This window comes from Patella vulgata, chromosome 3 (assembly GCF_932274485.2).
Source record: "Patella vulgata chromosome 3, xgPatVulg1.2, whole genome shotgun sequence".
Lineage (NCBI taxonomy): Eukaryota > Metazoa > Mollusca > Gastropoda > Patellidae > Patella > Patella vulgata.
In genome coordinates this window covers 59,263,098-59,324,045 of record NC_065881.2, presented here as the reverse complement: position 1 = coordinate 59,324,045, position 60,948 = coordinate 59,263,098, and the positions used below count along the sequence as shown (strand labels likewise).

The 60,948-nt window shown below is 35.6% G+C and overlaps 2 protein-coding genes across 2 annotated transcripts in view; one reads left to right on the top strand and one right to left on the bottom strand.

Moving 5' to 3' along the window:
• Positions 1 to 2,222: 2,222 nt before the first annotated feature.
• Positions 2,223 to 39,559, bottom strand: LOC126816592 (calmodulin-A). The gene is made up of 5 exons (XM_050543279.2): positions 39,225 to 39,559; positions 36,007 to 36,037; positions 16,768 to 16,911; positions 10,883 to 11,125; positions 2,223 to 5,966 (listed from the first exon to the last, which is right to left on the bottom strand). The coding sequence occupies exons 1-5, from the start codon at positions 39,225 to 39,227 to the stop codon at positions 5,938 to 5,940; spliced, it is 450 nt and encodes a 149-aa protein (XP_050399236.1). The 5' UTR covers positions 39,228 to 39,559; the 3' UTR covers positions 2,223 to 5,937.
• A 14,205-nt stretch (positions 39,560 to 53,764) lies between these two features.
• LOC126816567 (neuropeptide FF receptor 2) overlaps positions 53,765 to 60,948 on the top strand; it is a 9,940-nt gene continuing 2,756 nt past the window's right edge. The window contains exons 1-2 of the mRNA XM_050543240.2: positions 53,765 to 53,940; positions 57,074 to 57,902. Of these exons, the coding sequence (XP_050399197.1) occupies positions 57,093 to 57,902 (810 nt within the window). The 5' untranslated portion in view covers positions 53,765 to 53,940; positions 57,074 to 57,092. The remainder of the gene's footprint in view (positions 53,941 to 57,073; positions 57,903 to 60,948) is intronic.

The window sequence follows — 60,948 nt, the reverse complement described above, 5'->3', positions numbered from 1 at the left end:
CACGCCAATGTGTACACGGGACCTCGGTTTTTCGTCCCATCCGAACGACTAGACAGATTTCCTTGTCAGCCCCTCCGTCCTGCATCACTGACAAGGGAGAACCACGCCGGAAAATCTGGATGAACTTTCTCGGCCAATGCAGGGATCGAACACCCGACCTCCAGGCTAGCGAGCTAGCGTCTTACCCACTTAGCCACGTGATCCCCATTAGGCGAATGCCTTGATGTAGTTCGATAATGAACAATAAAATACATAGTCCCGATTATTTCTAGATTTAATCATGAATGAGCGTTAAGCAGCAGATCCAGTAAATATCGCAGGCTAGCGATGACATCGAGAGTTGATTATGGTCTGGATAAGTTAATTAATGTCTAATTAATAATTTAGATAAAATTTCAGGCCTAAAGGCACACTGATCCGCAGTGAATTTTAAACAGATTGGCCTAAAGGATGACCCGCAATAGGCAGATTTAGCTCTTGCATAATGTACATGTATGTTTAAGTGACAGCTACGAAACTCCGAGTATAGATTCATTATACCATTAGGCCCTACCATGACTAAGTTTGATGAGAATTTTTTGCTTAGGCTAAGGGGCGATAAGAAATTTGGTTGGTCAAGACTTAGGAACATAACAACTCTGCTTTTAATTGAGGTAGAATGTTTAAACTTGATGTTGATGTTCATTAGGTGAATGTCTTGACTGAGTTCAATAATTAACATTTCCCGCTAAAGCTAATAAGCAGAGCTAAACAATTTCTTTGACTTTGATTCTGTCTGGTAGAGAGTGATGGAACTTAGTGTATAGTTGATAATCAGTTTGATTGCTCGATACTTTTGAAAAAGATAAACATGCAATTAATTTATATGTGTCATCTATTTATTTCGGGATTTCGGCGGGGAAGATCAGCCTCACTGTTGGCTTGTTGAAGATGACATAAGTTCATGTCATATTATGATTGTTATTAATTTTGTTATTAATGTTTTGTCAACCTTAGGGGCAGTGGCTATAGCACCGAGAAACCTGAAGGTGTGTGTGTGTGGGGGGGGGGGAGTCCGAGGAAAGGGGTCTCTCCCTGAGAAAAATTTGAAAATTTGAGAAAATATCCTGTCTTTTGAGGTCATTGCTGAAAGCAAACATTTGTGAACGAGAAGATAAGAAGTGGGACAGAATCTCGAGATCTGCCTTCTTCTTATTAGTGTTTAACGTCTGCTTCCACCGCGTGTGATATCGCAGACAAATTGTCTTATTTTACTATACTCGACGTACATGCAGGGTCTTTCCTATGGGAGGAAGCTGGAGTAAACCCACGGGGTTGAGAAGGCGTCCCTATATCCAAGCCACATACTCTCCACACCATGAATCGAAACCAACAACGCACGCAAGCCAGAGGTGTCCGGTCAGCTATAAGAGGTCCAAGCGCGACACTCGTAACCACTTGGGCCATCCCAAACCCCCAAGATCTGCCTGTAAATTCCGCCTGTTTTGTGAGAGTAGACAACATTTTTACAGTCTGCGGCCCCACGCACTAGTGGTACTACTAACTGGGCGGTTCACTATAATCATGAATATGTAGTGAAGACATAGTAATCAGATCACAAAGGAGTGGAAGAATGATCACATAACGGAATGGAGCGCCGTAGGCGCGAAAAAAGTTTAGATAGCGACGCATAATATGTACTTTTATATTTCAGGACTGATCCTGAGGGGACTTTGTGTCTCCAACCCACCTTAAATCAGCGCCTAATTTGGTTCTCTTAATGTGAAATAATCAATTTGAGTGTGTAGTACTGTGGTTCGGCGTTACAAAATTAAATGTTGACGATAAAGAAGAAAAGCGGCTTTAAACCAGAAGAAGGGGTATATACATTATACTTTAATAATCAGCTAATCCTTAATATCAGTCGTGGTGTATAATCTACCCGCATGATTGAAATCGAGATAGGAGGACTATACGCGACACGTATACTTATACACGTAAACACCAATACTAGTGTCATTGATCAAATGTCTCAAAGTTAATAGTTTTGCTGTCACCACAAATGGCATGCAGTAAAATCAAAATATAAATAGTGTATGCCCTTCACGAGGCTGCACACGCTTTGCGAAACACCAGCTACTACTTTTCCAGTTTGATTTATTTCCCTATTCGGAAAGTCCACTTAATACATTGCCAAACTAATGGCTGGGTCTGACTATATTTTTCTTGTATATTAAACACAATTTAAAGATATTAAAATTTTAATCCTTAGACCACATTGCAATAATAAACAGGGGGCACAGAATGAAATCATACAATGAAACAGACAGGATACCATAATTACAAATGGCTTTACAGAATGGAATGATCATATTTGCATTTACAATAAAAGTGTCAAATATTATTTTTAAATAAAAACGGCTGGAAGGAAACAATGCATAAAAGTTGCAAAAATGCATGTAAGGCAAAATGCATAAAAACAAATTTATTATCCTGAAAAGTCGAAGTACGCCAGTATTGTGATATAACAATGACAATTTTTTTTATTGATAGGCCCAAAACATGAATGAAATAGATAACAATTGGGTAAGGTATTAACAGGTTCAAATATTTAAATAATTAGACATATATTAATTAATAAAAAATTAGATTAAATACATAAACAATTCAAATTCTACAAGCAAACTAACTACATTTTTTATTAGGATATCTATTTAAATTTTCTACTTAGAATTACTGAAAGATCTGGTAACGTGATAATAAAAATGTGAAATTTCCATAACGCCCCTCGGGGTTTCTGTTCGACCCTATTTACCTCTTTAATTTTGACCAGTTTTAATCCTTACAAATTTACTCCACAAAGCTATGTTTATAGAAAATAGTGTCAGATCTTTACACAACGAAGTCATAAATATCAGGAAAAAAATGGCGAAAATCTAATTAATTAGCACAATTCTGTGGTAAAAACTTTTGTAGATTTTAGATTCAAATAACGATTACTCTAGCTATAAACGTCTTCAATAATTACAAATCCAACATACTATAATAATGTTAAACAGAAAAAAATATAATTATTTCCTACACACTATGTTAACTCGTAAGCAATGAAATAGTTCTCATTCGAACAAAATAATTATTGTCCACCAGTGCATTCATAATGGGAGATAACTCTTTGAAACATCTTTCACATTATGTTAACACGATTCAGATGAAGTGGATCAGAAACACCTTAAAGGAATAGTTTCAGTAAAATTCAACTAAATCTAAAGCGATGTCAGTAAAATGCTTGGGTTTTCTCTCTAGGAGTTCATCTCCGTGGTTATAAAACCTATTGCTTTACTATTGTCCTATAGGCCGTGGGCATGATATTTTAACTATAAGAGCCACCATCCATTAGAAAGAAAATTATCTTTGAATATTTACATGTATAGTTATTATTTAATATTCCCATAACAAATATCAAAATTAAATTAATACTCACGTTTATGGTTTTAATAAATAAATAAATAAATAACAAACAAAATAATGTACAATCTTTAAGCCAATACTTTGCACCAAGCTGTCCGTTTTCTTTGAGAAATTATTTGGGATAAAACATATTTCTCTTAGAACTGGCATAGAATTGACACTTTCAAATGTAGATTTTTTTCTGGCGCATCATATGAATAACCTGATAAGCATAGCAATGGATTGAGCTTTTAAATGCCATGGAATGCAGAATAAAGGCAAACTTGTCTTAATAGCCAGATTCAATAAATATTGCTGTCTAATGTTTAAAAAAACAAGCCAACAGTGAGGCTGATGTCCCACGCCAAAATTCCCAAAATAAACAGATAACACATAATTTATTAAATGCACATTAATTTTCAAAAGTATCGAGTAATTATACTGATTATTTATGCTTAGTCTAGGCATAAAATGTTCACGATCAAACTCAGTCAGGTTTTGAAGTACCTGGTAGTAAAACTATACACTAAGTTTCATCACTCTCCATCAGTTAGAATCAAAGTTATCTTGTACCAAAGCATCGACCAATGAAATTGCTAAGCTCTGCTTACTTTAGCAGGAAATATTAATCATTGAACTCAATCGAGACATTCGCCTAATGAACATCTATACCTCAATTAAAAGCAGAGTTATTATGTTCAAAAGTCTTGAACAATCAAATTACCTATCGCTACTTAGACTATGCAGAAAATTCTCTTAGTCAATGTATTGATATAATGAATCTATACTCAAGAGTTTCGGCGCCCTCACCTAATTAGAACCAAAATTATCGTGTTCCAAAGTCTCAATCAATCAAATTGTTTATCTCTGCTTAAACTTGGTGGCTCATTATCGAACTTGGTCAAGGTATTGTTGTTATGAAACTCTACACCAAGTTTCATCACTCTCAATTAATGAGTTATCGTGTCCCAAAACATCAACAAATCAAACTGCTTATCTCTCGAAGGAGAGTTTTTGTGTCCCAAAAAGTGGGACAGCTAGACGCACAGGCAGACAGACGGACATACCCATTTTAATTGTCCCCTGCTTTCTTTGAATGGCGGGGGACACAAAATACCCACAGATAAAGTTAGTGGCATCAGTTATGTTACAGGAGGATTGCTGAATTTGGTATCCTTGGAAAACTTCACTGGGATTTACTCGCTTCCTGTAAACAGACAAACCCTGTCCATAAAACGCGAAAGAGTTCGCAAATTTATATTCAGGCGTTTGGGATATCGTCACATTGAAAAATCATTTGCAAATATGGTCAGAATAAAAATGAAAAACATATAAATCCCATGCTTTGAGTGATATTTTAGGTCACAGAAAGCCCACAGCATCAGCTTGAACACCAAGGCAAATTGCGTGCATAAGGCACATCTGCAATATTTGGCAAAAGATGTGCTTCTGGTGAGAATTAATACAACTATAATTATGAACTGAATAGAATGTAATTAACATTGGCAATGGTCACAACCTACACCACAAACCTTACCTGGTTTTCAGAATCAGAGAGCAATACTGACCGAACCAGGCTACAAGGCTTAACATACATTATCAACTTACAAAATGAGAACGAAAGGGAGAGAGAGTTGATGTTATGTAATATAAGTAATAAATATACAAATATGTACAAATATAAATGTATAATAAAAAGAATGACCTAAATACTTATTCGGATCAAATAGAATCGTTAATAAATTAAAACTGGGGTTATCATCCTTTCAAATCCCAGATTCAAGTCATGTGATACGATAGAAATAATGATGCATACACATCATATTTTCATATGTTCAATAACACGCGAACTGACGATTAGCTTAAAAGCTGATTATATTATCAGAAATTCTAAGCTTTTGTTAATGATATAAAATTCATAATATAGCTCATCCAATAGCCTTCTCAAGAATTGTTTCAATAATCAGCCTACGTTCTTTCAAAATTATATTAGATTTTTAATTCTTTTGCGATATTCAGTGATATTGTATTGTCGTATAACATGATCGTGTAAATATTTCTGTTTAATTCAGACCTAAATGATTAATTATACCGAGGGACTCATTCATTATGTAGGATATAATTTGACATTTAGAGTCCATATGTATGTGGAAAAATAAAGGAAATAAGCCATGTATAATTATTGTTTTGTTATAAATAATCCTAATTGTATATAGTTATTATAAAGTTTTATATACCGTACATGTATATATAAATACACATCCATCAAATAATAAATAGGCTGTATGTATAGACAGGTCAGCAGTTTAGACACAAACATAACCGAAATGAGTATGCACAGACTGACATATTTGCCCAAATAAATTCCACGCACTGTGGCATTTTTCGGTTATTATCTTTTTAATAATATAAAGATTGTTCCATGTTGCGACTCCATATATTATAAGTAGTATGAAGAACGTTGAAACATGGAATTTTATTCTGTCTTTTTTTAAAAACGTACAAAAATCTTTATTTTGTAGACATCATCATCACAAATTCTGAAAAAAAACAATACTGAAATTATTTTAAAACATTCATTTCAATAATTTACACCAAAATCAATATCAATAGAAAATCTCGATAAAGGATAAATGAAATGAAATGGGGTTTAACGTCCTACTTTTCTGCACCGACCTACTCTTATTCCGAATTCCAATCAAGGGTTCTTTTACGTGCACACCAACGTGTACACGGGACCCGGGGTTTCGTCCCATCCGAACAACTAGACACTACCCTTGTCAGGCCCTCCGTCCTGCACCACTGTCAAAATGAAATGAAATGAAATGGATTCCCACGTCCTACTCTTCTGCTCCGACTGGGCTAATGAAGACGGGCATACGCCATGCAGTGTGCTATGAGGGAAATTTTACCCGGACGGCGGCGCTCCGGGCTACTCTTAAAGGCTCAATACCACTCTTGTTGTAACAGAAAAATATGTCCCAATCTTTATTCTGGTTAACAAATTGTACTATTTTACAGTATTCCAATTAATTGATGATACAAATTTCATCTTAACACATCTAATTTAAAAAATTGGAAAAATTCAACTAAATGATTTGAAAAGCCTAACGTAAACCTTTTCAAATGTGACTTGGATTGAAAAATATTTCCGAACCCTCTGGACAAGTAAAATAGGATGTAATGGATAATTTACACAACAGGTAAGACACGAACACATCTAGTACTTAGAATAAGGCTATTTTTTATTTTCTGGAGCTGTCAAGCCAGCAAGAGTGTTATTGTCACTTTAAATCAAATTCCAACAGCCAATTGATCTTTTATATACGTGCACGCCAATGTGTACACGGGGTCTCGGTTTTTCGTACTATCCGGACGACTAGACAGCTGTCCTTGTCAGGCGAGTAGGGGTCTTTAGCAGTGGTTGGAAACCGGATGACCCGGTGAAAATCCACGAAATTGGACAGGCGACCCCACTCCTTATCGCGTACAGGCGGGGAATGGAAATCACGTCACTTGATTCAATGACATACCTTATGATCCAACGCGCACGCGTTAACCAATCGCCCCCACCCCCAATGTGATATAAGAGACATGAGAAGTGTGTCACATATGCAATAACAATGAATTAAACACAAAGTTGTTAGCAATTAACGCATTTAACAACATTTTATTCAACATCATGCCATATGCTGTAATATTAATACGTTCAGTTCTAGATTTATGAATGGCTTCTGAGATGTGCCCCGAAATAATAAATGCGTACCAAACATTTGTTTTCATGGACACAACTACATAAAAATGATTCGACAAAAAAATTCCAACTTAAAGATGCATTATGTAAGAGCTAAATCTGCCTATCGCAGCTCTTTAATTTGGCATGTCTGGGTCGAATGGGATTGAGAGAATGACTCTTATGTAACCAGTGCTTGATATATAAAAGGTAAAAGCGAATTTTTGCATTGTTATTCCTGGTAAAACAAACGTCTTGACTAATGAGAAGAAACTACTGAGATAGTAAGAAGAAAATACACAACGTGAAAAGGAAGCAAAGTAGACAATTGCAAATACTAGAGGATCAAAAGGCTATTAAAACATGAAGCAGGGGCGGATCTAGGAATTTTTAAAAGGGGGGGGGGCCGCAAAATGAGGGCACTGACCGCGGAGACGGGGCACGCCGCTGAGAGGGGGGTTTGGGGGCGGGCCCAAGAAAATTATCCGTCATTTCCTTGCATCTGTAGCCATTCCAAGAGCTATTTGGCTGATATTTTCGTCTAAGTAAACGTTCGGAAATCGTTGAAAAAGAGCCTAAAAATCGAGCAAAAAAGCCAATTATGCGACTTGAAAATTGGCAAGGCGAGCGAGGCATTATGATGGGAAAAAAGACGAATCTATTCCCTAGCCACTTCACTATTTAAGCCTTGTAACTTGTACTGTGTACTGTCCACACATGAAACAATGCTACATCAAGTTGCACTCATGCGCGTCGGTGATGGGCATGAGTGTATACGCCGCCAATTCCACAAGATGCTATCATTGATGTCTGTCTATAGTCACTCTATAGGATTAGGGCAACGTCAGCTAAACAACAAGAATTCGTTTGAAAGTGGAAGCATTAATTAGACCAGACTGGTGTGTACAGTGTTTGAGTCGATGGTCTGAGTCATTCATGACTGTACACAGTTTCATAAGAAAAATCTCTTGAACAGTTTATGAGATATGGTCCGGAATAAAAATTGTATACCCCAAACTTGTTTAATTAGGAAAGGCAAACCTGAGGTGTATACAAAGGTTTGTGAATATGTCTTGAACAGCTCTTGTGATATGCCCCGAAAACGACGGGCGGACGGGGTATATACCTCCTTAATTTCGTTCGGTGTGGGATAATTAATAAACAAGACAAACAAACCTTTAATGATATTAAGCTTGCCCCATTACGAATCTAAATAACACAATCTCAGCAAAGTAAATAAACGTTTTTTAAAACTATGTCAGTGTCAAAATAAGCCACGTGACTTTACATCCCACTCAATCACATAAAAAGAAATGGGTAAATTTGATCAAAACCAGCAATATCTACATATAAATGATGCCTGTAAGCAGTGGCAGTCAGATACCTTAAAGCATTAACATTTCCAAGCAATGAATAGCTCAATAATTTATTTATGGCCTCTTCAAGCAATTCATTTGAACTTTATTTTTAAACAACGCAATTTCTACACAGAATCTGAAATTAACATTATTTCAAACACAGGCAAGTGCTGCCAAGCTTGTAAAACTGGGATGTCCGAATTAATAGCAATTATTAGTTTGATGGCTGGTTTACATTATAGATTGGCACCAAAAAGCCTGGCAGTAAAGAATGGCACTAGCTTAATATCTAACAGACGTCTTCCTACGTTTTAGTACGCATCCGGAATTATAAATATTCCAATCTCTATCAATAGATCTTGTTTGAAAACTAGACTGGAAAAACATTATGTTCAGTTTTTACCGACTCCAGCACAATAAAAAGAAAACAAAATTGCTATCTGGTTACAAAAATTTACCCATACTCTATCCTGGTTTTTAACGAACTAAAAATATCAACAACAAAAATGCACTCAGAGATTTAACGGAACACAAAAGGGACGGTTTCGTTGTTTTTTATTCTCTAAAAATCGGGATAAACCAAATTTCTAATGAATCTGAATATTATGCGGCCTATTGGTTCAGTTGTCGCCTAAAAGAATGACCTTTATTATACAAAAGTGACCTGCCATTATGCCAGATTAACAAACTCTCAGCATGGGCTTTGCAGTTAATAGGTCACCGTATCCATACAAATAATACGTTTTAAAAAGTGCCAAGCGTTTTATGCTTCCAATATCTATTTGTCAGGCATCGCGGGTATTTTGCCCGATGATTAGGATGTCGGGAAAGTCACAGTACTTGAGACATGTGTATTTACTAAAGAAATACTCCAAATAGATTCTAATGGAGACCGATACAATAAAAAAAAACCCTGGGCAAAACGATTGACCAATCTCCAACGTATACGTTTACGTTTTGGTTTATAAATTAAAGAGGTGGCAGAGTTTGGGAGGTTTTTGTCGGTTGGGGTTCAAAAATATTCCTATTTAACGTGATTTGACTATCCCGTTACATCGTGAATGTTCAGACGACAAAATTAAGCTGGCTTAAAGGTCGACAGCGTTTTTAATCCACAACATAATCGTTGTTGATACGTACGTTTTTCTTGTAAAATACAATGCTAGGTTGTTCGTTAATGAAGATACCATATCCAATCATTTTGAATATGTTTTTCCAAATTAATTATGTTTATTTTCTTGTTGAGCTTGATAATGCCTCTTTAAAATCCAAGTAGGCATTTGACAAACATCACCATTTTGTAAAGATTTTAGAGACGGTGAAAATGAAAATTCCAGAATTAAAAACGATATTTATGAGAACTATATTTCCTGTATCGAATTTAGAGGGTAGTTTTATTGTGTAATACACATGCCCGGAGACCCAAGAAGTGTTACTGTGATAGGGAGCACAATATCTATTTTATAATTCAATTCAAAAGACGGCTACAACTTGATACCTTTTATCATTTTATTGGATTCACATAACTAGCTATTTTTGTCAATGTTGAGAACCGAATGAAATTAATAGAGTTGTATATATAAAAAAAAACGGCCCGGCTATCGGGCATGTCTGAACTATAGACGGATAAAATTAATTTGTTCCCTTTTACCATCAGTTATAATATGTTCGCTGTTGTGATGCTCTTGGGTCTCGTTTCTGTTTTGTTCAATAGAGTCATCATCACACGACACGTCTCTTATAGTCCCGATTCATCAGTTTAACATGAGTTAGTGAAAATAAGCCTTTGCCTCAAATTTTTAATATTCGAGTACACATTTTCTTTTATATTATATTGAGTTTTCCATTACTGTGTTTTTGATATGCAGAATATATATCGAAGATTGACATAACAATTGACCAAATCGACTACAAACTAAAAAGTTTTGCACAAAATAGTGAAGCTGTAGACGAAAGGAATCTGGACAATCTATGTTTAGTATAGCTAGTTCTAGTTTACTAGGATTGTCTTTTACTATTAATCAGTGTGTGTGAGTTAGTTGTATTTTACGTCCGCTTCCACCGAGGTGATATCGCAGACAAACTATTATTAATCAGCGTGGTGTTAACCTAATATAGGTATCAACAGGCTGACTTGATGTATATTTGTGACCTGTAGTAAATAATACAAAGGTCTTAAAAACCCTGCGATTTTCAACTAGTTTAAAAATAAGCGTCTGAACGGGCTAAAAGAGGGCATTTAGTATAAACTGAAGAAACTCGACACAGACAACTATTTGATTGGGATATGTTACCTATATTAAACCACAACGGCTATTAATTACACCGAGAAATCAAGCTAATTGATACCAACATGACCACATACCTTCATAATTAACCTGTCCATCCCCATCTATATCAGCTTCTCGAATCATTTCATCCACTTCTTCATCGGTGAGTTTTTCACCTAGATTTATCATAACATGCCTTAATTCGGCCGCACTTATGAAACCGTTACCGTCTTTATCAAATACTTTAAATGCTTCTTTAAGTTCTTCATCGGAATCAACCGTGTTCATTTTTCGAGCCATCATCGTCAAAAATTCGGGGAAATCTATCGTACCATTACCTGCAAAAAACAAAATCCTATTAAATATATTATATTACATGTACTTACATGGCAGTTTTGGTTTAATAGTTTCTCGAGCTTGAATGTGGCTTTAATAAGTTTTTTTGCTTCACTAATTTAAAAAATCTGTCCCAGGTTTGAACATTCTGCCTCAATTAGACGGACTGACGGACCGACGGACCGGCGGAGACGGACGACCCCATTTCTTCGAATAGCGTGGGACAAGATTTATGTTTTACAATTATTGAAAATCCAACCAATGCTCTACTTGGACTAATGTAATTTTCATGAGCCATTCGTTAAACTTGAAGGACACTAAACAATTTGTACATCTCGTAAATTAAACGTTAAAACGCACACGTCTCTTGGCTTAGCAGATTTCTCTCAAATTTTGTACAATCCTATTTGAACCTATTTCAAGGTGCATTTTTCGTGCTCTCCAAATTGGGAAAACTAGGTCAGATGATTATCCTGGTGAAGCTGGGGGTAAATGGCCTTTCCAGTAACTAAACTCCATAGTACTGACCCCGGAAACAACGGAAATAGCTAAGCTAAAATGCAGTTAATTTAACGATTGAACAGTTGAACAAAGTAAAGGCGTTGAATTAGTCCATGTACTTTTCCATTGATATAAAAAACGAACAGACAAGTTTTGAACTTCAAAGAGAATACTTTACGTTAGAAGCACTCAACTGTCATTAGATATTAAAATAAATGACTTTTTGATAAAATAACCGTTTATTGTTGGGCTTGATAACATATGTAAAGCGTTTACGCTTCACACACATTGCGCAATACAAACAAGAAAAGAGAGAAACGAGTTATTGTATTCTGGTCTGACATTGGGTCAAGGAGTTCCATCAATTAATTTCACTCGCTGTACAATCGGAATATAACAGCATGATCTATGATGAAAAGATCATTATGAAGGAAACGAAACCATAATCAATTTACATATATTACAGACCTGTGGTCTGGATCAGGACAAAAATGGGGAAATTGCATTTAGGAAATCCTCACTCTCAAGAAACCGATGTATACATAAACTTGATCAATTATCATAATTTACTTGCAATATAAAACAAAAGGAATGAAATAAAATGAAATAGGGTTTATCGCCTTCCTGTTTTGCTCCTACTAAAAATGAAATGCAATGGAAAAGAAATAAGATGGGGCTTAAAGTCCTTATAATGTTCTGAGTGTGCAATGAGGAAAATTTTGCCCGGACAGCGGCACTATAGCCTACTCTTATATCGAATTCCAACTGCCAAGGGTTCTTTTACGTGCGCGCAAATGAGTAGCCGGGACCAGTTTTTCGTCCCATCGAACGACTAGACAGCTGTTCTTGTCTGGCTATCCGCCCTGCACCACTGATAGGGGAAAAACGCCAGAAATTCCCGATGAACATTCTCGGTTTACACCGGGATCGAACCTCCAGACTAGAGAATTAGCGTCTTAAAATCTAATGGTGTTTAACGTTCTACTATTCTTCTCCGACTGGGCTAATGAAGACCGGCACATGCCATACATTGTGCTGTGGGGGAAAGTTTACCCAGACAGTTGTTGTGCACGTGGGACCTCGGTTATTCGACACACCCGAACGACTAATCCCGATGAACATTTTCGGCTTACACCGGGATCGAACCTCCAGACTAGAGAACTAGCGTCTTAAAATCTAAAGCTAATGAAGACCGGCACACGGCATACATTGTGCTGTGGGGGAAAGTTTAGCCAGACAGTTTGTTGTGCACGTGGGACCTCGGTTATTCGACACCTCCGAACGACTACACGTTGTCCCTAGAAGCAAAAAGAAAGGTTGAGATAATTTTGGAAACAAACGTGATAGACTTCATCGTTTAATTCTTGTCTAAAAACTTCGGACCATAGCGTTTCTTAGGCAGTCTTCAAGAATCCACCCTTTGACACCGTCATGAAACTATTATGCTACATAATATATTACAAAGAGAATAAATCAGAAATAATTTTGTGACCGAGATCAACCCAGACTGTCATTATATTGAGCTAACACGCAATACCGGCATCATTCTATTATAAAGTGTCTCTATGGAAACTGAGAATATCTTATCTTTAAATACAATTTACAGGCAATATTTGATGTTAGCATCTAAAATGCTTACTCATTCCTGAACAGCTAATGTATCATTCGCGATAAAGATACTTCAATGGAATATTTTTTTGACAATTTGCAATGACTATCCGCCATTATGTAGGCCTAGCAAACTTGCAATGGACGGACGGTGTAATGCACACGCAAAATATCAACGATAGCCTCAGCAATCGTAGTTTCTTTAGGAACGGTCTCTGATCGGACGCTATTCTCTGACTGCTCCTGTTCATCGCTATTAAACTGCAATATGAAAATACCGCTCTACCCACCACCTCTGGCCTAGGGCTATTTTGGAATACTACCTACTAAGTTTCACTGTGATTCTTCTTTTTTCGCCAAAAGGTATCATGCCACATCTGACACAAAATTATAATAATTCAACACTATTTTCAAGTAGCATTTTGCGATTGAGCCACGAACCCGCGATCTCCGGTCTGCGCAAATGCGAGTTTCATAATAGCGGACCAATTCAAAAATATTTTGTTTATTTTTTTAAATCGCAAATTATAATAATTCAACACTATTTTCAAGTAGAATTTTGCGATTCAGCCACAAACCCGCGCGATCTACGGTCTGCGCAAAACCGAGTTTCATAATGGCAGACCAATTCAAACGTATCTTGTTTATGTTTTTGAATCGCAAATTTCCACTTAAAAATAGTGTTGAATTATAATAAATTTGTGTCAGATGTGCGAGAAATGATTCCTGTTGACGAAAAAAGAAGAATCACAGTAAATTTTAGAAGGTAAGGATTCCAAAATAGCCTTAGAACAGAGGTAGGAATAGAGCGGTATTTTCATATATGGCAGTTTAATACTAAAACAGGAACGGTCTGAGGACAGCGTCCGATCAGAGACCGTTCCTAAAGAAACTACATAGTAATCGATGCTAGGTTATTTTATTTATTGTAATCTTCCTAGTCTTAAAATCCACAATTTCTTTGTCATTACTACTCACGGGGGTGCAATGAATTATACTCCATACTTTCAGAAACTAGAATTCGCCTATGGTGTCACCCGGGGCTTCAAATTGAACAAATATCCATTGCAAGAGAACATAAAGGAACACCTACAAATATAACACGGGGCTACTACAACTTGACAACGTCAAGTGAATATATATTTGATATTTATCTGAAGTAAATAATGCATATATTTTTTAACCGCTCGGCATAGTCCCATCTCAAGGGGGAATGATTTCCATTAAACAACCGTGTATTAACATCGATAACACGACGATAGTGGGTCTAGTAATATATTAGATAAACCCTCCAAGAACCCTGGGAATTCAATCTTTGGCATCTGTTTGATTCCGGTTCACAGACTTCCCATCATCGCAAACCATTAAACAATTCACTTCCGCGATTATAGAATTCGTTCAAACAAAGAATTATTCATATACCAAGTCTATAATCAACTCTCTGGACCAGATGGCCGAGATATAAATGGAATTGAACACCCGCGAGATTTAAAAACGTTACGGTAAAATGGATAATCGAAACCAAGTCTCGGTTGACCAGAACCGTTGTTAAGATAATAAACGATCTGCCCTTCATCTACAAACAGTCATAACTACAGCCAGAATAAAATAACTATTATAGCAAGAACGGTCACCTCTTTAACAAAATCTTACATAATGCATCTTTAAGCATAATATCCGAGTAAGAATGGAGCTCATTTACTTAAACATACATTAAGCATGGGCTAAACCTGCCTATTGCAGGTCTTTCTTCAGGCCTGAAATGTTATCTAAATTATTAATTAGACATTAATTAACTTATCCAGACCATATCAACTCTCGATGTCATCGCTAGACTGCGATATTTACTTGATTAGGATCCGATCTGCTGCTCAACGATCATTCATGAATAAATCAAGAAATGGATAATCGAGACTATGTGTTTTATCGTACCTACTTTATGTAATGATTATTGAGGCTAGGCCCTAAATTCAATCGCTAGATTCTCGGTTCAGAGTGAAATTTGTCAGCAAATTCCTATTACATTATCTAGTTTTTAACTATTACAGTGAGAACTGCCAGCTATTTATCTAATATCCTATAATGTATCTTTAAATCATTATCGGGTAACATATCGCTTGATTTGATTACGTGTCCTAGATATCAGGGATTAGGATAACAATGTTATAAGGGTATCTAAGTTTCCCTCAAGGCTTCAAATTCAAACAACATTTCATACTTCTCAATGCCAATGTCCAAAACGATTTTATACAAATGCACAGGGTACCACGAGTCTTAGAATGCCGTGTCTTCAAGGTTATTACCCACCTAAAAACCTAAAACTCGCCCGGGGTGGGTGTGGTTGTACAGAATGGCAGTTAACAACAAAGCATGGTTTCACGAAGATGGAAACCAAACGATCACATAAATTTTACAATCTGTATTCAGGCAATATGTCCTACAAGTAATTATAAATCAAGCTGTTTGCCAAGGGTATTTCCCCAGGGACAGTAACCTCAGTCGTGTCTCGTTCATAGAATTTGCAAGTCAGTGCAGTCGTTTATCCCATTGTATATCAATTACAAAGCATGGGAGAAAACTGAGGACACGTGATGACGGTTCTTGCTTCAGCTCTAAAGAGTAACCGAGAATAATTCACGATAGTATAAACTTATAAGGTGTATATTATTATATAGGTATTTAAATTTAAAAAAACCCAACATATTATCAAGTTATAAATTAAACCATATAGATACATTTTTAAACTATTGTAGTTTACATGAAGAAATTTATCATAACTCTATAACCCCGTTTACATTACAAATTTTAAGCGTGCCAGGAACGGTACCTGGCACGGCACGGTTAATTTTTTTGTAGTGTAAATGGGTCAAACATAAGCGTGCCGTACTGAGTACCGTGCCAATCCGGCTCACTGAAATGAGGTGGTCTCGGCACGGTACCAGGCGCGGCGCGGTTAAATTTTCTTAGTGTAAACGCTATCCGGTCTGAGCACGGTTTCAGTACGGATAACTGCGCATGCACGAAACGAACCTTGACCTTTTCCCACGCAAACTTTGACAGTTCTGTCATCAGTTCTGTCAAAATGGCTGCTCAAACTAAATCAACCATCATAATTGTTTTCATCTGGGTAATTTGTATAGGGACTGAAATTAACTATTTTGCGAAGAGTTCCACATTTGGCGAGCTGAGACCGGTTATTTTAGAGTGATGTAAACGGGTCAATTTCTTGAAATTTATCGCGGCCTGGTACCGTACCCAGAACGGCACGCTTATCACGGCCAAGTGTAAACGGGGCTCAAGACTCGTAAGGAGCGTATTGATTGATGCAAGTAGAGAGCTGGTCGTTAAAGAGGATGGTCCACCTATTTCTGTATTCTAACATAGATAAGTAAGGCAGCTACTTGAAGATTCAACCTCTGAAAACTTTCCCGGTGCAATTAAAGATTGCGTCCATGCATTCCGCATTCCAAACGCAAAGTTTGCCCGATTTACTAAAATCATGGTCACCCTGAGCAGCCCCATTTTATTAACCTACCGTCTGCATCTACTTCATTTATCATATCTTGTAATTCAGCCTCCGTTGGGTTTTGACCTAATGACCGCATTACAGTTCCTAATTCTTTGGTGGTAATCGTTCCGTCGCCATCTTTATCAAATAAGCTGAACGCCTCTTTAAATTCTGTAAATAAATGTATAGAGTTCTTAGACATTCTTATGTGTTCCGAAAAAATCATAAACAATGGCAGTCGTGTGGTTATCTTACTTGGGTAGCTTAAACAACCAACGAAAACGCTGCTGCCCCATTCACAGAAAGACATTCTCCATTGCTCTTTTTCTAAACGCAGTGTAGGTAGAATCAGAATCATAAATACCAACGAAACGGTAAAAGATTAATTATTTCACAGCATAGGGAAAGTGCAATTAAAGTACAAAACAAATCAAAAGGTGTAAAATGTTGACGCACTATTAATTTAGAATCAATTCCATTGTCTTTTGTGTGTGTGTTGGGGTGGGGGGGGGGGGGGGTAAATAGAGTGGGGACAACAATCTGTAGCTCTCTCAGGGAGTCTCAAAAATTCAAAAATGGTTCACCATTTCTGCGAGCGAGTTGAAGATTGAACAGTCCATATGCTGATTACACTATTTTGCCTGATTACACTATTTTGCCTATACCGTTTTTTTAGGACTTCGAATTTTGTCTATTGGTTTGGATTGTTCGTACTTGGTTTTATTTTATACAGTAAGCGACAAAAACTAAATGATCCTCAAGAAATAATTGTCGAGAATGTACACGAAAAGAAAATAAACCTAACATGAAATATGGTTAATGTGATCGATTACGCTTCCAGATAGGAATACAGTACAAATACTATCTTTGAGGTTATAATATGATTTCATCTTTAGACATATTACATGATCCAATGTTCTTATTACATCTAAATAAGTCAACACTATCTTGTTAACTAACATCTGAAAGTGGTTTTATCTATTTTCAACTAATGGGACTAGGTTATGAATGATAGCATAATCAGCTATATACATGTAGGAAAATCGATGATATAACTTTCATCTATCAATACGCTTCATTGATAAGAAAACCATAAAGTTAAAGTGGTGTAATTTTGACGTCTTACTTCCTGTCCCATGGGTATTTTTTTTTATGTCCTAAACAATTTATTGCCGGTACAATTGTCTAGTTCGGATAATCAGTTTATGTAATGGAAGTGGTACTATTCATACATATCTTTTTACTTACATACTAATGCCCTGGTTATGTATTATGATCCTAGATTTAAACTGACAAACCTTTTTACAAAATAAAACTCGACAAATACAACTGTTCAAATTTATAAACCCAATATTATTCATGCAGAAATATTTTCATTTTAAAATACAAAGACTGATATCAAAATGGTTACATCTAGTATTAAGTGTGTACAGTACACAATAAATCTGCAGGGAATATTTTATAAAATGTATAATATCTCCCATTACTCATCAACCGCTGATAAATATAAGTACAGCACATAAAATACATAATGGACATATAATTTTCTTCCCGGTAGAAATAAAATGGAGAGAAGCAAGTCTCTAATGAATAAAACAATTTCCCTAATTAAATAAGTCATTTTTGATCTGATGACCCTCGGGGATGAAACGACTATGAGTAATATCTGGTACATATTTCTTTGTTTATACTGAAAAGCAAAAACGAGGTTGTGCTCTCTATTTTATCCAGTAAATTCAACACAAAATAGGTACTAACATTTTTTTTTTTTTTTTTTGTTAAAAATACATTAGTTAAGATTTTAATAAAGAGTTGGCATTCTTGATATAGCAGTTGAAAAATAGATGATAAAAAAGAGAAAATATTGAAAACTCAGTCAAATTACTTTATACTGAACGAAGTTATCACAGTTGGAAGTGCGAACTAGAAATTGGCATCAACAATCCTTGTACCGTTTCCGAGAATTGCCGATCGTTTGATTGACAGACGACAACTCCGCCTACATATTCTCCATTCTCAAGTAACATTTTCAATGCCTACGGTTAGTGATTAACGGTAAATGTTTGTTTGGTCAGCCATTTAATGATTGAATTATTAAATGGACGACTGTTGAAATCCAAGCTGTTATCCAATCTATCCGAGGATCTAAAGAGTTGATTTTGGGCTTGTTATGTAAATAAAAGTCTAATTTATAATTTCTATAGCACCTGAAGCCTATACAAAGACTTGCAATAGGCATATTTAGCTCTTAACTAATGTATCTTTAAGACACTGGATTTTCCCGGGTTGGAATAATGGCGTTGGTCGGAAATATCTTCTGGATTTATCAAACTCGCTTTCATTTTGTCTGTGGTAGCGCCGCCGGGGCTAACAAATTAAATTTGTCTAGTCGTTCGGAAGTGACCATACACCGAGATTCTTTGAACATTAGTAGTCCGCTATTGATGAACCTCTTACAAATACGGCAGAATACAAGCCGGAAGATTTACTACCGTAGAGAAATTTTGGTTTTCTTTTCATAATTAAACGTTAAAGGGGTATTATGTAAGATTTAGATAAAATAGATAATGCAAAATGAATATATTGAAATTTCATTCAATTACTTTATTTTGAGCGAAGTTATCAATAGTTGTAGTTTTGACAAGATCTGTGCATTGATCGTATAACCGTGCTGGTCAAATCGAGTCTTAGCCTCGCTCTTCACTTTTAAATTGAATCATTAAATGGCCGAACTGTTTTAATCTACTTAAAATCGGTGCCATCCGATACCATCGAGTGTTGCTTAGAGTCTTGTCATATTAATAAATGTCTAATTAATAGTTTATATATCATTTAAGGTCCAAAGAAAGACCTGCAATGGGCAGATTTAGCTCTTGCACCATGCCGGTTTAATTCATGTATAATTAATAATCTATATAACATTTAAGGTCCAAAGAAAGATCTGCAATAGACAGATTAACCTAATGCCTGTTTAAATAATCAGCTTGAGAATATTTAAGCGTGGATTAAGTCATAACAAATTCGATATTGTCTGCGAAATGCAAATGACGATAAGCAGCTTTAAGATGGTAAATAAAAAGTCCTGAGACATTGAATCTAATCACGATATCAATTATGTGAGACTTATGGCTTATTTCGTCGTTTCTTCTGGGAATAGAATTAATCAAAATGCACCAGTACATGAATTATTATATTGTGGTATACAACAATTTAAACTATCCCTCAATAATTATTGTTAATCTAAATAAACACAGACTTGATTGTTTACTTGGACTGTTTGATATAAACATGTAGAGGTTGTCAACAATAATAGATTGATCTAACCACTCATTTATAGAGCTTCAAAGACAGTTTATAACGTGCAAGTGATACAACGATAAATTATCCTGTTCAGTGTTCAACCTTGCGTGAAATTATGAACTGTGTATGTCTATATGGAATTCATAAATCGATACGATGATAGACTATATGGTCACACAAAACAGTGGCCAATTATGAAAATGACATCAATTATAAAGTAATGTAGAAAATGATATCCAACCTGCGCCGCTCACGTGCACCTCGGGAGGGTTGTGTACGTATAATCACCATGGTAACGCGATAAAATGACATTAATTGTGTGTAAAGATTGCTATGACATAACTGGTTATGGGAATTGAAAATAGTAAACGGCAGACGATGTGTAGGAAATGAAATGAAATGGGTTTAACGTCCCACTGTTCTGCTCCGACTGGATACGCCATACAGTGAGCTACGAGGGGAATGTGCACGGACAGCGGCGCAACGGCCTACTCTTATATCGAATTCGAACTGCCAATGGATCTTTGACGTGCACGCCTATGTGTACACGGGAACTCGTTTTTCGTACCATCCGAACGACTATACGTGGTCTCTTGCCAGGTCCTCGTTCTTGAACCACTGACACGGAAGAACCACGTCGGAAAATCCCAAGGAACTTTCTCGGCCAACGCAGGGATCTAACACGGGACCTTCAGGTTAGCGAGCCAATGTCTTACTCACTGAGCCACCGTGGCTCCCATGTGTAGGAGGGGAAAGCGCAGTAGACGAACGTTGAAACCAATAAGATCAACACAGTGACCTAAAGGGCCGCGGCGTTTCCACCTTATCTTCATCTTATTACATCTTCAAGGGATCTTGTACGTGCACGCCAGAGTATACACAGGACCTCGATTTTTCGTCCCACCGAACGAATAAACGATGTTACTTGCCAGGCCCTTCGTCCAGCTCGACCGACAAGAAAATATACTTTGACAAATCTTGTAGTTTCTCGGCTATTACTCACCAAGCCACCGTGGCCCCCGAAATCAAACAGAACAATTATTTTTAAGTCACAACATTTGACCTTAAAGTAGCCAAGTCTTTAACTCGGTATTATCCACAGTCTCCGACATTGCAAACACGACTTATTGGTCAGTTTAAATCAAAATTGATTTTGTTATCTTACCGTGAAAAGATGGGCTTCTGGTATCCAATACTTATTACACAATGAAAATTTGTTATGAAGTGACTGGATGAACGAGGCTAAACATATCCCACAAGGGAAGACGAGACTGGATAAACTGCTCTAAATTACTTCAGGCTGGTTCCTACAGCACTGCGCTATTCTGACTTCAATATAATCATAGAAATATATGCAAGTCAGAAAAAGGAGTGACGTAGGAGCGAGTCTGACGTATTAGAGCAGGTTATCCAGTCTAAAAGGAAGACTACCGGAGTAGATTGGAATAACCAGACGCCAAAGACTGCCATTCAATTTGCACTTTTCACATATTTCGCCGAACATAACTGATTAGAAATTACAGTAAAAACAGAAGCGATTGAATATAAATCAGTTTATATACATTCATATTACATTATTTTATGAGTTGCGACCCATTTGTGTCAATTTCTAGGTGCCAAAGTCTAGCGAGTTAGCTCCTTTAACACAACAATAACTGGGTGATTTGGGGACTAACATAATAATATTGGTATAATTTTATTTCTATAATTCGCCCGCGTCCATGGGATTTTTATCAATCGGGTAAACGAAAATACCAGGAGAAAACCCACGATGTTAGGCAGGCGATCTTACTGACGTACAAGCTATGGATCCAAACCATGTATTACATAGATAACAAGCGAGATGGTTAGACTACTCGGCCACCAGATAATAACATTATTGTGATCATCGTCGTCTCAATAATATAAAGATATGTTTATGGTACTCCAAACATGAACATAGTTCAATAAAACACTCAACTATAGCCGAGCATTTGAAACACTTTGAACTTTGTGATTTTATATTAAAGGGAAAGGTGTTCCTTACTTCTATTGTTTTTATGTTAACATTAAGATTTACCAAACCAAGCAAAACAAAACATTAAACTGAAATGGACATGGGGTCAGTGATGCGAATTGAAAACAATTCCCTTTCTTCGTTGCTTTAAATGGAACGGAACAATGGTACCATTTAGTTCAATCCAGTAACACGGTATAGTTGATCAATAATAAAAACAAGCGGTTGCCAGACAAGATACGCCCACATCTGGCAACAGATGGATAGGGAACAAGCTAAATAAAAAGGGATTTTTCGTATAAGGGGCCATAATCCAGGAAGTCATGGGCTGAAATGCGCGAATATCAAAATTGACTGAAATATTTGGGATATAAAGATATATTTTAAGTTTCATCAAAATCGGATAAAAATTGCGACCATACTTTTACACTATTCGCGTACAAGGAGCGGCCCTTTTGTCAGAAAGTTTCGGTCCGATTTTCACTAAATTCGTCACTAGTTTGTAACGATGATACATTTAAACGTGGTTTTTTTTAAATTGAATAAAAATTGTGACTTCTAGCAGGTCCACGACCTAAAAATGCGATTTTTCGAACAATCAGGGGCCATAATCCAGGAAGTTACGTTCAGATATGCGCGATTACCGTAAGAAACCAAGATCTTTGTGATTTAAAGTTTAAAATTTAAAGTTTCATCAAAATCAGATCAAAATTGTGACCTCTAGAGTGCCCACAAGCTGAAAACCTTGATATACCGTATATTTACACTATTTGCGTACGAGGGGCAGCCATTTTGTCCGGCAGTTTTGGTCTGATTTTCACGAAATTCGAACTCAACCACGATTAGGGTGTAACGGTGATATATTAAAACGGTTTTTCAAATCGGATAAAAATTGTGACCTCTAGAGGGACCACAAGCTCAAAGCGCGACTTTTGATACACTCAAGGACCATAATTCAGGAAGTTACGATTGGAGATGCGAGAATATCGAAGGGAACCAAGATCTTTGGGTTATCAAAATGCATTTCAAGTTTCATCAAAATCGGAACAAAATTGTGGCCTCTAGATTCGATCTCAACCGACGTTACGCTGTAACGGTGATATATTCGAATGTTTTTTTTTAAATCGGATAATAAGTGTGACCTCTAGAGGAGCCACAACCCAAAAACGCGATTTTTCGTACCATTAGGGGTCATAATTCAGGAAGTTACGGTCCGAGATGCGCAAATATCGAAAGATCTTTGGGTTATAAACATACATTTCAAGTTTCATCAAAATCAGATCAAAATTGTGACCTCTAGAGTGTCCACAAGCTAAAAACGGGATTTTTCGTACAATCGGGAGCCATAATCCATGAAGTTTCGATGCGATACATGCCAATATCGAAAGAAACCGGTATCTTTAGGAAATAAACCTATATTTCATTGTGAACTGTAGAGTTTCCCAAACAAATTGTGGACGGAGGTCCGGACGGACGGACTGGGGTGACCACAATATACGTCCACATTGAAAATGTGGGCGTATAAAAGTGTTATCGCGCGCTCTAAAACGTGAAGGATTCCCCGTCACTACACCCGACATCACTTATAGCTACTAACTGTGGCGATAGTCTGGAATTGTATTTGGCCTTGGAAGCTGAAGCTACTAATTGCAGACTTCAATATTAATTTCAAGCTACACTGAGCAGAAAGCAAACATGTCATCAGCATCTTGAAGTGGGGGTGACCGACTCGATTATTTTTGCCGCCCCAAGTCTAAAGAACAAGTATATGAATTGTTATCTTCACCAGTTTCCTTGACCTTTTGAAAATCTAACCATGAGTATGGCAGCAACCAGGTTTCAGTGAACACTGGTTCAACATTAATCGAGGTTTTTTATTAATTACTTTGAAGTGCTTTAAAAATGATTTTCAATAAGTGTGTGTTATTTTTGGCAGCCATTCCCTGATAGAAAAATGAGAGCAAGCTAAATTTAAACCATAGTAAAAGATTAAATATACAAATACATATGTTAATTACAGCCAGGGCACATTTTAATGGATTTCATATCTATACGTGTAATAACATTGTGAAACTGGTTGCATCATTCTCCTATTTTACGAAGTAATGAGCGATATTTAATCCAAAAAATATAATTTTCCTTTTGTGTTCAAATATTTATTAAGTTTATTATTCCAAACATTACCATTGTCTGATATTTATTTAAATATTTTGGAGTAATTTTCCTTAAATTATCAATAAAAAAACACATTTTGTTGTATTAGCGATACACCTGTCTTGTTTTTAATAGGTATAGTTTGAGTTCATTCTAGAACCGCTCCCTTCCAAATTTCAAAAACCAAATTCTTTTGAATGTCCAAAGTTTTACATGTAATCGCTAACCAGCGGCTGCCAGGCAGGATACGCCCACATGTTTGAGAGATGGATAGAGAACAAGCTAAAAAGAAAGTGATTTTTCCTACAATCAAGGGCCATAATTCATGAAGTTACAATTCGATATGCGCAAATATCGTAAGGAACCAAGATCTTTGGGTTATAAACATGCATTACAAGTTTCATCAAAATCGGATTAAAATTGTAACCTCTACAGGGTCAACCTTGATATACCATATTTTAACACCTTTCGCGTACAAGCGGCGGCCACTTTGTCCGGCAGTTTTGGTTTGATTTTCAGGAAATTTGAACTCAATCTTTATTATGGTGTTACGGTGATATATTCAAACGATTTTTAAAATCAGATAATAACCGTGACCTTCAGAGGAACCACAAGCTAAAAGAGGCGATTTTTCGTATAATCAGGGGCCATAATTCATGAAGTTACGATCCGATATGCGACAATATCGAAAGGAACCAAGATCGTTAGGTTATAAACATGCATTTCAAGTTTCATCAAAATCGAATTAAAATTGTGACCCATACAGGGTCCACAACCTTGACATATACCCTATTTTTACACTATTCGTGTATAAACGGCGACCATAGTCCGGCAATTTTGGTCCGATCTTCCCCAAATACAAACGTAACCTTCCTTAGGGTGTAACAGTGATATAATGATACGGTTTTTTAAATCGGATAAAAATTATGACCTATATAAGGTCCACAAGCTAAAAACGCGATTTTTCGTATAATCAGGGGCCATAATTCAGGAAGTTACGATCCGATATGCGACAATATCGAAATGAACCAATATCTTTAGGTTATAAACATGCATTTCAAGTTTCATCAAAATCGAATTAAAATTGTGACCTCTAAAAGATCATATTTTTACACTATTCGCGTACAAACGGCGGCCATTTTGTCCGGCAATTTTGGTCCGATTTTCACGAAATTCGAACTCAACCTACCTTAGGGTGTAACGGTGATATAATAATACGGTTTTTTAAATCAGATAAAAATTATGACATCTATAGGGTCCACAAGCTAAAAACGCGATTTTTCGTACAATCAGGGGCCATAATTCAGGAAGTTACGGTCCGATATGCACGATTATCGAAAGGAACTGAGATCTTTGGGTTATAAACTTACATGTCAAGTTTCAACAAAATCGGATAAAAATTGTGACCTCTATAGGGTCCACAAACTAAAAACGTGATTTTTCGTACAAACAGAGGCCATAATCCATGAAGTTTCGATCCGATACATGGGGATAAACCTATATTTCAAGTTTCGTCAAAATCGGACAAGAATTGTGACCTGTAGAGAGTCCACAAACAATGTGGACGGACGGACAGGGGCGACGACAATATACGCCCACATGAAAATGTGTTCGTATAAAAATGTGCGAATAGAACCAAATAATAATATAACAGATTGTAATAAGATTACATCTGTTATCCGAGCTATTTGCTCGCAGAAGGACGGGTAAAGACCTTTAGAGTCCTACAATAAAATGATGAGGGTGCCCACTGCCCCCATTTATTTGTAATTCAAAACAAAAACGATAAAATGTGTATTATCAATTGAAATTGCATTTTTTCTAGATTAGATAGTTACATTAATGAAAGTAATAAATTATTTCTATAATATCTTGTCATGTAGATTGCAGATATCTCTTGACAGCGATCCGTTACTCTTGTATATGGAAATTTACTCTTGTATATGTAAATATATGTTGGGGTTGTCATTTATTGTGGGTTCACTATTTGCGGGTCTTGGTTCAGTTGCTCCATTAACATAATGGTAAATCGGGCACGGAACAAATTGTGGTGTTCCCCTTTCCGCCGGTGTCCTAAACAGGTGCTTATTTCGCTAAGTGGTTAATCCAAGTCTGTTCTTGTACATTACGTAAGCCTGTGATTCCAGTATGCCGCATTATAACCTGTAGCGTGTATAACCAAAATTTACCAACAGCAGTTAAAGAATTGTGGACTGGGAAGACTAATGTATATGTTTTCAAGAAAGTGTATGTTCAGTCGCGTACAATTAAAACAATCTTTCTGCTGCAATTGTCCCAGCAAAATGAAAGTTATGTTCGTCTTGGTACATTGTACAGTGTCGATGTCGAATAACTTAATTTTATAAAGTTATAAAGTAAATATAACTAACTGTTTTATGTTGCACTTTGGTATTTTAAACGAGTTTGTTACCAACAAATAATCGACTATAAACAGAGGAGTGTCAATATCAACTGTTACCCAACATACAAAACTAAAACTTCAACTGAAAGTGATTTATGACAATAACGTTTTAATATACACCTGCCAGTAAAGTAACTTATTAAAATACTGTTCATAGCAATAAATTTGAAAACTGTTCAATCGATATAGAACATACAATATATAGCTCAAGTAGTTATAAGTGCAAGAAGTTCTTACTCCACATAACAACAATTAAAACATAGATATGACGTCACCCTTTGATGTTTTTAACCAGGAGAATGTAAGCTTTTCTTAAACAACCATGTATTATTTATAAAACTGTCCATTATTAATGGACGTCCATTATTTTCATAAATAATGGACGGTTTTATAAATAATACACGATTGTTTAAGAAAAGCGTACATTTTTGGCAATCATAGACACTTATTACATGTCATCACATGACCGAATGTTGATTTCACGTGTTTGTCTACAAGAAGAATTCCACTTATATATGTCACTGGTACGTTTAATAGTACGTTCGGCACTTGATCGATGATGCGTTTTTATACGCCCACATTTTCACATTTTCTTTGCGGACACTCTACAGGTCATAACTTGAAATGTAGGTTAATATCCCAAATATCTCGGTTCCTTTCGATATTGACTTGTATGGAACCGTAACTTCATGGATTATGTCCCCTCGTAACTTCCTGGATTATGGCTCCTGATTGAACAAAAAACGCGTTTTGAGCCTGTGGAACCTATACAGGTCACAATTTTTATCCGATTTTGAAAACCTTTCAAATATCACCGTTACACCATAATGAAAGTTGAGTTCGAATTTCGTGAATTGGTTTGTGCCTTTGATCCTGTGTCACTGTCACTTACATCAGAGTAGACCTATATATTAAATTTCAAATCCAAATTTGAACGGCTAATACCCTCCATATTAACCACAGTACTAAGAATATTATCAATATCTAAATCATTTTCGTGAGCATCCTTTCAACCACGACTTTGACGGCTGTTATCCCCCATATCAAGAACATCACAATTTTTACGGCTGTTAACTTCCATATCAAGTACATTACCAAATGTAATCAGTATCCTAATGTTTATCACAAATATTCTCATCATTAATATTTGTATTCGACTGTGTTATAAACATGTCGTCTCCATGTTGAATATTTTGGAATATCTGTGTATGCTTGCACTGTATGACTAGATGTTTTGTCCCATGCATTCATGTGCATGGGGGGGGGCCGAATAATTAGCACGTGCGCGCTGTATCATAAGGTCTGTCATTGAGTCAATTGGCCTGGTTTCGATTCCCCGGTTGTACGTGACAAGGAGTAGGGTCGCCTGTCCACCCTCGTGGATTTTCTCCGGGTCCTCCGGTTTCTTCCTACTGTTACAGACCCCTACGCGCAAGCGAATTATTGAAATAAAATTGAACCATGCGTTAGTCCCGAAATGACCTAGTTTTTGCACGTTAAACCCCTCTCTCCCCTCTCTCTTTTGTTTTAAGAATATATCCATTATTTTTGTGGCTTGTTCTTTTAGAAAACTATCTATTATTTGTATCTCTATGGTGCTATGTTTTAAGTTTGATAATAGCCTCAGACTGTCCATTATGTAAATACAAAGAAAACTTCGGGGCTAACGACCCTCAGTTGTTATTTCTATTTACATAATGGACAGTTTTCGGCCATTATCCATCACCTATCTAGTATCGATTTACTCCCACTGTGCCAGTTTTATTGTTTAAGGATTAATCAAATAATTAACGATACAACAATGGGGATTAGTTAGGATTAAGGATTAAGGTTTACCAGAGGATTAACAGTTTAATTTAATATTTTATTCCATTTTAAATCTTTTTTTACACATTATTATACTAAAATACAATATTTAAAATTTTTAGCATATTATAATGTACAAGTTATCATTTAAACATTTTATTTAATCAAACATTTTCCTATTAATAATACATCTTCAACAAAATACACCTTACAATCCAATTAAGTGGGAGACAGCATCCCCGTACTCGATGACGGTCTAATGCCCTTCATGGAGGCGCCGCTTTTCTGTTCTTCCAACTGCCGGTACTTCCTTTTTCTGGGTTTGCTAGAGACACCAGCAGCAAGCTGTTTCAGGGTTACAGCGACGAATGCCTGTTCTTGCTTGATTAGATGGATAAAACGAAATATGTTGGGGTGGCTGGTTACCAGTTTGTTCATTTTCGAATGCCATCCTTCAACGTTGTTGGTTGTGAGTGGACCAGTTGTCTGAAAATGGTTCCACATATCCCGCTCACCTCCTTCCACCCACTGCTCAGTCACGTAATCGGTAAACTTCCAGAGCATTCAGCCAGTAATCGTCTATGTCACTTTGTACCAGTGGAAGACCTGCTGCTCGGCGGACAATCAAATTAACCATTGGACAAGTAGTCTTACAGCATCTCCAATGGACCCTATCCCCTTTCCTCGTTCGAATTCTAAATTTATGCCCTCTATACACCAGAATTTGGCCACCCTGAGCATTTGGTATGAAACTAACATCTACTTGAACGTTTGCCATCTTGTGATATCTGTCAGATCAATGTTGTTGACAAATGACAGTGGTTCCATAGTGTCCTCTGAACGGAGTTCACCACTTAAGTAAGTTTTAACAAAAAATTGCTTATCATCATGATAAAATAAGATGAACACAGTTTACGTGCCATATGCTGAACGAATAATCTGTTGAACACAGTTCTCTACACCATAAAATTGGCCCACTTCATTAAGCCAATTAAGGCTGTTAATTAAAATCCGATAATCCAGGGATTGAAAACTGGCACAGTGGGAGTACCCCCTAGTATCTGGCTTAGTAACACGAATGAATGATCATATATTTTATTTCATTAATGCGAGAATTAACGCCCACCCACCTTAGGTCATCTCGGTGCTAAGTGCTAAGGTATGGGATATTTCAATTTATTGTAAAACGTTTATAAAATAAAAAATTCGAGTCAAGGGCCCAAAACTCTTAACGCTAATTTCCCAACAGTTCCGTATTTTGAGCTGAAACATTAAAAGAATATAGATGACTTTCGATTTCGATTTGTATACTTAATCGAACTTACATTTTCGGTGACTTACTCAGGCTTTAACAGAAAATGAAATACTACCAACCAGAGGCATCTGGACATTCGTCAATAATGTAAGTCATTATATATTCTCACTCCCAGAGGGCCCCATTTACACCCCATTACCACCATGAATATGCAAATATAGAGTTTATCTATATCTAAAACTATCGATATAACAGACTTATATATCACACTAATTATATTATTGTATGTGACCCCTAGCTATATATGACTATTATATTTCAACATACATTGATTACATTGTTTAGATATCTATTTCAAATCAATTTCATTGTGCTTATATAATTTATAATATATAACTATCAGGGGCGTACATATCGATTTTGTTGGTAGGCGGGGGGAGGGGGTGTTTAACAAAACTGAGACCGACTGATGCACAGGCCTCTAATACGATTGACGCAGCCACGAGCCGAGCACCACGGATGTGAGCTTTCTAGAGGGTCGGGGGCATGTTCCCCCGAAGAAATATTTGAATCTAGAGTCCTTGACATGCAATTTCCTGAATTTTTCAGAATTCTGATCGCCAGAAAACACATGAGCCAAACTGAGTACTACGTATAAAAATTCATGTTATTCATTAAGAATTTTGCAATGACGTACAAAGTACTGTGAATCTGTGACAACGTCTGAAAGTGATAATTACATCATTTACATGGACCTATAGCTTCGATACATGTATATTGTTGTGGTGAATATACATAAATTAGCAAAGATAGATTCTTCATATTTTCATCAAGCGTTCGCGCTTAGTTAAATTTGACCACCGATAGGCGATTTTGTCAAGATCGATCTTGTGCGTCAGGTCAAGCTCACACGCAAGAGTCAGTAGTTCATTGAGGAGTTCCTGTTTCATTACTGAACGCAAAACAGTTTTTAATAATTTGAGCTTTGAAAAACTGGGGCGTATTGTGATATCCAATTAAAGCAATCATATAATATTGAGTATTTGGGATTTTTGGACCAGAAACTTCCTTTTCTTCTTGGGGTGACGCTCTTAGAAAAAAGCCTAAGGCTCCGTCAATTCCAGTTCGATCGACACGAAAATTGGCATGCTTTTTCTTTGATGGATTAGATTTTTGAATTTCATCCAACATGATGGTAAGTTCCTGGTCCATAGTAGGCGATGGTACTTGTTCCGTTCTATTTTGGCATTGTTTGTTTACCTCATTAATTCATTTAATCGCCGATGCCTAATTTTGAGACCGACTGCACTTATTTTGAGACCAGCTGGGTTTTTTTTCCTGGTGGGACTTTTAATGTTCATCGAATTATTTCTATGTTCAGCATGATGTAAACCACTTCAAATTCCTTCTCTGTGCGTTCCACAATCCCAATCATATTCAATTTCTTATGGAACTAATTTCATTTTCCATATGAGAAAAGTCTACATTGTATTGCATTAAATGAAATGAAATTAAATGGGGTTTAACGTCTTACTGTTCTGCTCCGATCTGGGCTAATGAAGACGGTATTGCATTAAAGGTACAATTGAGAGAAGTAAAACAACAGTTAGTATTACTCCAATGTAAAAACTTGTTATTATATAATTAATGTAGAGGATTAAACATATAGCAGAATCATAATTGTTTAATTTATCTATACAAAGCAATGACTATAACTATAACTTAAGACAGAATTGATCCATATGGATAATTTTTGGATCTAAATGGTCTTTACCAAAGTACTTTGCGCGCGGTTTTAAAACTACATGTCTATATAATTATTCAAATTTTATCCTGGCATGTCGGGGCTTTAAGCAAATTGTGTTTACTGGTATTTGGATTTATCTAGTTTTGCCGTTAAAATTTTTAGTCTTTTAGTCTAAGTCTCACTACGATACTTTTTCACTCTGTCTATTTGATTATTTCACATTCTTCAAGTTTTTATTTCACGTTCATTGCTTTACGTGTAATTAGTTAATTATTAGTGTAGTGTTATACTGATTAAACAGTGATAAGACACTAACAGTTTCCAACATTTAAAAACTGATTCCAAATAGCTTTCTCCAGTGATATTAATGTGGTATTTAAAATAATGTTCGAATATGATTCTTAAGCACAAACAGATGCGGATCCAGGATTTCCTGCAAAAGGGTGTTTGGGGAGGGAAGGGTGGTGGTGGGGGTCGGGCAAGAAATTACAGATCTCTCTATCGAAGTGCTGTACTGACAATTTCCAACCATTTCTAGCCCGGGGCCCAGTAGACACCCCACCCCCTTGATCAGCGCCTGACAGCTGTTAATGTCTCAAATCAACTCTCACGCATTCATTTATTGGTTGGAATTGTGGTTTTATCTTACCAAGTAAACCAGTCCGTTAATTCAAAATTGTATGAGTTCAATTTCAATTATTTTATAATCAAGATTTTATTATGGGTAATTTTAATCTAATTTTCCCCAATTAAACGTCACAGACGAGTCGCCATAATTTAATAGTATTAATAAATGGACATTCATATTCAATAATAATCATATTATTGGAATGATAATTCAATAATTTGTTTCATCATTACCATACTGATTAAAATATTATGTCTAAATATCTTCATATCTTCATAAATGTTATTCATCAAGGGCTTTTATGTTGATCTCCTTATCCAGCTAGGACGTTTTAACATGGATATATCCTCAACAATATCCCTATTTAATAATAATGATTATTTCGTTCACATTCCTATTCAACAGTAGATATGTTATTGATATCAATATTGAACAATAAACATATCCTTGATATCAATATTCAACATATCCTTGATATCAATATTGAACAATAAACATATCCTTGATATCAATATTCCACTTAAGACATATCCTTGATACCAATATTCCACTACAGACATATCCTTGACATCAATATTCAACGAATGGACATATCCTTGATACCAATATTCCACTACAGACATATCCTTGACATCAATATTCAACAATGGATATATCCTTGACATCAATATTCAACGAATGGATATATCATTGACATCAATATTCAACAACGGATATATTATTGACATCAATATTTAACAGCATACATGTAGTGTGACATCAATATTCAACAATGGACATTAATATTCAACAACAGATATGTCATTGGCATCAATATTCAATCGTAGATTTGTCATTGACATAATAAACAACAATAAATATAACGTTGACATCAATATTTAACACCCGATATATCGCTGACATAAATATTCAACAATGGGTATATCGCTATTCAATAATGGATGGGTATATCGCTATTCAATAATGGATGATTCTATCGTTGTTCCAATAACCATGGCTATATCTTTCATGCACACCACATTCAACAAAACTTTCAATCTATTTGACATTATGATTCAACAATGGATATATGATTTAATTATGGTTACATCGTTTGAACTACCGTGATTCAATAATCTCCAATTCCTTTATACACGACAATACGAATCAAGTTTCTTTGTGGAAAAATGTTATTCATCGTTAAACCTGGTTTTATTGAAAGCCAAGTCCGTGGCTGTTTAGAGAATTCAAACTATAATATTTTATTTCATCACATGATATTAGTCAGAGTGATGACACGTCGATTCAATAACTCTCATCTAATATCGAAAATCAACTATTGTCATAAATGATCATATCGCTGACATCAACAATTAATCATCATACAGTTGAGAGGAGCCGATACAAAGCGGTGGAATGACAAACAATTCTCTTACTTATACAATTAATTAGTATCCAATAACGACCCGATGTCATTAAGAAATAGGCAGATCACTAATCCAATTTTCACATTTTCTCCTAAGCTAATGGCTGACCCTATTATCATAAGAGATAATTGTTAGGCTTGTTATAAATTCCATGATCGGTTTTGTTCATTCAGGTATTATTATATTGATCCCCAAGGGTCATAAAATACTATGTGATATCCTCACAAACAAATACATACTTGTTCTAAATATTACTGGTGTGTTGTTAGTGGCTGTTGTTAATATAAAACTCGAAAAGTTAGCTTATAACTGCATTCGTTAGTTCAGATATACCTACATTAAAGAATGCGTTATGTAATATTTAGATAAAGAGCTGGTCGTTCTTGCTATAATAGTTCGAAAACAGAGAACCAGAAATGAATACATTGAAAATTTTAGTCTAATTACTTTATTATGAGCAAAGTTATGAGTGTTTTAAGTTTCAGGAGATAATCTCGATAATAAACAAAGTTTCGATTGTCCATTTTTTCGCCAAATTATTAAATGGCAAGAGGTTCTAATCCATTTAATATCTAAACGACCCGATGTCCTATACAGATGATTATAGGTCTGGGAAGTGAAAACATGTCTAAATAATAACTTATACAACATTTGAAGCTAGAAAAAAAGGGCAGATTTAGCTCTTACATAAAGCATATTTAAAGAGACACAAACCAACAGAGGACCAGTTTCATCTGGCTACAACCTGCTGTCTATTCCTGACCTTTCAAATTATGAAATGCCTAAAATTTGAGATGCTTTAATTAATAAGTTATCGCAAAATCTCCATCATCTTAAATGTTATTTTGAAATAAGGAAACACGCGTGAACTTTAGTAATAATGACGTAATCATAAATCTCCAGCCTTTAAACCTCCGCGAATTACTTACAAAGATTTTTTTTTTCAAACGCCAAAATAGGTTACTACAAGCAAGAGTTCTTCCTAAGGCCCGCGAACAGTATTCCTTTCAGTCACAAATGGAGGCTACAAAACTATGACCTGGGATTAAGGTCTTAGAAATAATATTAAGTTATCTAAAACGGGATATAGCTACTTAATGGTATGATTGTTGAAACCGGCATTTCGCATCTATCGTAGCAATGATCTCTGTGTTAAAATTATATTTGGAATGTGTTTAACCAGTTCTATCCCATATGTGATAATGACTGACACCAATATCGTCCTTTAACGTGTGTGTATGGGAATTAGCCAGTCCCAGATTAACATTAAAAGATATGAGCGCGATCTTGGGACGCCAAGGAAAGAAGTGCACGAGACAGGATATTCTACTGCCGGATTTACTATGGTACAGCTGAACATATCAAATATTTTAATTCTGTCATTCAATCAGAAAATCTACACAAAAAACCAATTTCAATTCCAGTAAACATGAAAGTTTTGTTTCATTTTGAAAGATACAAATTTAGTTAGCATTGATTGTCTGGGTTTTTTTTAGCTACACAAAAATGGGTGCACTATAATCAATTCGGTGCTATAGGGTCTATAAAAGTCTAAATCCTGCCCTGTTAACGCCCACTTCCACCGTGCCCTATAATCGATTCGGTGCCCGGGGTCTATAACAATCTAAATCCGACCCTGTTAACGCCCACTTCCAAAGTGAACTATAACCGATTCGGTGTTTGGGGTCCATAAAGGTCTAAATCCGACTCTGTTAACGTCCACTTCCACCGTGCACTATAATCGATTCGGTGCACGGGGTCTATAAAAGTCTAAATCCGGCCCTGTTAAAGTCCTCTTCCACCGTGCACTATGATCCATTCGGTGCTTGGGGTGCATATTCTATAACGATCTCAATCCGACCCTGTTAACACCGTGGTGATATCACCTGCATGTAATTAATTTAACTATCTGATTAAACAAACTCCCCGATCTCTCTACATTTATTGCTGTGTATTTTAAAGTGTATATTGGAGGTAATCTGTATAATATAGAAAGAGTAGCAGCTAACCTTTTTGTATTAATCTTTAGTTAAATTTAGGCACCAAATGCATCATTTTGCTTTGTCGCTTTCTGTTTGATATTTTGGATGTTAGTGTTACTGTTAGATCTTCCCGTAGGCTACTGGTCGTGTCTTGGACATGTTAGGCTGCTGTGTGTATTAGCGTGTTTTGACCATTATGCTGATTATATTCCCGAGACTTGGATGGAAAGAAATGATGGTATGTAAGTACTAAGTAAAAGTGGGTAGAATATAGAGACCACGTCTAATTTTACGATGTATAGCAATGACCATAATATGGCTAATCACAGTTCATTTCTCTATGATGATGAATGAGAGGAGATTTACAGACTAACACAGCGTTTTACATGCATTAGTCTGATGTAATCTATTATTTATACTGATACAACTACAACCTCCCCTACCTCTATTAAATTTATTATCAACAAGGGGTAGTATTAGCAAGTCGTACCATGGCAATACAGGCTTACTTAATTCAATGTCGCGGTTTGAAAGAGAACAGTAGCCCCTTAAGGTCTACCTCACACTTACCGGCAATTTGTTCTTCATTCAGATTGTCTGCCTGTAAATAAAAAAATCAATAGTTGTTATCACACTGTTTCTTCGCGATATATTCTAACATAAAACAGAAAATACTAACTTTTACACAAGAAATATTGCGCATATCATATGACTGACGCCATCGCTCTGATAAAGAAATGGTGAGCGAAGAAATTCACAGCTTCAAGCGTGAATTGTTTCCTGTATTTAGATTGCTTTTATTGGCAACTAATAATTATTATATCAAAAGTTTTCAATGCCCAATATTCTATATATAATATTGGAATATGTAGCATGTCAGTTTTCATGCCAAAATTCAAAGCCTGAGTCGTAGATGAACTTTTTTAAAGCAGAATGCATGGCTTGCTTCGTTGACGTTCCATTGTTTTGTTGTTTTTTGGGGTTTTTTTTTGGAAAACATGCCATTTTACAATATGATTCTTTAAAGGCACAGTCTAAAGTCAAGAATGTCTACTATTCTAATGTAAAAGCTGTGGAACTAAGCATATGCGAGTGTGAAAAATACAGCTATGGCGAATGGGCTGGCTTGCACAAAAAGACATCAAAATTATTATTACTTTAGAAAGATGTCGACGTGAAATCAATGCAAAGCTTGAAACAAAATCAGTCGATGGTTTTTTTTGTTTTTTTTTGTACAAAATGTTTTTTGTATTTCTTTTAAAAAATGAAGTATATTTAAATGTATATTGTCTTAAACTCTATATTTAATCGCGGGGCTTGAACCGCCGAATAAAAGTTTCAACTGCTTCATACTGGGCTGTTAATATAATCTTTCACGAAAAACATTTTTTTAAATATCAAATGAATATATCTGCTAAACCACGATCCACGGAGGAACGACAACTTGTAAAACATTTTATATTTTCGCTCTGATAAGAACATCTATGGTATTTTATTGTGCAGCAATAGAATGTTTGAAATCGGGACGGATCTACAATAAAACATTCCTATAAATGTTCCGATGAGAGTATACATAGGGGCTCAGATTATATGATTATTTTATATTTGATTAAAACACAAGGGTGTTTATCTCTAGTTTTAGCATGCAATAGTGACTGAGACTAAGCATGCAATAAAATGATACCTGGAGCTACTCAGATATATATAGGAATAGTCGCAGTTATCAGGTGTTTATATAGTCCTAGGATATTATAAACATTGTGATAAGGTAAAGAGGTTTTCGGTCAACTAAAGGATCTATTTATATTATAACACATGTAACAGTGGCATATTATATAAGAACTAGTAATATATGATCAAAAACAGAAAGGTTATATATATATACTCTCACCATGTGAAATCTGTTTAACTCTAATTATTATTATGCTCTACACGAAATTCCACACAATTCAAGACTGTCTTTATTGACGGTTGCCAGCCATATTATTAGTGTACAACGGTTAATAAATACGGTATTTATCGCACACAGCCATCGTGTTTATTTCGGGTTTCAAGTATTTACGACTGTAATTATATACTTAGAAAAAATGGAGGTCTTGAGAAGGAAAATAAATCCGCGATTTATGCAAGAAAAACAAAATTAAATTCCATTTATTACAAAAAGTTTCCGCGTTACAGATGAAAATGTAAAGCTAGTTTCAAATTAGAAAAACGTATCTATTTGCATGGATAATGATCTTAGGTTTAAAATCATCAGATGAACGGGATAATTGATAATTGTATCAACAAAAAAACATTCGTTCAACCAATAAGACATTGGTCATGCCATAATAATGGCATCCATTTTTGAGGCAACTGTCTATCTGTTGTTTCTAGTGAATTCATATGATAGCAATCAACAGAACATACTGTCCTACTATTTACCAATATATGTACATATTGAAAGGGAATCTTAAAGAACCGTTATCACTCCCACCACGAAAATAAATGTTATCAATTATGAAACAACATCGTATTCACAATAACCTAATTAGAATCTCTTAATTACCGAAAATCCAAGTAATGACCTACTTAGAGTAAAGTGTTTTGCGCGAGATTTCATTAAAGCGATAGCTTGGTAGATTTCTCTCAAATTTTGAAAGCGTGAACAGGCACGTATGGATGAGGTCAAGTCGGAGTATTTTCCCGCTATCGGTGGATACCTGCAAATTGAATATCCCTCTTTAAATGTTTCGATATTAGAATTTTAAATTATGTCACTGACACGCGGGTTATTATATATTTGAAACGTGTCTTTTGGATGATGGGTTGTTTCCTATGTGTCTTAACGCATACACTCTGTTCAATTACAAGCCATAGAAAAATTCGGTTAATTTCGACTCTTATAGTCGCGATCGATATGAAATTAATATTTCATACAAAATAACAGACGACATATGGTACTGTGTACAGCTATTCAATTTAAGATTTTTCTGTTATGCGTTCGATACAGAATATTAACTTTTATTATGTCGTACACCGATTTGTATTCCTTCGAATCATAGTTCATACGCAATGTCTTCCGTAAAGACTACATAATTATATCTCATTTTTTCGATATCAATGAAAACTCCAAGACTCACAGTAAGGCTAAAACTATTTGTTAAGGCCAGCTCAATTTTTGTCAAGGTAGCTGTGTAAATAAGGTTGGGGCACGTATTTGCTGGCGAGATTGTAGGTTACGGTTATTGGGGCTAGGTCCAGGGTTAGGGTCGGGATTAGCGCTAGCCCTACTTGACCAAACTTGAAGTTGGCCTTACCAAATAGATCTAATCCTCACAATAATGTATCTCGAAGAACGATTTAAAAGAAGGCTTGTTTGTAATAATAATTCCTAGACATTTTATATATACATGTAGAACAATTATTATTTCATATCATGGGTGTGCAGAAATACTTTATGATGCTATCATCCCCGCTTTGTTGTTAGAATGGTCTCTTTTTTCAAGGGTTCTTATTACAAACGCATTGTGCATGTAAAATACACATTTAGATAGATAGTATCATATATAACTCAACATATAGGTATGCTCGTTCTACATGTGTAAGCACAGATGAAATGGCAAGCTATGGTAGCTGGCATACATGTCTCATCCGTTGTTAAAGCATGTAGATTGAAAATCAAACTTTCTGGAATGTACGAAACGAAGTTCTAATAAGTTTAACTACACACAATTTAAATACAAGCTCGTGAAAGTGCGTAGGGTATAACTATGGATGAAATTTCCAATTGAAACATTATTACTCACCATGCTGTCGACGTTCCTAAGTCCCTGAACACGTTTCTACTTTCTTCGCTAAATGCAAGACTGTTAATGATTAACGGTACAGAGGCCCGTGTTGACTGCTAGTATTATCACACACTACAATATATTCAGTTTATACCCGCCAATAAAATAGATTAAGGGATTTAATACACCACCGTACGATTAAGTTGCTAACTTGAAAAACAATGGCGGAATAGTTCGTCTGTGCCAATAATATATTATAAATGTTCTGACAGATTGTTATAGTCGGCTACTCAGTCCCGAGTGTCACCTGTCGATTAACGTTGTTGACTTGTCGTGTAACAAAAGCTGGGTATAATAACGATCATTACTAAAAACAAAGCTGTGAATACGCAGCCCCATAAAGGCCCCAGGACAATAGTTTATTATCGATCACTATCATACACATTTAAGCTATATTATATATATATATATATATATATATATATATATGATAACCAAGATTTCACTTGTATGACAATTACTTCGCAACAGGTGGTCACGTATTACAAACTTGGCCAGTTCTAGGCGTGACAGGGGACACGATTTTGGCATGAACTTTCCGTATCGTTAAATAAGTTAATCAAATTTTGATGGTTTTAGGCAGGCCGAAGGAAATGACGCCATATTTGATGGCCAGTCTGATAAACCCTTAGTTGTTATTATGACGATGCATAAAATTAGATAAATGATTTTCATTACACAACCAAGCCATTGCTTTCTGCTTACACGTGGGAAATCATTAGATCGGGATTTGTACTCCAGTATTATTGCTTTAAAATCAAGATTCCACTACGAAGACAGGTCGTTAATAAAAATGGGCATTGTTTAGACAATCCATGGTTATGGATGTTTAAATTATTTTGGGGATAATGGATTTTCCAGTAGCGTAAATTTTTATTTTGTAAATGAGCTAACTAGATATAAGCAATGACCAGTACCAGATGCGGTATCCATAGAATTTTAGAAGGAAAGCGGTGGTTTTAATTTTTTTTTTTTTTAACCATCAATGCCACTGGAGCAGCGCAGTAGGACGTCGTTAAACGCCATTTCATTTACTTTCCACCAAAGACAAACTTGGGACAGAAGTGCGTTATATTTGTTCTATGAGTCTTTATAATTCTAGTCGGCAGGATGAGTGGATAAATCCATTTAGACTCACACTAAGTTCTTTCATCATTTGGATTGACATTTCCGATCTCTTTATAATTATATATGTCAACAAACCTCATAACATCGGTGCCAGTCTATAGATAACAGTGTAACAACAACATATTTTGTTGACAGTGTCACAGCATATTGAAAATTAACATTAATCGCATATAGAATTAAGGAAAATCCTTTCAATTAGCGAGAAAATTCCTCTTCCGTTTGGTCTTGGTATATTCTTTTTCATTGCTATTCAGAAATCAATAAATTTGCTACAAAGTCTAAGACTTACAGCCTGTCAATGACAGCTTAGTATGACACCTTGAAATGAATTACAATAATCCCACACTCAAATATCAACGGCGGTCACCATCTTCTGGTATGCCAGTTTATGCCATAATGGATTCATTGTAATATTCGGATTAGTACATTGATTGAAACGTTATATATAAAAGTATCGTAAGGAGATGGTAACAAGATTAAGGGCTGGATTAACTAACGTATATTAACACAATAAGCTCCAGAGTAACACGGGTACCAATAAATGGTTAACAAAAAGGCATAAATATAGCAATTGGGTTAATATCACATGTTAATTGAGTTTCCTTTAAGTTTTGTTACACAGTATCTTCTGATATTTTAGCCCGCGTTCAGATCACGTGAACTTCTGGACTTATCAGTTTGTCTATACTGGTATGCAGTGTTGCGTATTGTTGTAGATTATGGGAATAAATTTAAGTGTCTGACATATAAAGAACTCTTCTTGGCAGAACATTGTGATAATAGAAAGTTGGCTAGAGGACAGTGTAGTTTACAATCCAGTTTTCCGTGTAGTTTTGACGTAGTCTCTAAGAGATCATTATGTACATGTAAATATAGAATGTCAAAAGAATCAATTATTAATATATACCATTAAAACGGCTCCCTTATTCCTTGCTATAGTGACTCTTATATATATATTTAGTTTTTCGACACGTTTACAAATCAAAATTTAATATCTGGTGGATGGATCACCAGATACTAACGATGATTACCAGATACTAACGTTCCTCGCGTGATTGGCATATTATTTAATAGCCACTTTTATTATTGTGAATAGTATTGTAAAGCTAAATTTACAATAATAAAGTTTTTAGTTATGGACTTTGACAAACAAAACGTGCAACAGTGATGGCATTTTAACAGAAGCAAGCATATAGTTGAAAGATTTAATTACCAATGAATTTGATATAACCTTTTCATGACTATTCAGATCAGGGCATTTTTATACAGTAATTATTATGGCAAATGATTAAAATGTCAAATGATATATGCCATTTTCAATTTTAACAAGCTTTTGCTATGCAAGATACGCCCAAATTTTGCAATAGATAGGCGGAAGACAGGGAAAATCAACAGGGCTCATCCTCTCATTGCCCCAGTGCTTCACATCGCGTTCACAAGATTTTCACGAACGGAGTATGGTTCTTCCTCCCATGACCCGAATTGTACACATCAAATATTAAATAAATGCGTTGAAAACTGTGGCCTCTGTGGTATTTAAAATGTGTTCAGCTAAGGGGGCATAACAAAGGGTCGCGGACTGCTATTTATCGACATGGTTCATCCTCTCATGACCCAAATGCTTCAAACCAAATTTGAAATAAAAACATGTTAAAGACTATAGTCTTTATCACGGCCACAAGACTATAGTCTTTATCACGGCCACAAGACTATAGTCTTTATCACGGCCAGAACGGGGAATAACTCGAGAATGCCCAAATTAAACTCATCCCAGCTCTGTTGCGCATTAATATTTCCAGTTTCATCTAAATAAGATTAGAATTGTGGGTCCCGGTGCGCACCAAAATCGAACTCATTCGTAATTATGGTGTAAGATATATCTGAACGGTTTTTAAAATCAGCTAAAAGAAATGTGATTTTTTATACAATCAGAAGCCATGATCCAGGAAGTTACGGTCCGATATGCACGAATATCGAAAGGAACCATTTTAAGTTTCATTAAAATAGGATAAAAATTTTACCTTTAGAGGGTCCACAAGCTAACAACGCGATTTATCGAAAATACTGCCCGATACGTACCAATATCAAAAGAACCGAGATCTTTGGGATATAAACATATATTTTATGTTTCGTCAAAATCGGATAAAACTTTTGTCCACAAACAAAATGTGAACGGACGTGAGGTGTGGACATACAGGAGGACTGTGGCGACGGCGTAATACACGTAAACGTATAGAAATCATGCAAACTGAAGCCAATAATCTTGAATAAAATGGAATGGGGTTTTACCTCTAGTCAACACAATAAATTTACTTCATCATATCTTAGAAGTGTAATTTCCCTTCGTATATAACAGACTTCAGAGGATTCTCTATTCTTTAAAGCGATAATTTCATATTTTCTAAGAAAGTCAAAACATAATTATTTCTATGTCTTTTGCTCAAGTGGTTATCAACTCACTATTATACGACCATGGGCATTATTTCCCACCCTTAAAAATCATTGCTACAGGAAATAATAACACAATTACCTCCCTTGTTTTCCTATTGCCACCATGCATTAGCTACCTTCAAACGTTGGAATTTGAAGTTGAAAATGATATTTTTGCCAATTTCTCAGCTGGCAATAGTGACTTATAGTATTAATAATATTATTCTTTAACAAGGTACGACGGTTTATGGATACCATCTATTTTAAGGCTTTATTTTAATAAATTTAAAAAATATAACTTAAAAATATGAAATTGCAGCTTTAATATACATTACCATATAGTACTGATATGCCAGCTATTGCACATAGTAACGGATCTAACCTAGTTACTTTTTGTCAATTCCGTTATTTAAGGAAAATCAAATAACAGGATTAACCTAAAATAATACTGTAATTAAAACTGACATGTCAAAGAGTAGTATCTTTAACGTTATCAAGAATACTCTTCGAATTATCAATTTAATAAACATTAATTATGTTAGCGATTATCACACTATTACCTTATGGTAATTGGTAACACAAAAAAAAATGTTTTTGTGATTACATCTGAAATACGAAATACGAGGGGTGTGAATATTGCCAGGTGCAAGTATATGTGTGGATCCCTGCTGTTTTCATGCTAAAACTACTGAAAATCGAAAATATATTCAAAATCTCTTTGTGGAACACTTTGCTGCAGATCATTCCCGAAATTGTAGTATTAGTATGCATCTTCTTCCTCTTTACTGATTATTGTTACTAGGTATATTATTTATTATGTATGGTATGGCCAAGGGCGCTTTTTTCGTAACATAAACAAGGTACCAATACAATTTTACAGCAAAGAAAGGATTTGTGTTTGGCAGTTTTCTTAGCATATATTGTTCAAGGGAAATAACTGTAATGGTGAGACGTGTGCAGACCACCATCAATTTAGCCATTGACTTTCATGTCAACTGTTTGCCCGGCTCCAACTTTTCCAAAACATTTCGTCGTCCACACCTGACCATGCCTTTGATACATAGTTTGTATGCGGTTAACCACAGAAACTTTAATATTCACAAACTTGAAGTAACATAACTATGAAGCATATCTAGTACATATCACCGTAACCAAAATCACCTCAGATATTCCAACTTATTATTTCATCAATAAATCATGAAACTCGTCCTGAGTTTAAAGTTCAAAAGGATTTTTTTTAAAGACACGCAGAAGGAGGTTCTAATTTTAATAATCTGGTTATAATTTTTAAAAACAAAATTGACAATCATCCATCTGAAACTAAAGTCTTACTGTGTCTTTTAAATCGTGTTTAATTCTGTAATAACGATATAGATGGTGTCTGTCTAATATATTGGGTGGTCCAAAAAAAAACCCGAATACCCTATTTTAATCGTAATACTTCAAAAAGAAGTAGTGTATATACTGTAGTAATATGGCTGGCGGGATTTGTGCAAAAGAACACTTATGTATAATGATATTATTATGGCCTTCACTAATTATTCCCCATTGTCAGTATATTTATTAGCTATGGTATGAGTTTATTTTAAAACGCAAATTAAATTGTTTTTGAAATAGTGTGACAATAACAAGCGACCCATAGAACTGCGTCGTATGATATATTTGATTCGGTTGCACTTCGGGCCAAAAATTGCTAAATTTCGTGAAATACTATCATCGTCCATTTATCAAGATGCTGTATTTCTACCCTACCAGATATTACACTATTTATTTTGTACTGGATACATCATTATTTAATTTAATTTACTAGATTGCTTACATTTTGGTTTAGAAGTAAAGAAATTGTTTGACATTTTCTGGAGGTATACAAGGATGAAAACAGCCATGACCGGGCGTAACAAGCTTCCCACCTACCACCCACTCCCTTCAATATTTTTTATGAGAAGATTGTGACATGTTGGGTTCTTTGTAGTTAAGATGATCGGAATAAACTAAAAAAATAATATACTCTTCAAAAAAAGTAGGGGATATTCAGAAACAATACAAAACTGCGGAAATGCACAGCTGTTTTTATTAGAGGTAACCAGTGTATGTTAATAACAGGCCAATTGCCTACACATATAGGCGGCTTATTTGACGGCCCCATTTCACTCGCAAAGAGATACACTGTCAAAAGTGAAAATGGACGTTTTTGATGTTTGTCTTAATGATGAGTAATTGGTCCACCAATCCTCAGACATTCAGCAATTCGTCGTGGCATGCTCCTAATCAACCGTCCAGTCACGATTTGGGGCAGTCTGACCCACTCGTCTTGCATTGCCACGGCCAATTCTTGCAGTTCTTATGCAAGAACCGATAGGAAAGCAAACATGGATAAGATAAACCAGCAAGCGGCAGTTTTCATCAAGCGCTATTGCGTGTCGCATGTGCAGCTCAGTGGTTCTGTTGGGGCGATAAGTTCTTCATCTGTGAACATACTCTCAAAGCATGTCAGCTGTCCTTGACTATTATCATTTCACAACCTGCATATAGGTATTTGCATTTCAATATCCCCTACTTTTTTTGAAGCGTATATTAGTATATTTAATATTGAACGTTGAGAAGTTTGCTAGTCTGAGTCCAAAAAAATAAGTATGATTTATCTCCCTTTATGTATGTAACAGGCACGTCTTTACATATTACAGATTTTTCGCTAAATACTAACTGACCTTGAATGAAAATTAAATAAAAAGTCTATAAATGCTAAATGATCCTTTGTAGTAACAGTACAGGCAGCTTACAAGACGGTTTAGAAGAGACAACATAGTCTGCTGTGTGGTGCATGCAGCACATTGGAACAAAGGTCGTGAATAACAGGTAGGTTTTCAAGAAATGTCGATTTCACATTTTAAAAACTATCTAGATTTTGCTATCTTTATTGCATAAATATAAAAATTATGAGAACCTGCTCTAACTGGGCTAATGAAAGCGGAAAGAAGCCTGATTATAGGATAGTAGTTAGATTACCGTTTCAGCTAAGGTAAGATTTAACGTTAGGAGCAGATTACATAAAATGATAATGACGGGGAACCAGGGGCGTAAATTGGTGGTGGTGGAGTGGGGGTTGGGGCGAGAGAGATACAGGGAAAAAATAGTCGGTCGCAAAATAAGTGCAGTCGGTCGCAAAATTATGAATTAATGACGTAAACAAACAATGCTAAAATTGAAGGGAAAAATCCCAAATAATGTATTTGCGTGAATCCGTGCACCTAAATTGTATACTTCACACAAAACTATATTATAAAATAACCTTGTCAACTTGTCATGTTTGAGAAATGTTTTTCACTGTTATTCTATTGAGAGTATTTTGGTCTTTGAAATGTTCCCCCCCCCCCCCGAGGGAAAACAAATATTGGATCTCAAAATAAGTGCTCACTGCAGTCCGTCTCAGACTAAATGAATTAATGAGGTAAATAGTCAATGCCAAAATAGAAGGGAAAATCCTGAATGCTTAATATATGTATATGTGTGAATCCGTGCACTGAAATTGCAACGCTATAGTTAGTATAAAATAACCTAGTCAAAATTAGTATAAAATTCCCTGTTATGAGAATGTTGGTCTAAATAATTGAGAGAGTTTTTTTCTGTTACGAAGATTTTATTATTTCAAAATATATTCTTGATTGTCATACGAATAATATTAGTCGAACAGTTGGTAAGAGGTTATCGGATATATAGTTTTATCTTTAGGACTGGTAAAAGAGAAGGTGAATTTGTTTCAGAAATACGGAAAACATTTTTAAATTATGAAATGTGAAGTCGATCTATTGAAATTAAGAAATTTTACTTGTTGCATATTCAATCTCAGTAGAAATTAAAACGTATTTTACTCATGTTATAAGTGTTTTCTGACGATCAGAATTCTGCAACAGTTTCCCAAAAGTCCAGTAAATGGCGTTTCAGGGACTCTTATGTACGGGAACATAAAACATGGTTTGATATAAGATACAATAACGGACACAAGCTTTCTGCATATTCTTTTTGGATTATTTATTTCAGCTTGATGAATCATTTATACTTGAAAGACTATTTAAGGGAGACGTTCGTGTTACCGATCTATTAATTTAGTTTAAACAATATTTTATTCATTTGAAAAGGATTGAAAAACATGCAAAGCCTACACAAGTTCTTTCCCAATTCACTTGGAAAAGGACGAGCATTACGACTAGCTTAATTATTCTGTTTACAAGAGACTAAATAAAATTATACCATTGAGCTACTAGAAACAAGAAATATATTCCCAAAGACTGCGAAACGGCAGTCTCACAATCTAAAAGAAAAGTTATTGTTATTATCCATATGGTCTGCAAAGATAAAAGTTTAAAAATCTTGGTTGATCTAACTTTGATATATTTTATTCCGATGTCTTATGGACGACTTCTGAGAGTTGAATACGACTGGTTGTGACTGCTTGTAATAGACAGCAGTGAGGGATCAGCATATGGAGTATTGACTTGGGGGCGTGGCACCCGACACTTAGTCACACCAAGGGACGGGTGTCAATTTGGGCCGCTTCTCGTAAAGATTGTTAGACGATTAATGACGTATCGTCGGAAGAGGAATCTAGTTCTCTTAGCGTTCCTGTCTTGACCTGGAAACTTTGTTGATCTTGTTTGGTGGGCAGCACACCCAGTCAAGCCTATGGTGAAATTTGTGGTGATACTGTTTGAGTTATATACAACTTTGTCAGAGTTCTGGACTGGAAAACGCGTTTGCGGCCGGCCAATTTTCGGAGAGAGATCCATGCCTCCAATAAATAGTTATCTGCCCCTCCGCAGTCAGCTGGCTCCGGGCCTGATTGCCAGCTGCCTAATATCGTACGCACCCTAACTGTTCATATCGTTAATTTTCAAGAAAACGGCAATATTCTTTGTATACACAGCATTGACAATTTAGGCTGGAGTGACCGAGACCAGACTGTGTCTGCTATCGTATCCAGCGTAATGATTCAGTTTTTTTTTCATAATTATCTCATAAAAATATTGAAAGGGGTTGACCATTTCGATTGCATTCATCGTCCAGTCATTTTTGTACGCGATTTCTCTGATCCACGTTTGTTTACTTTCTGATCATTCCGCCTAAAATTATGAACATTGGTAAAAAATGGAAATTCAAACACCTTTCTTCAATTCTAGACAAAAGAAGTCAGCAAAAAGCTATGAAAGGGGAGGGGTGGGGTGGCAAGAAGAGATAACTGCTATAAATAGACAAACATGGACGACCATGGTCGGTGGATGCGGATGTTAAATAAAGCTCTTTCGTACAAATGCCACCCCTTAAAGGAGGCTGGTATCTAACTCAATATCATCGAGTCTTCGACATTGCAAACATGACGCATTGGTCAATATAAATCAACAATAATGTTGGTATCTTACCGTGAAAAGATAGGCTTCTGACAATTTGATTAAAATACAGATCTATATTTCGTTTTGTTTATTTATACTTTCGATGGCCTACACTTACATGAAGATCTGGCCAGTTGTAGTGGAAGTCGCGCCAGAGCGACTTTTGATCCTATGACGTCAGACACTAATTGATTAACCAAAGATACGTGCATCTCATGCCAAAAACTCGCCGTAACAGACCGTTTAATTGGTTAATCCCTCACATCATCCAGAACGCAAGCAATATAACAACTCTTCCAGATCCTTGTGTAGTAAAACAAAATTTTGAACGATAAAAAACGAAACGAAATAAGATCTGTGTTTTAATCAGATTGGGCTTCTGATATCCAATATTTCAGACAAAACGAAAATCTAAAAATTGGCACACGAATCTTTCGAGCGCCATTTGTAATGAAGCGACTCGATGAAGCAGTGTAGATTTGATTAGGATATTATTAGTCCAGCTTGTTTTGAGGGTGGGTTTTTTTTTTGTTTTTTTTGGTTTTTTTTTGGGGGGGGGGGTGTAAAGTGGACAAAAACGTTTGAATTATATGGTTCATGAAAGTCTGTGGTTTTATTGCCCCATGACCACCACCAGCGTCCATTGTAAATATTTTTATCTAGATAAAAAAAACATATCTGTTATATTGCAAAAATTACCCGGATAAAACTAAGCCATTAAGACCAGAAATATTAATGACGTGGTTATATAAATCGCGAACATTGACGTTATCTATACTAAAAGTACTGTTTATTTTAGACTGTGACAAAGATTTAGATTAAACAGTATTCGTTATTAATCACACCTATAGTAATCTATCATTTAAATAGAACCCTTGCTAGTTAACGATGTACATCAATGATGACCGTACGATAACATCAATCACGTGTAGATGTTTTCAAAGAAACACGTGTCTATATAATATGTAGTTTAATGGCACATTTGTTGGAAAGTGGAATTCTAGATTGACTTTAGTTTTATGGAATAATTTACTAGACGGGATCGATTAAAGGGACAATAACACTCTTGCTGGGTTGACAGCTCCAGAAAATAAAAAATAGCCCTATTCTAATACTAGATGTGCTAGTGTCCTACCTGTTGTGTAAATAATCCTATTTTATTTGTCCAGAGGGTTCAAAAATATTTTTAAATCCAAGTAACATTTGAAGAGCTTTACGTCAGGCTTTTCAAATCATTTAGTTGAATTTTTCCAATTTTTTTAAATTAGGTGTGTTAAGATGAAATTTGTATCATCAATTAATTGGAATATTGTAAAATAGTACAATTTGTTGAACAGAATAAAGATTGGGACATATTATTCAGTTACAATTAGGTGTGTTAAGATGAAATTTGTATCATCAATTAATTGGAATATTGTAAAATAGTACAATTTGTTGAACAGAATAAAGATTGGGACATATTATTCAGTTACAACAAGGGTGGTATTGAGCCTTTAATTAAAGAAACGAACATACTGGTAGTCCTGCAAACCTTAAAAACTTTAGCATGTCAATGACCTGCATCGATTTTCACAAAAGTGGGTCATTATGGGTCATTCTATGTCAATTGTGCCAAACTTCGGAAAGTTGGGAACATGACCCTCTCCAAAAAAATGATAAAAAAATATATGTTATAGTACATGGACTTAATCTAAGAAATCCAAAATTATACGTCTCTAGGTCGAACATTCGCTGAGATATGGCCATTTGAAATTAGAGTACTGAAACGGATCATTAATTCAGTAATTTTTTTCAGTTTTTCAGGCGTTTTAAACTCACGTTTTTAATAGGAGTAGAACTCTCTAACTTTGTAATCTAAGACAACTTTTGGTGCAGATTATGAATTTAGCATCACACGCAATGTGTGATTCACACAGTTCGTGCAACCAGGTGGCAAAATGTGGAACAAATAAACTATTCACTTTTTTCCCCGGATTTCCACAGCCACACGCAAAGTCACTATTGCAGTTTGTCTTTTATCAATTTAAAATTCTGAAAAAGTTTGATAACTGTTTGAAAAAGTTTTATTACATATTTGTAATCTAGGCAAAAAAACACTCTAAATAGACAAGCTAGAAGTCATTTAGAAGTTATTTTAAAATTATAACAGCCATTAAAACTTCATCACCGCACAGATTTCAAGTGCCAATTAAACATAATAAGCCATCAAATACTCAAGATGGGCTTTAATATAATTATGTTATAGTAGGGTAATTCAAGTTTTATTATCAAACTTTTTCAGAATTTGAATCTCTGTCCCACATGGCCAAAATTGAAGGTGAAATGGGTATATTTTGTATGTTTTCAGTGGGCATTGAATTTCGAGACTGAATAGTTGGAAAAGTATATATCCCATCGACTTAGAATCTTTTGTAAATTGATATAAGACAAATTGACATTAACTATGCCAATGTTGGAGTTTGTGTATACAATAGTGACTTTGCCAGAGGCTGTGAAAATCCTGAAAATAAAAGTGAATAGTTCATTTGTTCCACATTTTACCACCTGCTGGCGCGAACAGTATGCATTGGACAATGAGTGTGATGCTAAATTCATAATCTACACCAAAAACTGGCACGTGCGTGTTGAATCATAAGGTCTGTCATTGAGTCAACTGGCGTGGTTTCGATTCCCGGGTAGTACGTGACAAGGAGAAGGGTCGCCTGTCCAACTTCGTGAGTTTTCTCCGGGTCCTCCGGTTTCCTCCCACTGCTAAAAACCCCTACGCGCAAGCGAATTATTGATATAAAATGATACAATATGTTAGTCCCGAAATGACCTGGTTTGTGTCGAGTGAACGTTAAACCCCATCCCCCCCCCCCCTCGCAATAATTACTTCTAGTGAACAGATTTCGATAAAACTTTCAATATAAGCTGTTCATTGTGTTCCATCTCCAGAGGAGGACGATCCCAATGTCCAATGATTTTTTCCTTAGTTATTCATTTTACAAATAACCAAACCCACACACTGCTTTCAATACTTTCATAATTGTTTTTACTTAAATTGTGAATAGTGATTGACAGTAATACGAATATTCCCAATAAACAGCCAGTAATAATATATAGTTTCCATAAGTATGTGTTATAGTTTATTAGTTTCCGAAACGTTTCCCAATTCAATATTACCGATAACACGCGACCTGTATTCTTGGGGTGACGTCAACAAGATCATGTTTCAAGATTTACCTTTATATTGTAGTATATGACGTACATGATGTAGCAATATCATTGCCCCGGCAATGTTTTCTTAGAAAGGACATCATGTAATGCTGTCGAAGTCTTTAATATATAGAGGATATTTGTCGTTTTAGAGTGAATAACATATTTTATTTCATCTCTAAGCAAGAAAACGTTTATATTTTCACTCATGCTACGCATTCGTGAAAATATAAGTTTTCTTGCTTCTCGATGAAATAAAATATGTTATTCACTCTAAAACGACAAATATCCTCTATATATTAAAGATGCATTATTTAAGACTTCGATAAAGAGATGGTCGTTCTTGCTATAATAGTTCAAAAACAAATAATGCACAATGAATATATTGAAAATTTCATTGAAATTACTTTATTTTGAGCGAAGTTATCACTGTTTAAAATTTTGACAAGATGTGGCATAGATTGTTTATTATCTTAGCAACGGTTCTTGTGGATTTTTTGATGCTGTTGTACAGACAGTGAAACACATGTTGGCATGGCATAGTCGTACGGAATCTTATTCTATGCAGCAATTTCCTCTATGGCTGTTACGGGAAACAACGAATTTCGACAAAGACATAATTAGTACCAGATTAATTGACACTTAGATAGTAAGTGCAAGGGAACTGCACTACACGTGAAACCGACAAGACAAACCGATGGATAAGGTAAATTACACAGACATGACAAGAAATAAACAACAAAATAATTTTATAGATAAGTCATTATAAAATTTACATATCCCATGATATAACTATGTACCTTATGTCCATATGACAAAAGAGACCACAAGAAATGTTATGGTGTCGTCGTAGATAATTTTAGCGGTTTCAGGACTGCTTGTCAATGTTAATAACACAGAACTTTCCTTCCAATTATGCAAAAAGTTTATTTGTATTATACTATATTAGTCAATTTGACTCCTCAAAAGGTAATGAGCATATAGTGTCAACATTACATACAAATAAAACCGGCAAAACAAACCTGTGGACAAGACAAACTACAAAGACATAAAAAAGAAAAAATTAAGTTAATAATTCAGATGGTTCGTCGTAAGCGTCCATTGCGTTGTACAATCTATGGTCTGTTGTCATAAACGGCTACCGCTAATCCAAACCCTAACCCTGACCTACAATCTCGCCAACAATCACGTGCCCTAGCCTTATTTACATCTCAGCGACCTTGACAAAAATTGAGCTGGCCTTAACAAATAGATTTAGCCCTGTAGTCATACCGACCAATCTGTTTCACAGAGGATTAGGAAAGTCTTCTAATCTGTTTTACAGAGGATTACGAAAGTATTCTAATATCTCTGTAAAAGATGACTACCTTCAACACGTGATTTCTCATCACGCGGCGTCAATCATTGGCTTAATGGCGCGTGCATTTTTTTACATAAGACATTACTGGTTCGGGCGGAATGGAGCCTTTTACTCATTTTAATACCCATTTACACTAAATAGGAAATATTTTTTACCTACAAATACGCCAAACGTCTTTATTTATTTTTCTAATACATAAAAAAAATGTTTTAGAATTTAATTTGTCGGAGGAAAAAAGTTAATATTTGTGGTTTATTAAGTCGCATCGATGTCATCCTTATCAGTGATTGTCGCGGCCTAGCGAATATTTACTGCTGATCAGTGTGCATACCGACTTCATTCAAAATAAGGGAAGCAACCGAATATTTCCTAAACGTTGCATAATACTGGAGTGAGTCATGCTCGGCTATGTGCTACAAGTACAAGAAATGTCAATGTAGATACATTGAAGGAATACACATTAATAAATAACCATTTTTATGAATTGTAGTAAAAGGCCAAGTAAAATTAAAAGGCTTTATGTAGTTTTCAAATAGGGATCAAAACACGATAAGCCTTTGAACAAAAAAAAGGTCTATTAATTACAAAGTTAGGTTGGTTTAATGTTGAATTGAATGGAACGACTCAAGTTTATACTATCTGCATGTTAGCAACTTTTTTGATCATTGCTTGATAAAGATACTTTGTATTTAATAAAATCAGACGTAGACTGGTAAATCCATGAAGTTGTGTTAATATACTGAATTCATTTTGTTGACCAGTATAGTTATATGTTGTAAACTCGTGACTAGTGACTACGACAATAACCCCAACGGTTTACAATTCTGCTTTATCTCTCATAGCTTGGAATTGATTTATAGGACCCACGGCACATTGGGATAATATGTAAATCAAACCAGCAGACAATAATGTTTCATATGTGATATGTATTTATATTTCTGGTGCTTTTATAACAGTGTTTGAACTCGGTGTTATATAAAGGCTAGTATGTGAGGAAACAACGCAGATTTTTCTGGAACTCGAAGCTCCTGTGTTGTTTGGATTTCTGTTTCACATGCCTAGAAGTTTGTGTCTAAAACAAGGCAGATTTTTCTGTAACTCTTGTGTTGTTTGGGTTTCCGTTTCACCTGCTTTGAAAAGAATACAAAGAAGTTTTCTTCGTTTCTAAGATTGAGTAAGTTGGTTATATATTATAGATTAGTCTCTTAAATAATAACTTCTATATTAAAGATACATTATGTAAGATTTAGATAAAGAACTAGCCATTTTTGCTATAATAGTTCGAAAGTAGATGATGTAAAATGAATAATTTGAAAATTTCATTCAAATTACTCTATTGCAAGCGAAGATATTAGCCTTTGAAGGTTTGACAGGCGTGTGCAATAATTTCAACCACCGCACTGGTTGATCGAAGCTGAGTCTCGGTCCTCCATATTTGATTAAATCCAAGTATCGCTGAACCATTCTAATCTATTTAATATCGGAGAAATCTGATGCCATCGAGAGTTGATTAAGGCCTGGATCAGTTAATTAATGTCTAATTAATACTTTAGAAAACATTTCAGGCCTAAAGAAAGACCTGCAATAGGCAGATTTAGTTCTTGCATAATGCATGTTTAAATGAGCCAATGGCACATACTATAGAATAATTAATCTTCTTGTGTCCATTATTTTATCGGTTAGCACGTGCGCGCTGTATCATACGGTCTGTCATTGAGTCAACCGGCGTGGGTTCGATTCCCCGGTGGGCCTGTCATTGAGTCAACTGGCGTGGTATCGATTCCCCGGTTGTACGTGACAAAGAGTTGGGTCGCCTGTCCAACCTCGTGGGTTTTCTCCGGGTCCTCCCGTTTCCTCCCACTGCTAAAGAACCCTACTTGCAAGCGAATTATTGAAATAAAACTGAACCGTGTGTTAGTCCCGAAATGACCTAGTTTGTGTCGAGTGGACGTTAAACCCCATTTCTCTCTCTCATTATTTTATCGGAGTTTAAAATAAGGACGTTTACCACAGTTCACTGGTCTAGATAATATTATCTAAACTGTTCTAAAATGTTGGATTTGATATAATATGCTGTGTACGAAATGGAATGATGTTCAAACGGTAATTTGGAAAACTCTCAGGTAGTCCTTCTATAGCGTTAAAGGAGCTAAAGACCCAACTCAGTTTTTTCCAGAGTATTTGAATTTAAAACACGAATTTCAATCGATATGTTATCTTGCCCTGAAAAATTTGGATCCTAATAGTGAAAATTTTAAAATCAGTACACGAGTCGTGTATTCTATGGTTTAGTGTGCCATTTGCAATGAACACAGAAAAACATTTACCCTACAAAACAATGGAGAAGTAATTTGTAATAGCTGGTTCAGGTATTTTGCCGAACATAATTGATTAGAAAATACATATACAAATCACTTTGCATACATTCATATTATCTGTGCTTTTAAACCCACTTTCAACTGTTTTAAGGTCAATACAAATGTTCATGGTCTTATATCCAATAAATAACCAGTTTACATATGCATATTATGTCAGTTATCAAAAACGCATTGAATAAATTATATTTAATAAAAGAAAATAATGACTTAAATCAAATTTATTTTATGATTGTGTATTAATTATTCAATTTATTTACATGTCAAAAGTTTGCAAAACAATTTGTAATTGCAACACCCTCGTTGGTCTTTATCTGATTTGAATGGTTCCATAATTTGTTTTGAAGCTACTTATAAGTACGGAACATCAATAACTTTAATCAAGATGCCCGATGGGGATTTGTGATTTCTTATTAAGACTTGTAATCAATATTTAAGAGCCCTTTAACCAGAATCGAAAGTTCTCCAGAAGTACTCATTTCCAGTCATTGCCATCTTTTATTTCATTCGTTACTAATGCTAGAACAGTTCATAAATGTACAACCCGAAATATAAATAAAGACGCCGGATGTAACATAGACCAGAGCAACATGTGGCAACATCTTGCTCAAAAGCACGTATATTTTTCACCATTCATCGTTACCACCGTACTAGTCATTCGATTCTTAGCCTGGCTTCTCAATTTTTAAATTGAATCATTCAATGGCCTAACCGATCTAATCTACTTAAAATCGCAGCCACCCGAGATTTGATTGTCGTTATATCATGTTATTAAATATCTAGTTAATAATTTATGAGACATTTAATGTGTCTCATTAAGTAACACGGTGGCTCGCTAACCAGGGGGTCTTGGGGTCCCACATAATAGAACCCGTGACAGTTGGAATTCGAAATAAGAGTAGGCCGTTGCACCGCTGTCTGGGCAAAAATCTACCCTATATCTCACTGTATGGCATATTCTCGTCTTCATTAGCCCAGTCGGTGCTGAAACTGAAAAATGGGACGCTAGACCCCTTTTTATTCACTTAAAGTCGAAATAATTTATAGTTTTGCAACAACTTTTGTAACTAGACATCGGGCAACGAGTGGCAACTGTGACTGAAGTTTTTATTAAATTACTGATATTTGATTAACCTGAAAACCTCGATGTTAGTCTGAAGGGTAAGGATGAATAATGCTCGATAATATTATAAATTTGTACTTCAAAATCAGAAATCAAAATACACAATCAAATTGGTATATTTTGATGGGGCTTTTATTTCGTTTATATTGTATATTAAAATTGTATTGTATATCAAAATTGTATACTTGTATGAATTAGTAGCGAATAAAGATCGCGAAAGGAACAACACTGAGGAATAAATGACTAGAGTCAAGATTAAACTAAAAATTAATGATGAATGATTCACTGACACTGGGTCTCACGCCACTTTACAATCTGTTAAATGATTTAGAGACCATTCTTCCCTTCCAGATATCACGAATTGTATACCTTAGTAGGTGTCATATCTAGAATACCTAATGGTATATCCTAGTATCAGATATTTTCAACACCGACCAGGTTTAGTTTTTTCTTATAACATATATTTTCCGCCATTTATTCCAATACCAAAAGACAACAGAATTCTATTATATGGATATCCTTGTTTTAGTCTAAATTGGTTTAGTCATTACCATATATGGGAGCAGCGGTGGCTGTGTGAGTAAAGCACTGGTTTTCTATTCGGGGTTGGCCGAGAAAGTTCTCGGGAAATTTCGGCGTGGTTTCCCCTTGGCGGAGATGCAAGACGTCAGTCCTGACAAGGAACAGCGTCCAGTCATTCGGGTAAAACAAAAACCGAGGTCGTTACTCGTTACAGAAAAACAGGATCTTAAATCCCATTTTATTCTAACATACTTTTAAAGTATAATATATACATTATTTCGTTTCAGAAGTACAATAAGAAGTTGTATGACGTTTTTCTGGAATGCAATGGAAGAAGATGATTATATTTACCCCCGTGATCCAGTCGTCCCCTATTTGGCCTTTGATGTGATATACTATTCTACCATCCCTGTGCTTTCCTTCTTTGGAAATTTATTTACTTTTATTATAGTGTGCAAAATTGCTCAATACCGCCAAAATGTTCAGGATGCCTTGGTTGGATCTTTGGCTCTCAATGATGTTCTCACTGTCATCATTGTCATGACACCGACATTAATTGCCGAAATGCGAGGTAAATATTTTGGATCTCGGATTTTTTGTGAATTCAGTGCTGTGACGACTGTTTGGTACATCTATACAACATTCGCTATCATTGTGCTCATCAGTGTTGAGAGATGGCTGGCCATTTCTAAACCATTCTTATACAAACGTTTAGCCATTACGCCTATTCATATTAAGGGATTTGTCGGATTGCAAGGATGTTTTTGTCTTTTACTGGCCTCCATACCTCTCTTTATCTATCCAGTAACTTTGAAAGCCGGGTGGTATTGTGCCATGACGAATTTTATTCGAACTAACATGACAACCGTGATCAATGGTTCCATATTTGTAAATGTGACCCAAACTGTTGCCTACCCGGTTCCTGAAGTCATTTATATAAAAATAGCCTTTTTATTCGTGGGAATAGTGCTCCTTGTGACCTGTAACATAAGCATCGCATATCAGCTCACTAAAAAGAAAGGCTTTGATATATGTTCAAACAGACTTGAAAGACAGTTTGCCAAATTGATGGGCGTGGTTGCTGTTATTTTCTTACTCACATGGCTGCCTAACTTGGTAAATAACTTTTTATTCATGCAATATGTTGCCCGCGATAGCATCTAAGATATTGATTTATTACGAATATTGTTGGCTTGCTTCCCGTTGCTCGAAATTGATTAAGTCATTAACTTACAATACAACCTGGAAATATAAAAAGATAGACCCGGAAAATGTGGAAATACACCCACACATAGCTATAGACAGCAGCTTACCCGAAATGATCATTCATGCTATCCAAAAATCTAATCTATATCGTGTTCACAAGCTTGAAAAACAATGTTAAATAAATGTAGCCTCTTCTATAATCGCGCCCCTAAAACGGAAGGTCACGGCACGCTAAATATCGAATTTGAAAAAAAGACCCGCGAAAGACTACATCTATATACCGTATGACGTTAACAAGGTTTTTGCGGATCACTGAATAATTATAGTCTTCGTCCGCTCATGACCCCAATGCTTCAATCCAAAATTTTAAAAAAAATCATACGGATACTATAACATTTATTAGGTTTTCGGAAAAGGGGTATAACTGTTCTTTTCCAGCGTGGTTTCCCCTTGTCTGCAGGACGGAGGGCCTGACAAGGACAGCTGTCTAGTCGTTCAGATGGGACGAAAAACCGAGACACCGTGTACACATTGGCGTGCACGTAAAAGATCACTTGGCAGTTGGAATTCGATATAAGAGTAGGCCGTAGCGCCGCTGTATGGCGTATGCCCGTCTTCATTAGCCCAGTTTAGGAGCAGAACAGTAGGACGTTAAAGATGGGTTCCCAGAAAAGTATTTATCGGGTGGTTATTTCCAATAAAAGTATGGTAATTTTGGTATATATGGAAAGTAGAGATATCCAATCTTACTAGAAAAATACTGGATTCCCCGAAAAACACCCATGGAGCGTATACAGGACAAAATGTAAGGGTTCCCCTAATCAACAGCCCGACGATTAGGAATTTCTGCACGCATGATGTCAAAGGTCACACGCGAACATTGAGCGCTTGATGTGCAAGTTGATAAACTTTATGAAGAGTTAGACGTACAACACTTTCTGAGATAAAAATGACGGAAAAAGACGCGGGTAGTGGATAATCCGAGAATTTAATTATGATTCGATATTTGTAATAAATAGTAAGCAATTAAAGACAACATCGTCTTATGTATACAATGAATTCTCCTCTGACTTCCAAGAGAGGTAAGTCACGTGACGTAAACATGACCTGGTTTGATCGAATTTTTATGGCAGGACATTCGTTCGCAATTACAATGTTTGAGAAGAATTTGAAGCAAAGTTATGACAAATTAATTAATTTGAATATGTTTTTAGTCCATATATACCATTAAATTACCCATCTTTAAGCCCCATTTCATTTCATTATAACTGTTCAACAGAAGGTCTTGGAGCGCTTAATATAGATATAGTTCATCCTCTCATGAGTATGACCCCAATGCGTCATAGCAAATTTCTACAAAATTCCACCGTTAAAAACTGCAGCGAGGGTATAAAACTATAATACGGACACACTATTAAGACTGCTAAAATTAGGATAACTGTCAACCAATAGAATAACTGCAATTTGAATAAAGATGATGTTTCCTTCCAGGTTAATTAGGCAGGACAGAAGGACGTTAAACTTCATTTCATTTCATTTATATTATGGTAAATTCAGTACATATCTTCTTGGTTAGAGTGATAACGCCCCTATACGCTTTAACCATAGACAGTTTGGCCTTCATATTTTCTGAAGCGGTAGATGTGATAGGATTTTGCTTAGGCAATACATTCATAGATCTATTCGAATAATATGGGACTGTCCCATACAGGTAGGGGCAGGAATTCTAAGGAAAAATTTACCCGTTAACGCTTAGTCTATGATGTACTGCATTTTCAAACAAACATTTAGCTAACAATATATAATTAAAATTGGGCAGATGGCCATTTGGCCCGAGGTTACCTTTGGCTCCACACGTTCTGCCTTACTCGTCACCTTATACTAGTGACCACCATCTTTCTCCCTTACTTTTTCCAGATTGTCTATCATTTTTCATATTTTTGGGACCTTTACATCACTAACAATTCTTTTGTTGAATTGTTTCACCGGCATCAAAGTGTATAAGTTTTACCACAATGGAACGTTTTCGCCTAATCTGGACAACAATTCTGATAATATCGATTCTAACATCAATAGGAAACCTTGGCCTAAACATTTCCTTTAATTACTTGATAAAATCTCTCTTTAATGAATTAATATTACGGTAATCATGTTGTATGACCAGGTAGTGTGGGTTTATAATGATACATTAAACAATACAATAACTAGACCATGATTTGTTTTATTGATTAACTTATTACTAAACAAATAGACACTAACAATCTCCGATAATGTGTAGTTAACCCATAAATACTAGTTATATGGTATTCAGGAGAGGGTCAAATGGCAAATATATTTTATATGATTATCCTTCGAAACGTAACATACGTATAAGATATTATCATCCGTATTGAAATTTCTCCACATAATTACCCACCACCAACTGAAGTTACAGAAAAGGGTTTTAGTGTCCGCTTAGCATAACTATGTTATTTTAAAACTACCATAAGGTAGGACTCTTTTTCAGCGACAGGAAATTAGAGAAAACCTCAAGGTTTGCAAAGGGATCGTTTCCACAGATAACGATGACCAAACTGGTGGTTGGCGCTCAGGAATAATTAACATGATTTATTGTGTGATTATAAGGCAATGGGGGTATATACTTACATATTTTCTGTTCTTAATGAGAGACATTCAACACTAACTAGGTTATATTAGCTGAATTAAGACGACGTTTGGCAGGCAATTATATTCCTTGTCACGTACACGCTTTGATGTCAAGTCTTATGTCAAGGAATTACCTTTAAGACTTATATCACAATAGTGCGCTATTCGGCAAAGACCCGTTATGATTTATAAAGCTCGGGATCTCCAAATTAATTATGATTATGTCCAAACAATATTATATGATGGTAATTTGTTGGGCTATTTAGTTATTATCCAAATAAATAGTCAATAACCAGTGAAGGAAAGGAGG

Excerpts from the sequence above, each read along its gene's own strand:
- LOC126816592 (XM_050543279.2), bottom strand. Across the intron at positions 16,912-36,006 it reads GAATGAAGAACAAATTGCCG|AATTTAAAGAGGCGTTCAGC; the intron begins GTAAGTGTGAGG and ends ATTTATTTACAG. Across the intron at positions 5,967-10,882 it reads TGGACAGGTTAATTATGAAG|AATTTGTGATGATGATGTCT; the intron begins GTATGTGGTCAT and ends GTTTTTTTTCAG.